This window comes from Urtica dioica, chromosome 10 (genome assembly GCF_054948205.1).
Source record: "Urtica dioica subsp. dioica isolate 48M chromosome 10, U.dioica_male_clone48M_v1_H2, whole genome shotgun sequence".
Taxonomy (NCBI): Eukaryota; Viridiplantae; Streptophyta; class Magnoliopsida; order Rosales; family Urticaceae; genus Urtica; species Urtica dioica.
Genome location: NC_142765.1, coordinates 18,437,694 through 18,501,469, shown reverse-complemented (window position 1 = coordinate 18,501,469; position 63,776 = coordinate 18,437,694). Strand labels below are relative to the sequence as shown.

General features: G+C 41.7%; 4 protein-coding genes and 1 long non-coding RNA gene across 5 annotated transcripts; 1 reads left to right on the top strand and 4 right to left on the bottom strand.

Annotated features, from left to right (window-relative positions):
* Positions 1–8,451: 8,451 nt before the first annotated feature.
* On the bottom strand, positions 8,452–12,486 carry LOC149383711 (protein NUCLEAR FUSION DEFECTIVE 4-like). The gene is made up of 3 exons (XM_089628885.1): positions 11,802–12,486; positions 9,759–10,322; positions 8,452–9,363 (listed from the first exon to the last, which is right to left on the bottom strand). Exons 1-3 carry the CDS (start codon positions 12,279–12,281, stop codon positions 8,797–8,799), a joined length of 1,611 nt encoding a protein of 536 aa, XP_089485011.1. The 5' UTR covers positions 12,282–12,486; the 3' UTR covers positions 8,452–8,796.
* Positions 12,487–18,714: 6,228 nt separating this feature from the next.
* LOC149383710 (uncharacterized) lies at positions 18,715–21,040 on the bottom strand. Its single transcript, XR_016301903.1, has 4 exons — positions 20,991–21,040; positions 20,338–20,437; positions 19,860–19,955; positions 18,715–18,778 (listed from the first exon to the last, which is right to left on the bottom strand). It is a non-coding gene; the product is annotated as an uncharacterized LOC149383710 (long non-coding RNA).
* Positions 21,041–25,663: 4,623 nt separating this feature from the next.
* Positions 25,664–26,104, bottom strand: LOC149383709 (uncharacterized). Its single transcript, XM_089627889.1, has one exon. It carries the CDS (start codon positions 26,102–26,104, stop codon positions 25,664–25,666), a length of 441 nt encoding a protein of 146 aa, XP_089484015.1.
* A 14,985-nt stretch (positions 26,105–41,089) lies between these two features.
* LOC149383708 (uncharacterized) lies at positions 41,090–42,116 on the bottom strand. The gene is made up of 2 exons (XM_089627888.1): positions 41,712–42,116; positions 41,090–41,641 (listed from the first exon to the last, which is right to left on the bottom strand). Exons 1-2 carry the CDS (start codon positions 42,114–42,116, stop codon positions 41,090–41,092), a joined length of 957 nt encoding a protein of 318 aa, XP_089484014.1.
* Positions 42,117–57,336: 15,220 nt separating this feature from the next.
* Positions 57,337–60,733, top strand: LOC149383707 (uncharacterized). The gene is made up of 3 exons (XM_089627887.1): positions 57,337–60,007; positions 60,095–60,499; positions 60,726–60,733. Exons 1-3 carry the CDS (start codon positions 57,337–57,339, stop codon positions 60,731–60,733), a joined length of 3,084 nt encoding a protein of 1,027 aa, XP_089484013.1.
* The last annotated feature ends 3,043 nt before the right edge of the window (positions 60,734–63,776 follow it).

The following is a 63,776-nucleotide window of genomic DNA, read 5'->3' as shown; positions in this document are numbered from 1 at the left end:
ATAAGTTCGGAAACAGATTTCCTAGTTAGAGAGCGACAGAGCGGACAACTAGAAGAGAATCCTAGATCGACATGTTCATAGTAGTATTAGTGCATAAAGGCACAAGGTACATACTCGATTTTTTCCTATTTTCTAATTCGGAAAAGTGCGTGAGGGAAGTGTGAACTTCAACTCACTCGAACACTTGAAAGTTTGAGATTACACATCTTTTTATTTTTCGGCTTGTCTACAAGGAGACCTCCCACTCAAATTTTCAAGAGCATATAGATTTTGAACATATGTGATATAGATATAGTTTTGAAAACATTTTGAAAACATATTTGATTTTGATGACAAAATATTTTCAAGTTTGAAAGTGAAAACGGTTTTTCAAAATTCAAACTAGTTTTGTAAAAACTCAATTTCAATTAAACTTTCAAAAATCAAAACATTTTAATCTTACACATCATGTTTATAATTATATGAAAAACATTTTTGCTCAAGAAAATTTTCTCATTAGAGTTCTATAACTCATGGTAGTGGGGTTTGAAAATCCGGATTTCTAAAAAACTAGAGTTTCAGCACAGCCGCGCACCTTGGAGTAAAATCGCCATATCTGGCGGTTCCAATGTCCTTTTGAGCCGAAACCGGTGGCATTGGACAGAGGACAGAAAGAGCTTTAATTTTATTTAAGAATCATTAAATTTCAATTTCTGAGCAGAGAGTTATGCCACTTTTAATACGGGTTTACTCCAGCTCGAAGAAAAAGAAATAATTAAAGCTCGGTCCTTTTTAGGTGCGAAAAAGAATCGAGTGTAACGGAACGTTTTATGAAGGTTGTTAAAGCTTTTATTTGTGTTTTATTAGCAAGGTAATAACAATTCATAAAAGAAATAACAACAAGCATAAAACGATTCAAGTAAAAATAAGAAACTAGTAAGACAGGAAAACTAGTCACAAAATTTTACTCAAAATTTCTCAAACCTTTAAAACACGTTTTTCAATATAAAAAATTAAAAACTTTTAGAACTGATTCTAATATGTTTTAAAAACATCCCAAACTCATAGAAAATCAACATGGTTTTTAATTTAAAGGCAAGAGCAATAAATTAAAAAAAAATCTAAGATAACAATCCTAACTTGTCACAAAATTAGTAAACTTTCGAAAACGATTTTCAAGCTCATAATTTTAAAAACATGTACATGCTAATCTTTGACCATAGCTCTGATACCATTTGTTGGAATCGATCTAGGGTTTAAGAAAATAATTAACGCTTCGGGAAGCGACGGAATTTTAAAAATTTTCTTTTACAAGTAAAAACGGTTTTTACTAACCTAGACAAGTGCAAGTACATGTAATTAAAAACTAATATGAGCTAAGAAGTTTACTAACCTTTCTTGAAGCTTGATCTTTGAGAAGCTCTTAGAAAGTTGCAACGCTCGTCTCCCCTCGCAGCACGTCTCTCTTCCTTTCCTCGGCACCTCGAGCAACCACGAAAGTTTCTATCACTAAATCACTCGAAATAAAGGAATTAGTGAGTGGGCACTTTTAAACACTACGACTTTAAGAACGAGTCTTGAAGTCGCAGAGCTAAACACTAGGTCGAGTGAGGACCTAGGTTCCAAAACAAGAAAAATCGAAAATAAACTAGAAAGAGAGAGAGAGAGAGAGAGAGAGAGAGAGAGAGAGAGAGAGGATTTCGGCCAAAGTTCTAGAGAGAGAGTCTCTCAAATCTCTTAAACTTGGATGAATTAAATGTGAGGAAATGAGGCTCCTATTTATAGGAGAGACTTTACCTTCAATAAGGTAGTTTCCTCTTCTATAGAATATCACATATTCATGAGCAAATATTGCCTCTTTCCCACTTAAGTCACACGGCCAAGGCAGCCTTCTAGAAGGCTTGGATTTGTTTCATTTTTTGTTTCTTGCCTTGCCTTGACTCTACTTGGCCGATTCCCTACAAGCATGTGTGGGAAATTTGTTTCCTCTTTTCCTTTTGTCAAGTATCTTGATACATTTATGCACAAAATATTCTCTCTTTCCTCTTGGGTGGTGGGCGCCTATTCTAATACTAGAAAGGCCTTCTAGAAGCTTTTCCACTTGTTCATGACAACATGAAAAATGCCCATTAAGAATTTTCAATAAAATTCTTATGAAATGAAATTAATCCACAAGGCCCAATAAATCTTATTTTGGCCGAGTGATGCATGTCATCAAATGACCATGTCAAAAAATTTATTGACATTCATTTCATCCTATGTCTCAAAAGACAAAAATACCCTTTTGACAATTTTCGTTCTTGTTTTGACTTAGCTTCCAGTTTAACTATTCCTATCGATGTGATTCGTGACAGTGACCTCATGGACCCAAATGAACAAAGCTTGAGCTAAACACTTGGACTCAAAAGTTCACAAACATTTTCCAAGTTTAGCTTAATGCCAACTGACTCCACTAAAGAGTTGACACTGAAAATCTCTCGGTTCAAATGAATTTATTTTCTACTCAAGAATTCGACCTAATTATGATGAGTGGATCCACTGAATATTATCTATGTTTACCCTTCATGAATGTCATCAGCTAGTCGGGATTTACTAAATAACCATTTTACCCTTCTAGCTGTTATTTCCTCAACTCCTTTGTCGCTTGTGAATAAGTTAGAAACAATGTATTGACGAGGAGCTAACAAGTCACATTGTTTCATCCAAAAGAGTCAGGACTCAATTTGGACACTGGCCAGTTCATTTATTCACACTCCAAGGAACAAAGCATGAGGTGACATACATTGCATTTCAGCAATCTTGTACATGAATTCCATATCTATGAGAACTTCACAAAGTTACTCATGACATACTCACAACTTAGTACTTCACCAATAGGCCCTGTTCGGAATCACATAGTGAGCCCGAACTCTGACTTTCTCAAATGAGAATACTAAGCTATGAAATGGCATGTCTCATTTAAGGATTAAGGTAAGCATGATGCAATTCATACGTAGTGACTTCGAGACATAAGAGGTTAAATGGTTTGTTCTTATCTTGTCTCTAGAAGTGCACTGGTCAATTCAGTACCTTCGGAAGATACCTAGAAGAACTATAGAGTCTCCAACTCTCAATGCCCCATAACCAGACATCATAGATTCTCCTAATAATCATACTGAGGTCAATAGTCCTTTGACCCTTAGATTGCGAATATATCGTTTTAAGCAAACTACGAAGAGTTTGTTCATGCAAATCTACATTTGTCTCTTCGTAAGTTGTTAAGTTTGTTTATGGACTAAAAGAATAAGGTTTTATCATAAAGCTTCAAACAAAGAAAGAATGAATGAACGTTTCAACTTTATATTAATGAATAAGCAATTACAAGCAAGAGTCTTCGTAAGACTATATGACATCAAATGTACATAAATAGACACTACTACTCTTCTTGTGGGCACTATTGACAACATCAACTCCAGAGGATTCGACATCAAAGACCTCGTACTTAGGAAAGTGTACTAGGACAGAGCCAAAGAAAACGTCGGAAAATTAGGAGCAAACTGGGAATGGCCATATCGAGTCATGGAAATCCCACGTCCAGGCGTCTACAAGATCGAGACACTAGAAAGAATACCCGTATTAAGACACTGGAATATGATGAACCTTAAGAAATATTACTGTTAAAGGTAACCACAATAATCGATGACGTCATGGCTTGATCTCAAACATGGGTACGTAGGCAGCCTTGTACCAAGGTTCAGCCCCCACCTCATATAAATGAGATAAACTTACACCAAGCAAGTTCGATTCAACTAATTTGCCAGACATGGTTGATTCGACTTACACCACTGAATAAAATTACCCAAGCTTAGTTCGAACACGGTGTATGATAAACCACTTCAAACCCGACTCATGGATAAGGAAGGGTTTGAAGTCTCGGTTTAAAAGCTTTATAAAGTATAGACGTCATTTAAAAGCACACCGTATACGCAATACCGACATATCAGGGGTTTGACTTATGATGACCAAATACATCATACGAACAATTTGCGAAGAATAGCGCGTCGGTCGATACATACGCTCATTCGACGCATAAACAACGAAATGTTTGCGAAGGGTAAATAGTTACGAATAAAGCAGCTGTTAATCCTAAAGCATATGAATCGAATAAAGTGAAACATAACATTATCAGAATGATTATATAAAGAAAATCTTATTCAAAATAAACGCCCAAAACAAGGAGCCCAAATTATCCCAAAAGAAAAGCCCAACACGAGGACAACTTAACAAAAAAAAAAAAACTTAAAACTTAACAAAAACTCGATAAAAACTGAAATAACTGAAGCTCGACCCAGCCGAGGGCGAGCTCATGCAACGGGCTTCGTAGAAGACTCTTCGACCTTCGCCGTCTCCCCATCCTCGATGATCCGCTCTAGTACGACATCAAAGCTTCCCAACATGGATCCGAACTGATCAGGGACCTCGCCTCCATCGGTCATGACCACGTCCGAAGGAGATCGCTCCGAGTAGGGAGTGAAGACGAGCTCCTCAACCTTGAAAAGAGTAGACAGAGGCATCGCATCCAGCTCGGCCTGGAAATTCACCAGGTCCTCTTCGGCCTCCTTCAGATCAGAAGTAGCTTCCTTGATCTCCCTGTCAATGACCTCATGGAGGATGCCCGCCACCGCCTTAGCCCGGTCAAAGTGACACTGGACTATCGCCATCTTCTTCCCGGCCGCCACGAACTGGCGGTAGGTCGTCAACGCACCCCTGTATTTCAGAGCGGCCGCTTTCCTACCAGACTTGATGCCATCATCCTTGGCGGACTTCCACACCCTATGAAGAGAGAGGTTGTTCGCTCGCGACTTCTCCAGCTTGGCCTTGGTCTTCTCGAGCTCGGCGGCCATCTTCTTGTAGGAGCCCTCCATGAGGCGAACTCCTTCTTCAGCTCGGCGCGGGATTTCTCGGATGCATCGAGCTAACTCTTCAGCTCGATTTGGATTTGGCGACGACGGTGATCATTAGCCTCGGCCACCAAGTGGTCCATCTGTCTCAAGGACCCTCGACATTTCTCCAGCTCGGCCTCCGAAGCCTTCAGCTTGGCCTTCACTTCATGGGCCATGACAAGGCTCTTCTCCACGAGAACCTCGTAGCCAAGGAAGCCCTTGTTCACCTCGACAAGATACTATCAAATGAATTGAAAATTAGAGTGATAAAAAAACAAAAACAAAAAAGAAAAACGACGAAGAACTAGCGTGGAATAGCTTACCCGAGCGCTCGCCCCGCTGAAAGTTTGGAACAAGTTCGCCCCATGAAGCTTGGTGACTGTAGGGAGCCGGTACTTTGGGAAGTTGAACTGTCGAAAGAGGCAAGCCGCCGTCGCGTGATCCTTACAGATCGGGCGGTCTTCGTTCCAGTTAAATCCCAGCTTGCACAACTTCGTCGGGGCTCATTGCCCAGGAGCAGGCTGGTGGGATGGGGGACGAGTTTGTGGAGAGGAACGGGACGTTCTCATCACACCTTTCCCCTTGTCCTCCAGACGACCCTTCTTCGGGTTGACCGCGGGTTAGGAGGTATTGTCGCCTCCATTCCTCTTGGCCGCCGTGGCCGGAACCACGGGATGGCTTGCCTGGTCGGTAGAGGCTTTGGGGACCTCAACGGTTGGCGGATCCACTTCCACCAGCATCAACGTGGGCGGAGCAATGATCGTCAGCTCCTGGAACCCATCGGACGAAGTCGCCCCCAACTTGGAGGCAGACTCCCTCTCCGCCAACCTTGGGGCGACCTCAGCATCGAAACCTCTCTTGGCATCTCGCTCAGCTTTCTTCACCGCCTTGGTGGCCTTCTTCTGGGCAACGTAGTCAATATCCTCATCGGCAATCTCATCGTCGGTGGAAAGGTCGTCTGTATATTTAATTTTTTTAAGAATTAGAAATTAGGTAAGAATGCTCAGCTTAACAAGGCGAACTCACCGGAGGGTGGGACATGCCAGAGTCCGAATTTGACGAATCGAGCTTTAGTAAATCCCTTCCAAGACACTTCACCGCCTCGCAGCTCGCTCAAATTTCATTCGAAGGCCTCAGATGTCGGATAGAGGAACTTTCATGAAAAAGCGAGCAAAATTCACGATTAGCTCAGATCTCGATTGCAGATCGATGAGTAAACCCCCCTATTAAAACAATACCACAGTCCATCTTCCACGGAATAGTCAGACAAGGTTTGACACCTCGACGGTCTGGTCGCTGATCTCAAAATAAAAATATTTTGATCCCCAATTTTTGTCCTTACCAGGGAGGTCGGTTATAACCCCCTGATGAGATCGGTTCGCAAGATAACAACACATGGGATGGTGTTTTGAATTTCTCTTTGCGACCAAGAGACGGTCGATGTCATTGACGAACAAAGGGAGCGGAGCCCGGTCTCCTTAGACACCAACAACAAGGCCATCACCTGCCTCACAAAATTCGAACACATCTGGGCGAACTGAATATCCAGACGGTCACAAAATCGCTCAGGAGGCTCGGACTGGGAAGCGAAGTCCGCGCTCCTCGAAGAACACCTGGTACGCGTAAACGTAACCCGGATTTATTCGATCGGCGGACTGGCCTCCTAGTTGGAGCCTCAGTCCCGAAGGGAAATTATATTTATGTCCCATCTCAATGAGGTCATTGGCCGTCAAAATCAACGGTGATGAGAGCTCACTAGATAAATCCTCCACTTTCATGTCAGAACTTGACATTTTTGGTTCGACAATTACAGTTACAGAAACAAAATAATACGACTAGAAAGAGAAGAGAAAAATCTTAAAAGTTATCAAAGAAGTAAAAAGCTTCAAAGCCCCTGAGACTATCCCAAGCACAGAACGAGACGAGAGAGGAAAAGTTTGAAGCTTTTTGAAAAAAAAGAGTTTCAGAAAGAAAGAAAGAGGAGGAAATCGTACAGGTTTACCTTCGAATATTTGAGAGAATGGAAGTTTTAATGATCGAAGGGTTTCTTAACCCTTATTTAAACGTCACATCAACTGTTGGGATTCCCAAGTTTAGGGGAATCCCAACAGGTCCCATGCTTGGATTCTCGGGGTGAGAAGGCATTGACACGTGTTAATTTGCCCATTACGAGGCAACCGAAAAACAGAAATACTCGAAATATCTCATCAAAATCAAACCAAATCAAGCGGAATTCTGGTTCGACTCATTATATTTTATATTATGCGACCACATGTTATAAAAATACTGGGGGATTGATTGTGGGAGTACAGGTCGACCTCCCTCGGCCCTAAAAGAGCAGGACCAGCAAAGGCCCAAATCGAGTCCGACCCAAGACGAGAATGGGGAGATCCGTGTCTACAAGCAAGCAGTATAACTCAATTCAAAGCCCGAAGCCCATAAGTTATTCGTCCTCAAGGGATCATCCCGCCTAAAGAGGTTCAAACTCCAGTTGCCCAAGGGAAGCGGTCAAACTCCCTTGGAAAGGGGGACGAGCTCCGGGATCGACAAGACAAAGACCAATCTCGACAATACACGTGGAGCAAGCTCGACAAGGAGGAAGGCCAGAGGCAAGCTATAAATAGATTATTCAGCTTTATCAAAGGAATTTTTTATTATTGTTTTTTCTCTCGAATCCCCACTATTTTACTTCATATCTGTTTCTCGTCGGACGTTTGAGAATATCAAACTCGATAAGGTCATTGTTTTGCTATCGTCCGTCTTTGATTAAATAAAGAAATAAACTTTCTTCCGCATTTTTCGTTTCCGATTTATTCATAGTGTTTTGATCTCAATTATTCGATCTATTTCTTTAAAACGGAATTCTGAGACCCCTTTCCCTTAAATAAATATACGTTACTCCTATAATTTCCGTATTGATTGTTTGAGTCGAGAAATCGGTTCAACAACTCCAATTTTTCAGGAAAAACTAAACCTGGGCATTTGGACGGTAACAAAAGTCCTGCTTCTAATAGTGTGCCTTTCTTATGCTTATCAAAACCGAAAGCTTCCTATGGTTAAGCTCGAAAATCCGAAGTTATTGGAACGTGAATTTCCAGTTATGCTATTGGATATTTGATTATTTAAAAAAAAATTGAAAAAAAATCTATTTATAAAGAAATGTTAAGGAGTTAATATATGAAGTAAATAAATGAGTAAGAATTTCTTGAGTATAACATCGGTTAGAACCTCTCTGAGTAAAATCAAAGAGATAAATCTCGGTAGAGAAAGAGTGTCTTAAAAAATTTATTATTCATAATTCAACATACAATTTGTTACATTACAATTCTAATGATAAAAAGTCATGTTACCGAATTCCACAGAAAGTTCACGAATGACTTTTGAGTATGTTTTTCATGTTGAATCAAATATTCGTAAATCGTCAAGGCCTTTGAGTATGTTTTTCATGTTGAATCAAATATTCGTAAATCGTCAAGGCCTTGACAAGTTTCGTACTAGTTCTTCGATCATCAATAATGCAACTCGAGCTACTAAATGCAACTTTGGACCAAACAGCCGAAAACGAGATCGAATGTATATCACGGACCATCGTTCACAATATTGGAAACATATTTTGGTGTAGGCTCCACCACATTAATATATTGAGTTGTTCTTGCTCATAAAATAAAATTGTTGTGTGCAGCGTCATCTCATCATTTGGATTTAATTGTTCTTGTCCCATCAATTTGCTCTTCTTTGGATCTTTACTTTATTCATGTAATGATTGAAGATGGACCCCAAAAAATTCCTCAACTTTACTATGTAACGTGAATTTAATTTCACAAATCATGCCTTTGATCCCATGTTATATTTCAATAACCCTGTCTTTTTTTATTACCGTGATACGGTAAAAAAATTATCTGGAAGAAGAGAGGTTTAATCTTTTCAACACAACGACCCGATAAAACCTCCGAGTCCGAAAGAACAAAACAACCGCGACGAGGCACCCGAAAAACGCGACCCCGGCCATGACCAGAAACGACATCATGAAGCAGCGAGAGCCCGTACACGTGTCCTCCCCCGAGGCCTCTCTGTCGTAGATATACCCGATCACCCTAACCGAGAATACGTACGAGCCTATAGGACTAGCTACGGCTATGGCGTTAAATATGGTCCCCATGTGCCTGACCCCGAAGATCTCCGAGGTTATGGTTGGCATGAGCGACCATTGCGATCCATAGCATATTCCGACGAGGATCGAGCCCGCGTAGAGGTTCCCCGGGAGCCCCGACGCGACGACGAGGTGGCCGAGCGACAGCGCTGCCAGCGTGGCGACGATCATAGCGGGCCTGGGCCAGCCCCGGGCCCGCAGGAGGTGGTCCGAGAGGTAGCCCGCCCCGAACCGGCCCAGGAAGTTCCAGATGCTCCACAGCGAGACAAATGAGTTGATCTCCGCCGTGGTGTAGCCCAATGACTCACCCACCTATAAACAAGAGTATTTCAGTCAGCAAGTCTACCTTTTTTTTTTAGGTTTAACTTCCAGATTACCGGTTAGTCGTTTTTTTTTTCTTCTTCTAAAAGCCCAACGGCTCTTTTCAATTTATTTTTGTTTGATCAGTTTTTATTTAAGGGAAAATATAACTGAGTTTTAGTTAAATGCTAAGTCTATCATGAGCTTGGAGTCACACATATCCATTCATCTAATTTTTTTTGTTCTTTTTCATAACTACATTTTCAAACTGGAAAAAATATTCCTCCTACACAAACATTCTCCATCATTTTCCCAGTCACTATTGTTCGAGATTACCTTACTTTTGTTCAAAACTTAAAGATGTTCGTGTACAAGAATCCGGTTTTTTTAAAAAAAAAAGCACAAACCTGGCTCATGTTGTTTATTGTGGCAAGTCCCGAGCCCATCCCGGCCACCATGGCGAGCGAGAGCAGCCAGAAATCGAGCCCGCCCATCGCCTCCACTATATTCATGTCCCGAACACCCGTTTCCTCTTCTTTTCCTCGCCGCTCCGAGACAAGAAGAGGAGCGCTGCTCCCGGGTCGCACCTCCTCTACTTTCGAGTCGTGCGGTCGCGACCGGTGGGCCCGGATCACGATCAAAATCGGCGACACCACAAGGACTATCGCGAGCGCGACGAGAGCCCCGACGCGGAACGACAGAAGCGTTGAGGTCAGCGAGAAGGCATTTTGGAGGATGATTATGGCCATGACGCAGAAGGCGGTGGCTAAGGCGGCGATAGAGAATTCGTCGAGGTGGTTCTTGTCGTCGGAGTCGGTGGAGTTTTGTGGGTGGATTTTGACAAATGGAGTGAGGAAGAGAGTGACTAAGGTGGGCAAAAGGGCTAAGATGAGTAGGTAAGTTGTTGGATTGCCTTGGCATAGCGTGTCGTAGATTTGGACTAGTATTGCTCCGCTAAGACCGAGAAACCCCTGGTTAACCATCAAACAAAGAACTCATTTCAGAAATGATATATAGCAAGCAAGATAAAATAGTGTTATGAATGACCCTTAAATAGGTCTGTTTGAAACTCGAAAAAATATGAAGAAAAAAATGGAATCGAGAAAATAGAAAGGAAAGGAAAAGAAAATAGGAAAATGAATCTACCCAAATTTATACATGTGAGGAGGACTATGTTTGTGTCTTATTTATCATTTTCGCCTCTATAGAATTTCATTTTCCCTAGCACTTTCCGAATTCCAAACAGAATCTTACAGTTACTGACTTCGGTTATACTGAGATATTGGCTACCGTCACATGTTTCGTAGTTATTTGACATATCGATAACAAATTTAACGATCATAATTTATTGAGATACCGGTGAGTGATAGGTTTCTATAGAAGAAATTCGAAACATAAGTAATGAAGAACTTATAGATAAATATATTATTTTATAATAAATAAAAAATATCAAATTGAAAAATTAATTATACACCGTTTAAATGTTACTATTGCTACTTTTTTTTTACATAGAAATAAATTTTTGTTTATAAACGCATTTCAGCGGGATCAATAAACCGAGAGAAATAGAGACTAATTTTAAACCCTGACTTGGGCATATTCTTCTATCGCTAGCAGAATCTAAACCTTAACAAAAAAAGGATAAAATAATAGAAAGCTATAACGTGCTAATTATAATAGAAAAATGATAAGAAAGAAGAAGAATGGATGGCATTAACAAGTAAGTCAATGGTACTCTGGTTTACACTACAGTTTTGATACTCGTTAAGACATATCGTCATGAAAAACAGTACCGAGCGTTGACCCAATCCAAAACTTTTCAAGACCTCTAAACTTTGGGTCAAAGTTTCAAACATATGTCTGTACGATATATAATGAATCATGATGAACAAGAAAATTACACTAAGTAGAAGACATGTTATATTTAAAATTATACTATTTACCAAAAAGACTTTTACATAAAAATAAAATAAAAGCCAAGAAATCATTATCCACCATAGTAAAATCTTTTGTTCTATAGCCGAAAATAGAAATGACATTAGCGGTTGTAGTTTATCGATAAAGACCACATATCAGTTGTTGTTTTTCTAATGTCGTCCAAAGTCGGTTTGGTTCAATCCATTTCTCACCTTGGTATTTGTGGCAGTCATTTTATTCGGCGTGTGTTCGTGTTTCTTTTAATGGTTTACTTATTTTAGTGTCTTCAAAGTTCAAATATATAATTTACCTTTACTAAAAAAAATATATATATATATATATATATATATATATATATATATAATTTACCGCATAAAAAATTATATTTAACAAAACAAAACTTTTTTTTATTTTATTTTACAACCTGATCTCTATCCAAACTTTTTTTTTCCTGTCTTTTTCTTGGTTTCTCGAATCACCTCAAAATTCAATAAATATATATATTAATTCCAAAGCAAAGAAAAGAACCAAACCTTCATGATTCCAACGATGGTCCCACTATAGCCCGGAAAATTCTGGACCCCACTGACCACGTTCGCCGTATTGAAGAACGTCTGTCCATGCGCCGCCAGAAACATGAACACGCACATCACCGCCGCCGCCGGCCGCCGTACGATTCCGGCCACGGCGGCCCACATGAACGCGTATCCCAGAAAGCACTGCGCCGCTCCGGCAACGAGCACCACCCACGGCCCGCAATATCTCCGGCGCCGAGATTCCCCCGCCACGGCGGCGTATAGGAGCCCGGAGATTACGCCGGCGTTGGCTCCGATGTCCTTGAAGACGGAGACGGTGTCGAGCGTTGACTGGTCGTAGCCCTGCGTTGACTTCAGCGCCGCCGAGTAGATCCCGAAAGTGTACGACGCTCCCACGGCGCACTGGATCCACACGCTCGCCACCGTGGAAACCCATTTCGAATTTTTTAGTATCGGATTTCTGTTTTCTCTCTCCATTTCTATTTTTTTCTCTTTTCTTATTTATTTTATATCGATTGTTTATTCAATTGGATTATTTATGTTTTTGTGGTGGTGGATAGAGAAAGAGAGAGAAATCAAAGGGCGTGGAGAGAGAGTGGTTTGAGATCTGGAGTCGAACAAATCGTATACGTGACGCAAATTTTTTCAGATTTTCTCTCTTTTAATTTTCTTCTTCTTCAGGAGATAAAATGATACGTGATAAATGCTAACACCTTAATCGTATTTGTTTCACGATTTGTTCATTTGTTGTTGGAAAAGGATAAGACATTTTTTTTTTTTTGAGAAAACGGATAAGACAAGTTTTTTTTAACCATATGTTGATATGAATATGTAAAAGTATAAAGTTACAATACAATGAATATAAAAATTGAAAAATATTCAAAAATGTCTTATACGGTAATTCAACAACAGAGGATTTTTTTTTACCTAACTTGATCGAATTATATAAAGGTTGTGATTTTTTACCAAAGCTATATCATATTTAATACCGTACATTCAGATTCATCATCCATCGAGTACATGTGAAGGACTGTCAACCAAAAAAAAAAGGATGAGAAGGACAGATCCGAACTTTTTAAAAGCACATGTGTCCTTAAAAAATACAATCGTATACTTATTTGTTAACTTATTTTCGAGCTAAAATAATCAGTAACTTATTTTCATTGAAAATCATCTCAAAACCATTATCAACAAAAGTAGTCACTAATAATTCCGTTAGACAGGAAAAAGTAGTTATCATCCCCTTTTCTGATGAATCAGATAGTTTTAAGATTTCATCTACTAATAAGGTTAGCAAATGAATTGTAATTACAATTGAAACGACTAAAAAGGAAATATGTGTAAATATATGCTCTAAAGTTGAAAATATCATAACAAATTTAAAATAATTTTTTTTTGAAAAAAGTAAAAACTTTCTTATTCTCCTATGAATGCCATTAATGTTGTTACTACTTTTTAAATGTATGATCTGGTCGATCCAGTTCTTTGTTTAATGCCTTTGACTTTCTGAGGGGGAAAAATAATAGATAATCAATGCCCAATCTTGAGTGAAATAAATACCACGGCTTCTATCTTTTTCAATAAAATCATCACGTAGTAAATCAATAAATCCTAAAGTGATTTCTCTTTCCCATTCAAGTTTACCTAGAATAAACGAGTATCCCCTCTAGACGGAAAAAAGCTTTTATTTGAAAAGAAGTTTTGCCCCATCAGCTAAAGCTTGCAAAACTCCTAAAGGCCCGGCGTATTCTGGTCCAATACGTTGTACTGAACCAAGAATTCTTTGTCTTTATCATCAATCGAATCACTGTTCTCTCATATAGGCCTTTATGGCCTTGGCCCGTAAATGGGCCTTTGTGAGCCTCTAAAATATCTTTTATGCTATGACCAATGCCCCAGTTGGTCCTATACATGTGACTGGCTACCAGGAAAAGGCGGGTAGCGGGAATCGAACCCGCATCGTTAGCTTGGAAGGCTAGGGGTTATAGTCGACAGTGCGGGCCGCGAGAGCGGTACCAAATCGAGGCAAACTCTGAATACTAGATATGACCTCAAAATAACAGGGGTCAAGGTCGGCAATATACTGCGATGTGTGATTTGATAAAAATTATGATTTTACAAATGCAGAACGAGAAACTGTCAACGGAGTAGTTCCCCACCCATGAGCTACTTTACCATATTCTGAATTCAACGGTTTCAATAAAGCCCCGATCAACATTACTGTAAGTATAATTGTCACCCTCACTCCCATTGGGTGTATTTTTATCCATTATAATGAGCTCCTCATTTATGCACGTATTTTCTATAGGATCACCAAGACTTTTTATTGATTTACTTAGCCCACACCTTGATTCTAATACCCCAAAAAATATTTCGTAGTAGCCTCATTATGTTGGAATCGATCTAGGGTTTAAGAAAATAATTAACGCTTCGGTAAGCGGCGGAATTTTAAAAATTTTCTTTTACAAGTAAAAACAGTTTTTTACTAACCTAGACAAAGAAGCAAGTACATGTAATTAAAAACTAATATGAGCTAGAAGTTTACTAACCTTTCTTGAAGCTTGAACTTTGAAGAAGCTTTTGGAAAGTTTGCAACGCTCGTCTCCCCTCGCAGCACGTCTCTCTTTCTTTCCTCGGCACCTCGAGCAACCACGAAAGTTTCTATCACTAAATCACTCGAAAAGAAGGAATCAGTGAGTGAACACTTTTAAACACTACGACTTAAGAACGAGTCTCGAAGTCGCAGAGCTAAACACTAGGTCGAGTGAGGACCTAGGCGCCAAGACAAGAAAAAATCGAAAATAAACTAGAGAGATAGAGAGAGGATTTTCGGCCACAAGTTCTAGAGAGAGAGTCTCTCAAATCTCTTAAACTTGGATGAATGAATTGTGAGGAAATGAGGCTCCTATTTATAGGAGAGGTCTCACCTTCAATAAGGTAGTTTCCTCTTCTATAGAATATCACATATTCATGAGCTAATTTCCCTAATTCCTACTTGAGACACACGGCCAAAACAAGTCTTCTAGAAGCCTTGTTGTTTCCTATTTTGTTCAAGGCTTGCCTTTTCTCTCATGTGGCCGATTCCTTATGCATCCCATATGCAAAATTTGTTTCCTCTTTTTCTTTTGGCAAGTATCTAAATACATTTATGCACAAAATAAACTCTTTCTCTTGGGTATTTTGGGCGCCCATCTCTCATCTAGAAGGAGCTTCTAGAAGCTTCTTCATTTGTTCATGACAATATGAGAAAAGCCCATTAAGAATTTTCAATAAAATTCTTATGAAATGAAATTAATTCACAAGGCCCAATAATCAAGTCATGGCCGAGTGACATTAAGTCATCAAATGAACTTGTCAAAAAATTTATTGACATTCATTTCATCCTATGTCTCAAAAGACAAAAATACCCTTTTAACTATTTTCGTTCTTGTTTTGACTTAGCTTCCAGTTTAACTATTCCTATCGATGTGATTCGTGACAGTGACCTCATGGACCCAAATGAACAAAGCTTGAGCTAAACACTTGGACTCAAAAGTTCACAAACCTTTTCCAAGTTTAGCTTAATGCCAACTGACTCCACTAAAGAGCTGACACTGAAAATCTCTCGGTTCAAATGAATTTATTTTCTACTCAAGAATTCGACCTAATTATGATGAGCGGATCCACTGAATATTATCTATGTTTACCCTTCATGAATGTCATCAGCTAGTCGGGATTTACTAAATTACCATTTTACCCTTCTAGCTGTTATTTCCTCAACTCCTTTGTCGCTTGTGAATAAGTTAGAAACAATGTATTGACGAGGAGCTAACAAGTCACATTGTTTCATCCAAAAGAGTCAGGACTCAATTTGGACACTGGCCAGTTCATTTATTCACACTCCAAGGAACAAAGCATGAGGTGACATACATTGCATTTCAGCAATCTTGTACATGAATTCCATATCTATGAGAACTTCACAAAGTTACTCATGACAGACTCACAACTTAGTACTTCACCAATAGGCCTTGTTCGGAATCACATAGTGAGTCCGAACTTTGACTTTCTCAAATGAGAATACTAAGGTGTGAAATGGCATGTCTCATTTCAGGATTAAGGTAAGCATGATGCAATTCATACATAGTGACTTCGAGACATAAGAGGTTAAATGGTTTGTTCTTATATTGTCTCTAGAAGTGCACTGGTCAATTCAGTACCTTCGGAAGATACCTAGAAGAACTATAGAGTCCCCAACTCTCAATGCCTCATAACCAGACATCATAGATTCTTCTAACAATCATACTGAGGTCAATAGTTCTTTGACCCTAAGATTGCGAATATATCGTTTTAAGCAAACTACGAAGAGTTTGTTCATGCAAATCTACATTTGTCTCTTCGTAAGTTGTTAAGTTTGTTTATGGACTAAAAGACTAAGGTTTTATCATAAAGCTTCAAACAAAGAAAGAATGAATAAACGTTTCAACTTTATTAATGAATAGATAGGCAATTACAAGCAAGAGTCTTCATGAGACTTTATTACATCAAATGTACAAAATAAAGACTACAACTCTTCTTGTGGGCACCATTGACAACACATTAGACCGTACATCTTTCTTGGTATATCTCTTTTCGATCCTCCCATTCATTACCTGTGGGGCCTTCTTCCCCCAATTCTTTCCATTCTGAGATAAAATAGTACGACGCAATCAAAAAATTTAAAAAAGATAAACCAAACATAAAAACATTTAGAATAAATTTTGAACATAATAAAGATAAACCGAAGGACGGCCCTTCCACTCGGCACCGTCGGATCACTAAGGCCCGTGTATGAGACTTTCATCTCGCACGGCTCCTAAGTGATAAAAGAAAGAAGAACCCATCTTCTTTCTTTTTTTAAATCCTACAAAGGAACATATGATTTGCAGGCTAAATTTTTTTAAGGGGCATGTGTTGCGAAATAATCATACACGCAAGCGTATGTATCGCCTAATAGTATAGTTATGGAAGTAACAAGTGTCGAACTCACAAAGAATAGAAAATTTGCGATTTATTTTAACTTGTTGCGAATTGATTCCGAATAAAAGTGATGGAAGTTTTGAAATGATGAACAAAAATAAACAAAATAAAAAGCAGAATTAAACACGAGTTATGCAAATAAGAGAAAGTAGGGGTCACGATTTCACCGGAACTAACTAGGTCGGGGGTTTCGGGTTTGAACAACAAAATCTACTCCTATATATGTTAATCTCACTCTATCAAAATTATTCACTAGCCTCTCTCGAGTGTTCTAGCAAACCTATGTAGTTGACAGATTGTTATCCTCTCGGCCTCTAATCTTATTGAAACAACTACACGCAATACGACAAGAGTTCAAACGATTACATAAATTGCCTAGATTTTTAACTAACCTAGGATCAACTATGAAGACATGAACAAAAGCACGATTATTTACTCTCTCTCGAGTAGCTAAACAATCCTAAATAGCAACTCTAATGGTGATCAAACACTACAAAGCATTAAGAACAATTCATATCAAACAATCCATAATAATGAAGCAAACAATAATTATCTAACCCTAACGAACCCGCCAACTATTATCAATATCGGCTACATCGTAACTGTTGAGCCAATTTCTCTTCCCAACAATCTATACTAAGTTTATTTAAATTACCTTGTATATTTATTTTGTGCGGGAAAGGTCTCAGAATCCGATTATGAAGATCGAATCGAGATCCAAATGGAAATTACGAATAATGTAAATTTATAGAAGAAATGAACGAAAGAAAATTTCTTTATTGAATATCGAATACAAACCTTCGAAAATAAATGAGAATGAACAAGAAATCTAACAAATCGAAATATAATTAAATGGCTCTCTTTCTTAAAGAAAATCCAGTCCTCGTAAAATGAAGATGGAGTGAGCTTTTATAACTACCTCGCTGATTCTCTTGTTTCTTCAGATCGATACACGTGTACGAGCAGAACCGGTCTTCGTTCCTCTAATCTCGCGTACATCTCCATCTTTAGGCGATTTGACCATTGTTGATGTCGATCAACAATCACAAATGAAAAGCGAAACGATAGAATATTTTAAAGGGGTTTAGAAAGACGTCGTATAAGAAACAATTCAATTATAAAGAACTATAATAATATACGAATATTAATTAATTTTATTTATTTAGAGAAGGTTACAAATGGACGAGGTGACGAACTCAACAGGTCGAACTCAAGATCGTGAATATAAGAATACAAAATAGAATTAATTGAAAACTGAGATGTAGAGCTTGCATTTGTCATCTCATCTTCTATTTATAGGCGAGATGGAAACTTCTGGCCGAAGACACGTGTTACTCGATCCACACTCTTCGCCAAGGCTGAAGTCGTCCGAGGTCCGGTCTTCGCGGCGTGGTCTCCTCTTTGATTGACCGATCCTTCTGACTAGGAAGACGTGGCCGAACTGGAGTTCTTCATCGGGCCGGAAAGCGTTGCTGGACTTGGGCCGATCTGCCGAGAGCGAACTAGGCCCATAATTGATTTTGTGGGCCGGTCTTCAACTGGACTATGGGCTTTAGTCGGGCCAAAGCTGTCACGACCCGCAGGACACCCGTCGCCCTCGGACCGCGACCTTTACCTATACTCATATACTATCAACTCATTCATTATTTATAAACCACATTTTTTTTTAAAAGAGTAGCATTGAAGTCATGAGTAGTTTGTAGAAAAATACGGTAAAATTTTTCTTTTATTTTTAAAATGCTTTACAACTACTTATGACCGCTACTCGTAAACACGGCCTAGGCCTTCAGCGCGTGTTTACATTTTACAAAACTTTAGTAAAATACTTACTTAATATCAAATGAACTAGAAACAGAGTTCGAGCTGGTTTTAAAGAAAATAAAACCTTACATGTCTTCCCTACATGTATTCGTCCTTGCCGCAGGTCGTCATGAGATCTACGTTGACTAGCACTTCCGCTTCGCCTGAGCTTCCTTCATCTACAGGGAGGGGGTATTGTGGGGTGAGTCACACCGACTCAGTAACCAGGATATCTAACCTAGTGCTACATGAGATGCACGAATGCAGATGATGAATACAGACAATAGATGCTGATGACGAATGCAAATGACAACAGCAGGTAGCAGATTCAGCAGAATAACGATCATTCAGCATCAAGGAAATATCTAACTGGCTAACACGAACAATTTCTTATCGAAATCCATTCATTCATTCAGGAATCCGGCATTCTCCGGTTCCCTCAAAATCTCATCCATCTCACGCATCCCGGCGCCTTACATCAGTGGACTGGGCCCAATCGACACTTCAGTCCGCAGCCGCTCATGAGAGATGAGTAAGCTATTCCGAAAACTCGAGCCTAGCTCTCGGAAAGCCGAAGTTTTAATGTCTGGGATCCACTAGCACATGTAGGAGGGCCTTGACGCGTGTATGGTAGAGGGGAGCTAACCCTCACCAATCCCTGATTAGTTCAGGGTTCATATTTCCCTCAGGACAGGTAAGTCACTCATCGACTTACCTGAAGCCACCCATCGACTTCCCATTAAAGGGCCTTCAGGAATGCCACTCGCTACATTGCCGACAAGAGTTCGTTATGTTTTACAAGAGCTGTCTACAGCCTACCTGCCTATCCTACTACATGAGGAGATCTTATCGGGATAAAGCCCATCATTAACATTATTAGTTTCATTGTATGGCTCTTTACGTATTTTAGAAGGAGTTGTCGACAGCTGTGAGGCTGGACCTTCTCCTAGAGCAGTTTCTCTCGGGATTGAATCCGGAGAACACCGTCTTTCCTCCTCCTGTTGTCCTCCTCATCAGGACAAAGGGTTAAAAACCTATTACAGAAGCTCAACATAGCTTTAAAGGCTTCAAGGTTCTTAACTAGCTAATCGTTTAACCCTACCATTTTATTATCTTATTAGTTAGTGGCCGAAGCCTTATTCGGTCATCTTGTCTAACTGAGGGTTTCTCTTTGTTTTAGGATTAAACGAAAAAAACATAAACAATTATTCTACTAGGCACCATTCCCCTTTTGGCGCCTCAAACTTAAATCCCACTTACCCGGAATAGTTCGTTGAAGAACTCGATGAATTCCGGAGAACACTTTGCTTTACACGCTTCCCGAGACCTTTAGCACGTCCTGGAGCGTCGAGAGAACTAGAATCCGAAGTTGGAACTTCGTTAGTTACTGGATTTGAAACTACTTGAAAAGATAAGGTTCGTTGTCGGGATTAGATTCGAGTCGGTTCGGAATTCGAGAATTTAATCCATTATTCTCCGGTTTTTCGGAAGTCAAACTTATTCAAGACTCGCGTATTTTCGTATCGAGAACAATACGAAATAAAATCCAACAACATGCTTATGAGTCTTAAATAAATTGATCCGAATAAAAAGTAACCGAGAATTCCAAAGCGAATCAAATCAAACTCTTAAATGTTATTAAATAAATAAACATAAATTATTTATTTAAATATGCGAAATACATCACACTAATCAAATCCAAGAGTATTTAAACGCGAGACGCGATTAAAAGACTCACGAGTTAATCGAGCTTTAATTTCGATAACTCTTTTTCTTAGAATCTTCAAAACCGGCTTCGTCGCCTCCGCCTCGTCCGGTTTCCGTTCGTCCGTCTAGATCTGTAACCAAGTCATTGAATCCAATAACGAGTCAATTTCACAATTTCAAACTCGTACCAAAATTCCCAAACTTGTCAACAAACCCAATAACTTGTCACAAAATCCACATTGACTCAAACCCGAACCAAACCAAGCAAACACTTAACCCGAGGCTCAGAAATATCATTCCAAAATCAGATCAAAATGATAAAAATGCTCGTGGTCAACAAACCTCTGAACAAACCAAATACACGGCCAAGGAAGAACACACTTGGCCATAACGAGCATTTAATCAGAACAACACTTTCAACCCGAAAATCCAACAGCCCTGAAAACATCACAGCCTCCACAAACAGCAATCAAACCCAACTATCCAACTCATATCCAAACATATACACGGCCACAACAACAATCGGCCACAACAACAACAAAAATCAAGTATCCAGAATTCACAACCATTTTTCCTCAAAATCCAAATCAATTTCACGAAAATCCTCATTGAAATCGAAAACCCCCAAATTTTCAATTTCAAAAACCCTAAATCAAAAATCAATTCGGGTTTAGCTTTTCTTACCGAAATTCTTGTGAATCCGGAGTCCTCGTTGCTGTAACTCTCGTTCCCGGCGTCTCTGCCTCAGGCGGTGGTCACGGCGAGCTCGCGGCGGCGTCGCTTCGCTCGGTCGAGGCGCGCGCGCGTCCAGTGACTCCGGGTCTCGGTCTCGGTGGCTGTCGGCCGAGCTTTCTCTTCGCGAGCTCAACTCCGTCTCGCACTCTTTCTCAGTCTATCTTTCGGCTCTCTCTCTCTCTCTCCCTCTCTCTCTCTCTCACTCCCGCTCGGTTCTCTTCTTCTTCTTCTTTCTTTTTTTTTTTCCTGGTTGCCGATTCTTTTCTTCTTCACTCGGCCAAGTGATACTTATCACTTTGAAGAAGATGAGTCATAGATGACGTGGCAAGCTAGGAAGAAAACATCTTATTCACAATCCAAACTCTTTTCCTTGTTTTCTTTCAAATGGGTCCCTTAAAAATTGTTACAACCACGTCCTTTGACATAATTATTTAATTAAATCCATAACCGTACGGATTATAATTATAGGATTCGAACCGGGAATTTTCTCGTTCGTTCTCGAATAATTTAAATATATTTAAGGTTTCTCGGAATTAATTCTCGTCCTTAAGAATGTCTTTCTTAAATTAATTTCCGGAATATTTTCTCGGAATTAATTTATTATTCGAGATAAACTCGATAATTCTTTTACTCATTCCGAGATTTCTCATTACCTTAATATATTTAAATCACTTGATAAACTCATTGGACCATAATTCGTTCGAGAGACGAAAAAAAATAACGAGGAATCTACTTCACTAATTTCCTTCCGGATTCCTTTCACGTTGAAATCAGCTAGGTCGTTAAAATATATTTTCACTTTCACAATCCTTCTTACATTCGTGAAAATATTCTAAAACCTTATCGACCTTAATATTCTTAATTCCTCATTCTCGATTATTTCCTCGTTCCTTCGAGAAATTCCTTGATATTATTTCCTTTGAAATCTTGAAATCTCACTTGAAATGTGAACCGAGGGAGTATAGAGAAAATCTTCTCGTTTATCTGAGACGAGAGAGGAATGAAATTCTATATAAATTCAAACGAGAGAGAGAAATATAATTTCATTTATTTATTTGCGAGAGAGAGAATCATATGGAGACGGCGTTTAGAAAGTTAGGTTGTGCGGGTCTCACAAAAGCCCATCCGAAATAATATTAAATATTTGATTTTTTGTACCCCCACAATTAACCCCCAAATACTTTGAAAATATTTCGCTATTTTGAAAATATTTAGCGCGGAGAATTTGAACTATTCCGAATAAAATGGGGAGATCGAAGATTCGGGACCACGTGGCATCGTGTGACAGCGCGTCCTCTTCACACGTGGCGTGACGTAACCGTATTTCGTAGGTCAAAGTCGAAGAGTCGGAGAATCTGTTATCTTTTGCAGATATCGAGGGAAATATCTTAGATTTGATTCGATTTGATTTCCGAAATCATTAGATTTTTTCTGGATTTTTGGTAATTATGAAACATATAAATAAGTGGACCGAAGAGTCGCTTCTTTTCATTTATATTCTCATCATCCGCGGTTAAAAAGGTAATTCTTCCTCTCTAACTTCTCGCTTTCTTTCTGACTTCGAGTTCTCTCTCTAAGTTCTTTAGCTTACTTGCACTTCGGCTATTATCGACTGTCAGTTCGACTAGCGAACTCAAACGTATTCATAGATCTAAACACTTCGTTCGTAGAACACATTACAACTAGATGTCAAACTTAGGACTTCGTCCATCGGGGTCTCAACCTCTAGGGAACGAGGATATTTTATTACCCTCTACTGTGACCTCGACCGACCTTAGGAGGATCCGTGAAAAATACCAATTCCCAAAGAAATTAATATCCTTCTTCCTCCTCCTGGGGCTACAGCCAATAACACAGTGAAGGGTTTCTGTTGTATATACGAGATCTGGCTAGAGAAATGTGGGCTAAGATTTCCTATTCACCCTCTCCTCTTCGACTTCGCCCAGACTCTAGGATTGACCCTTCCCCAGATGTGTCCGAACTTTGTTAGGATAGTAATGGGTCTGATAGTTGTGGCCTATGAAGAAAAAGTCGAACTCACTTTGATGGATTTAGTCCGTCTCTGTGTGGTTAAGGCGAATTCGATACACGATCCGAAGTGTTTCTACCTTGGGTGAAACAGAGTGGTCGAGCTTCACTCCATTCAGATTTATATCGGCTAGAGTTTGGCCTTACCCACCGAATTTTTCAGAACACTTAGAAGAAGGTTAGTTCGAAAAATTCGATCTCATCTTCTTTTTCCTCTTTCAATACAAATCGTCTCCGTTTCTTACTATTATAAATTTTTTTTTAGTTGGAGACAATATGAACACTCTGATCAGTGCCCGGGAAGCGACGAAACAGAAGAAGGGGGTTGTCGCTTCGACTTCGACTCCGAGATCCCAGTCGTCTTGGTATCCGAGATCCCAGTCGTCTTGGTGCCTTCCGACGAGCTACCTGAGACGGCCGAGGACGCTCCAACAGGCGTCCAGGAAGCCGGGGTTCCTGAGGCCGGGGAAGATCAAGTCCTCGGGATCGAGGACGACTCCCCTGAAGGGGGCGAGAGAGTTCGAGTCCTCGAGAGGGCCGAGGTCGCGGGCGTGGCCAAAAAAAGAGGAAGATGCCGGCGAACATAGTCCCTGAGGGGGGTGCTGCCGGAGAAAGGAAGAAGAAGAAGAGGAATGAGCCGGCTCCCGAACTTGTCGCCCGGGATGGGGAAGAGCCCACCCCTGAGGCTCATGTGGCCGCGGTGACTAGGGCGGACAAAGGCAAAGCCGCAGCTGAAGGAAGCAAGTCTTCCTCGAAGTCGAGGTCAGGGGGCCGAGATAGCTCCGCCCCAACTATGTCCCGGAAGAAGAAACATGTCGTCAACTTCCACTACGCGCGGGATCACCTGCTGTGTGACGATATTTACTCCTCGGTGGGGCTTCTTCGTCAAGTGACATGTTCTGGGATGGACCTTCCAAAGGTTCCTGAGCTCGCCGAAGCGGACTGGTACAGGATGATGGCATCAGCCATAACTGGGGTGAGTTCTTTTTTTTTTTTTGAAATATTTTTGTATATAACCGGTATGTTGTGAAAAATGATTATTTTGTTATGATCGGACTGATGAAAGTTGGGTTGATTTCAACTGTCCACCCAACTGAACCGAGGTGTTTTTCGTTATGAGAAGCGCCTTCATGACGCTAAGGTCGAGCAGGAGAAGCTCGCCGAGGTTCAGAAAGGGACGGAGTCTCTTCAAGCAGAGCTCCAGGGGATGAATGACAAGATCTCCACCCTCCAAGACGACCTCCTGGCCAAAGATGTCTTATTGGAGAAGTCGTACGGCAAGATTGAACGCCTTACCGGCAAAGTTCAATTCCTGTCTGTCGACCTCGACGATAAGAAGGAGAAGGTCAAAGGGTGGGCAACTCATTCTGGCGACTTTGAGAGGGAGAGAAATAAGCTAGCGGCCGACCTGGGGGCTCGGGATAAAGAGCTGAAGGACGCTTTGGAGGAGATCGCCCGGATGAAGAGAATGGCGAAGGTGGAGTGAGATCGGGCGGTGCATACGGCGAAGAAGGTGACCTCGCTGAAGTATCACGAGCAGATACTTAAGCACCGTGTGCAGAAAGAGAAGATGGACGAGGCCGTTCTCATTCTCAAAAAGCTCGAACAGTGCCGGGGGAACAAGGAACTGAGCTCGGAGGCCTTGAAGGGTGAGATCTCGGACTGGGCGGCCGAGATGAAGGACACCGAAGACGACATCGCTCAATACGAAGCCGATTACGCGGCCATCTCCATTCCCGAGGTCGAGGTTTTTATTGCTTTTGATACAGTTATAGGGGGCTTCGGTACCCCTATTTTATTTGAATTTGTTATTATTTTGTGCAATTTAGATTTTTAATTTTGCCAAGCTTTTTTTTTCGTTTAGCTCGCCAAAATCTATTATGAATGCATGGATGTTTATTCTTTTATTCAGTCCGTCCGGCCGATCTGAATATCATTATTTTGTTTGTTCCTGAGACAGCTCGGATTAGTATAATCTGTTAAGTCTTTTAGGTCGCTTGTATTCGGCCTAAAATGTTTCCCTTAAAAGTTTCAGATGATTTTGCTAAGTTATTTAGATCATCATGGAACTAAAAGGTTTCCCTTAGGCCGAGGTGTGGAATTGGTTCCTCGTTCAAAATCTGTTTAGTTGTCCGGAATATTGCTCGTCCGAAGCGTTTCCCTTTAGATTTGAAGTCGAAGTTCATAATTAAATTTGGTGAAAATTTTAAGTCTTCTAGATCGTCGTGGACCTAATAAGTTTCCCTTAACATTTTCGGACGAGGTCGATCCATGTGGATGCGATCTCTAATGACGCATTGAGATGTCGGCTCTCGCCAGAGTCGTCATGAGGCGTTTGCACTGCTAGCCTAGTCCGAGGTCGGGGTCATTGGCCGAGGTGCGAGCTCCGTGGCTCAAGAGGGTAGGGGGACTGTGCCTTTGTGGTAAGAGGCTGCCTACGTACCGTTATGCAAGGATCAAGTCGGACGTAGTTCAATTCTTACTGGTTTCAATAGTAGTATTTTTTGAGGTTCGAGACGTTCCATGATCTTAAAACCGGGATTTCGTTGAGTGTTTCAAGTTCATAAACGCCGGGATAGGTTACTTTGGTGACCCTATAGGGGCCTTCCCATTTTGCCCCGAGTTTCCGGCGTTTGCCTCAGCAGTGTTTTGGAAGATTTTTCGGAGGACCAAGTCCCGTACATCGAATCTTCTTGTATTAACATCTTTGTTGTAGAATCTCGCTTTTCCTCCACTAGGTCTAAGGCATCGCATAGAGCCTCGTCATTTTTTGGCTCATCCTCAGATGCGTATTTTACCCTAAGGGTTTGCACCTGATGCTCAATTGGGATGACAGATTCGACTCCGTGGACGAGGGAAAATGGAGTTTCCCCTGTCGGCCTCCGCGGGCTGGTTCGGTATGCCCATAGCACGCCTGGCAGTTCTTCTTCCCACCGCCCTTTCTTGGCATTGAGTCTTTTCCTTATGGAGTCGACTATGGTCTTATTTGTTGCTTCCGCGTACCCATTTCCTTGAGGATATCGTGGTGTCGACATTCTTACCTCAATGTTGTTATGGGAGCAAAACTTTCTAAACTTTTTCGATATGAATTGCGATCCGTTGTCTGTTATGATCTCGTGGGGAGTGCCATGTCGACAGATTATATTTTTCCAAATGAATGCGGTGACGTCGACGTCTTTTATCAAGATGAAGGCGCCATCTTCCACCCACTTTGAAAAATAATCTATTAAGATTAATAGAAATCTTAACCCGCAAGGGGCGACCGGCATTGGTCCCACAATGTCCATAGACCATTTCATGAACGGGTATGGAGCCGAGATAGAGGACAATTCTTATGTGGGTCTTTTTATGTTGGGAGCGTGGCGTTGGCATTGGTCGCAGCGGCGCGAGTGCGCCTTGCAATCTGCCAGCATGGTCGGCCAAAAGTAGCCTTGCCTCTTTATTTTGATGGCAAACGCTCGTCCGCCTGCGTGATTTCTGCATTCCCCTTCGTGCACATCTTCCAGGATTCGTTTAGACTCCTCCATCCCGACGCACTTAAGGTAGGGTCATGCGAAGCTTCATTTAAACAGACTTCCATCTATGATGCAAAATCTCGCGCTTCTTAGCACGAGCTTACGTTTTCCCATCTTATCGGATGGGACCGTACCAGTCGTGATGTAATGTAGTATTTCATCTCTCCAATCCCCCCCCTTCTATTGTTATGACCGCGGTAGTGGTTATGGCAATGGAAGATTGTTTGATTGTTTCGACTGGGATGATCCTTTTAAGGTCCGGATCCGAGGTAGATGCCAAGGCAGCCAACGCGTCGGCCGAAGTATTTTCACCCCGAGGGATCCTAGTTAGGGAGAATTCTTCGAATTGTTTCGTGAGGTTTTTTACGACTTTTAGGTAGGCTTCCATTCGCTCGTCCCTAGCCTCGTACTCTCCGGAGTATTGGTTTGCCGCAAGTTGGGAATCGCAGAAAGCTTCTACTTTCTTTGATCCAACTGCGGTGGCCAACCTAAGTCCGGCGATTAGCGCTTCGTATTCGGCTTCGTTATTTGATGCGACAAAGTCGAGCCTGAATGATTGTTCTATGGTTTCACCGTGAGGGGACGTCAGGTGTATTCCTACTCCTGCCCCTTGCTTCGATGATGCCCCGTCCACTTTAAGTGTCCAGGTTCCTTCGACTTCGGTCACGGTGGGACTTTCCCTCAGGAGTTCGATGATGAAATCTGCTAAAACTTGCGATTTTGCGGATGTCTTCACTCGGTACTCAATATCGTATTCACTCAGCTCCACGGCCCACTTGGTTAATCTTCCTGATTGATTAGGGCTATGTAGGAAACTTCTGAGCGGATGTGATGTCATTACTATTATGGTGTGAGATTGGAAGTATGGTCGGAGTTTTCGTGCGGCGGAAACGACGGCCAATGCCAGTTTCTCCATAATAGGATATCGAGTTTCAGCATCGACTAACGACTTGCTTGTATAAAAGATTGGTCGTCGGTCCCCTTGCTCTTCTCTGACGAGTACTCCACTTACTGCCGCTTGAGATACTGCGACGTATAAATAGAGTGGCTCCCCCGCAACGGGATTTGCCAAGATAGGGGGTGTCGATAGATACTCTTTCAATTTTTTGAACGCCTCTTCTCATTTGTCGTCCCATTCGAGCTTCTTGTTTCCTTTAAGGAGCCGATATAAAGGAAGACATTTATCTGTAGACCGAGAGATGAAGCGGTTGAGGGCAGCGATGCGTCCCGTCAACCTTTGAACTTCACGCCTATTATGGGGTGAAGGCATTTCTCGCAGGGCGTGTAATTGATCCGGATTGGCCTCAATTCCTCGTTGGGTAACTAAATACCCAAGGAACTTATCGGATTATACTCCGAATGAACATTTGGTGGGATTGAGTTTCATTTGATACTTATTCAGTACCTCGAAACATTCCTCCAAATGCCCTACGTGGTCGTTTTCCCTTAGAGATTTGACCAACATATCGTCGATATATACTTCCATCGTCTTCCCTATCTTTTCTTTGAACATTTCATTGGCTAACCTTTGATAGGTGGCGCCAGCGTTCTTTAGTTCCAAAAGGCATGACTTTATAGCAGTATGTGCCTCGGTCGGTGATGAAAGCTGTCTTTTCTTGGTCATCCGGATGCATCAGGATTTGGTTATATCCTGAGAATGCGTACATGAATTAGAGAATTTTATGCCCTGCGGTCGCTTCGACTAGCTGGTCGATGTGAGGCAGCGGGAAGCTGTCTTTGGGGCATGCTTTATTTAGGTCGGTGAAGTCGATGCATACCCTCCATTTCCCATTTTTTTTCTTTACGACGACAGTGTTTGCCAGCCAATCTGGGTATTTCACTTCGCGGATTGAATCTGCACTGAGCAGTCTTTCGACCTCGTCGTTGACCACCCGTGCCCTGTCGGGACCGAGCTTTCGTCTTTTTTTGTTTTACAGGTTTAAAGCTGGGGTCAACATTAAGTTGGTGATACGTAATGCCGATGCTTATCCCCGGCATATCCTCGGTTGACCAGGCGAAGGTGGATTTATTTCATTTTAAGAAGCAAATTAGTTCTCGCCGGATACTACTACTGAGTTTGGTTCCGATTGCGACGCACTTGGAAGGATCGGAGCCATCGAGCTGTACTAGGGTCGTTATTTCGGTACTTGGCGCATCAAGGGAGTCGGGTTCTTTTAGCGTAGAGGTGCCCTCGTCCGACTCCACGCTCATTAATTGCTATTGTTCTTCTTTAATTGTTTTAGCGCAATGTTTGTGGCTAGTGAGATAGCAGCTGCGGGAGGTTGCCTGATTACCTCGGATCTCTTTTATCCCCTCAGGCGTAGGGAAGCGAATACATTGATGAAAGGTTGAAGGCACAACCCTCATCCTATGTATCCACGGTCTTCCCAAGATAATATTGTATGGGGAGAGACAGTCTAGTACTTGGAATTCGACTATTTTATTGATTCCATGTGTTTTTACGGGCAACCTGATCGTTCCTAAGGACGGGGTAGTGGACCCATAAACCTGTCAAATGGGTTTGCTTCCTTTCAATCTCGTCTTCGTTGATTCCCATCCTGGCCAGGGTATCTTTGAAGATAAGATCTACAGAGCTACCTCCGTCGATTAGAACTCTCGTGACCTCGCAGTTAGACACGTCGATTGTGATTACGAGTGCGTCGTCGTGCGGTTCGGTAGTCCTTATTGCTTCTTTTTCGGAGAACGAGATTTGAACATCTTGTTCTAGTCTGATTTTATTGGTTTGGTTATTTAACCGACGTTGATGTGTTTTGATAGAGTTAACCGTTTCGTTGCAAAACTTTGAGCCGCCCATTATGAAGTCGACCCTGTGTTTTGCGACAGTCGGCGGGGAGTTTGGTTCCCCTTCCTCCTCGGGTCTTGCTCTCTTATGGGAGGGGTTGCCCATTCCCCTGTTGTTGCTATTGAAGATTTTCTTCTTTGGCGGGGGTCTTAGATCAATATCTTTTAGTTCCCCCTTTGCATATTTCTCGGCTAAAGCCTTTCGCATGGTCTCACAATTAACCGTGTCGTGGCCGTTAGCCTTGTGGAAACTGCAATACGCATTGGGGTCCCGTGTCCATTTCTTAGCCTGGGGACCTCCCTCCTTAATGTCGTCATTGACATTGAGCGTATAATTAGGAGGGGCGTGTTGCTTTTAGGTGTGAGGTGCGGCGTCGTGGGGATTAATCCTGCGAGGGTTATTTCCAGCATTTGCGGGCCTCACCCATGTATTGGAGGGTGGTTTCTTTTCGACCGCGCGTTGCCTTTTGTAGGAAGCAAATTCTTCTTCGGCCTTTGCGTAATTCGAGGCTTTATGAATTGCATCCTCTAGTGTGAGGGGGCGGTTAACAGTCATCTCCAATTTTAGCTTTGAGTCGTGCCTTAATCCGTTCCTTAGAGAGGTTATGGCAGACTCGTGGCATACGTTAGAGATTTTCGAGAGTACGTCCTTGTAACGGATCATGAAATCCTTCAAAGATTCGTTCTCTTTCTGTTGGATCCCCCATAAATCTGCTATGGTCAGATCGTCCTCCACGAACATCGAATAGTGTTTCAAGAATGCAGCTGATAGCTTATCGAAACCATCAATGGAGTTTGGTTCGAGTTTGGAGAACCATTCCAAGGCGGTTCTGGACAAGCTTTCAGCGAATAGTTGGTAGTATCATGCCTCTAATTCTTTCTCAGCGAGCATAACTCGTCCTATTGCGACTCTGAAGGACAATATAAAAGCTTTCGGACTTGAGGTGCCACTGTATCGTGGAAGGCGAACCTTTCCAGTATCTCCCAGTTGCACTTCAGTGATATTTCTGGCGAAAGGAGTTCGCCTTGTTTCTTCAACGAGACGATCTATCTCGGGAGCCGAGCTGGTCGCAGAATGAAATTCTGAACGAACAGCTCTCAGCTCGGCCGTTATAGATTCCTTGAACCTGTCCAGTTCGGTCATACTGGGTTCGCCACTATGAAAGAGGCGAGGACCCGATTGTGCCGGAGTGTCCGCGGTTGCACCTACCGGGCCATGATGGGTCTGATTCATCCCGCCAGATCGCTGGAGGGCGAGGTCCTGAATTAGTCGAAAAAGACCCGGACGGTGCTCCCCCGAGCGGTGGCGGAGGGAGTCCGGAAGGATCGATCGTGACTTCTGTCGCGACCTCGCCAGCAGTCCCCCCAAGCTGAAAGCTTGTGATGGGAGACTGGTCTGTTCCTCGGGCGACCTGTATCACAGAGAAATCCAGACGGACTCCGGGAGGGATAGCTCGGCTTGTTTGCGCAACCGAGGTTGCTTGGCGAGCTGACTCAGAGGCGTTCATATCTCTGGATCCCCCTTGAGGATCCGGGGTGTTTTGAGGAGTCGAGAGAGTATTCAACCGGTCATTAAGAGCACGGTTGGTCTCGGCTTATTCATCTATCTTTTTGGTCAGCATATCCAGGATTGCCCTGATCCCCGGGGGGATCTCATCTCCGGATTCGTAATGAGTCGGAGTGGAAGACATGATAAATTTTTTTTTATGAACTGCTTCTTCCGAGGTTGGTCTTTCTGAAGAATGTTCCCAAAGACGGCGCCAAATTATTGATGTCGATTTTTAGATCGATCAACAATCACAAATGAAAAGCGAAACGATAGAATATTTTAAAGGGGTTTAGAAAGACGTCGTATAAGAAACAATTCAATTATAAAGAACTATAATAATATACGAATATTAATTAATTTTATTTATTTAGAGAAGGTTACAAATGGACGAGGGGACGAACTTAACAGGTCGAACTCAAGATCGTGAATATAAGAATACAAAATAGAATTAATTGAAAACTGAGATGTAGAGCTTGCATGTGCGAAAATCGTCATCTCCTCTTCTATATATAGGCGAGATGGAAATTTCTGGCCGAAGACACGTGTTACTTGATTCACACTCTTCGCCAAGGCTGAAGTCGTCCGAGGTCCGGTCTTCGCGGCATGGTCTGCTCTTTGATTGACCGATCCTTCTGACCAGGAAGACGTGGCCGAACTAGAGTTCTTCATCGGGCCGGAAAGCGTTGCTGGACTTGGGCCGATCTGCCGAGAGCGAACTAGGCCCATAATTGATTTTGTGGGCCGGTCTTGAACTAGACTATGGGCTTTAGTCGGGCCAAAGCCCATCCGAAATAATATTAAATATTTGATTTTTTGTACCCCCACAACCGTTTCTTAGGAGATCAATCATTCAAATTTCTTGGCAGGACCGTCTAGGAACATTTATGGGCCCAGGTCGAGCTAGGATTCGGTCTTCACTGAAGAATCCCTCGCTATTGTCTTGGGCCGATCTCGCCTGCGCCTGGGACTTTTAGGCCGAACTAGGCTTTGGGCCGAACTAGCGATCATCTTGAGCCCCTTTGGGCCGAACTTGCTTTGGGCCTAGTTGGTCCAACTAGCCTAGTGGAAGGGGACGATATCCACTCCCACAATCAGTCCCACAATATCTTTTATATTATAAGATTGGATAATATATAAGATACTTTTAGGTTTACCAAGATTTCTCATAATCTAGTTGAAATCTAACGAAATATTCGAGTATTTCTACTTTTTGGTTGTTTCGGGGCACGCGCCAAGGACACGTGTCGTCACATCCGTGCCTTGGGAACCCCAAGATTTCCATGATCATTGCGATTCTTTCGGGATTCTAAACTGTCGATTTGACGCTTAAATAGAACCCTGATTCTTCGATTTTCTTCATTAATATCAACCCATTCGCCGCCTAGAGGTAAAAATCGCGACTCTTTTCTTCGTCTTCTTCTTTCTCTCTTCTTGAGTTTCCAGTTTCTGCCATTGCTTTTGCGGAGAAATCTTGACTTTTTTCTTTTTCTTCTTTGTTGTATTAGCGAATTTTTAGGTTCTCCTAAGCTTAATCGACCCTTATCCCGAGTTCTTGTTCTTCATTTTTCCCTTCTTTGAAATCAACCTTCCTGTAAAGAGAAATGTCGGCATCCGACAAGAAGAGCGAGGATCCCAACAGCGAGTTGCTGTTGTCGTCGTCATTGACGAAGCGCGACCTAGCCGACATGGGGGAGCGATACAATTTCCCTGATGGGTTGAGGGTGAAAGTAGGAGGCCAGTCCGCCGATCGAATTATCCGTGGGTATGTTTGTGCAAACCAGGTATTTTTCGAAGAGTGCGGGCTGCGTTTCCCTATCCCCCGACTGCTCATCGAGTTTTGCGACCGTCTGGGCCTATAGTTCGCCCAAATGTGTCCGAACTTTGTGCGTCAAGTGATGGCGCTACTACTATTGTCTAAAGAGGTTGGAATCTCTTTAGACGTTAATGATCTCGACCGCCTGTTGGTCGCGAAACGTAACTCGAAGCACCATCCGGTGTACTTCTACTTGGCGAACCGACCTCGTCAAGGGATCGTTACCGACCTCCCAGGCAAGGATAAGAACTGGGGCTCGAAATACTTATATTTCGAGATCAGTGAAAAGACGGTCGAGGTGGTGAAGAACTGTCTGTCTGTCCAGTGGAAGACGGACTGTGGTAATTATGAGGGTTTTATTGGCGATCTGCGAACTGGCTAGTGTATTCCTAGGATGAACTGATGCCTTGTCGTTTGTTTTGCAGAGAAGATTGTCGTCTTCTCGTCGGATACGTTTGATCGTAAAGTCCAGAAGCTGCGTGCCTGCGAGGTCTCTTGGAAATCCTTCTCCGAAGCTCGATTCATAGCAGCCGGTCTTTGGCCCGCTCTTTCTTCAGGTCGGTCTTTATTTCCGAATTTTGTATCTTATTTTGTATACACATTTTTTTTTATCAATTGTCTCCCTTCAAACGACTCTTCAGACGATCTCTCCTCCTCGTCTGAGATGAATAACGAGGATGTTGATTGGCGAGCTAAGAAGAAGGCCCTCAGAGTGGCCAGCGAGATTGGAGCCGCGTCCGGATTGGCCGAGAAGGCCACCTCTTCTGCCCCGATGGCACCGACCTCTGCCCCTGGCTTCCAGGAGCTCTCGGTCGTGCTGCCTCCGGCCACGCTACTCGTCGAGCTTGACGACGAGATCGAGACCGCCAAGACCCCCCGCTGGGGTCGTCCAGGCTTCTAGTGCCGAGGTCGCGAAGGCTTCGGCCGCTGTGGCTAAGTCCACGGCAGCTCCGCCTCTCAGGTTAAGAGGAATGGGACGGAGGGCGTTCCCCAATAGTAGAGCGACCCAAAGAAAGGTCGAACTGATGATCGCGGGAAAGCCGTGAAGGGACCTGCCCAGCAATCCCGCCAGTCGACCTCGCAACCCGGCCAATCGTAGGGGTCTCCACCGGGCTCCTGCAAGTTGGCGTTCAACTGCAACCTCGATAAGCCGGTCTGCGACGATCCAGCGGCAGCGGCGGCGTGCCTCATGCGTCAATTCAACTTTCCCGAGTACCGACTTCCAATGGTCTCGAGGATGCATGAGGTGAGCTATTATCGTTATGTCAGCGTGGCGGGTTCTCGGGTAAGTTTTATCTCCATACGTTGCCTTTCATATCATTTCTCAGGGCTAACTCGTGTTTTTGCAGTTCATGGACGAGTTGAACAAAGGCTTCCTGGGGTATGAGGTGATGTACGACCGTCTATCCCAGTCGAACCAGGACTTGCGGACGAAGCTGAAGGCCTCCGAGGATGAGCTCGCCAAATTCCAGGGTTCTCTCGGCCAAATAGACCTCATTATCGCCGAGGCAGAGGAGTACGCTCATCGTCAAAAGGATCTAGAGGATCGCCTCCAAGATTTTGAGAGGACACGGGTCGAGCTGAAGAATGAGCTTGACCTGGCTGAGGCCTCCCACCATAACCTTGAATCCGAGCTGGACCGGGTGAAGGCTGAACTGGCCAAGGAGAAGGCGGGAAACCGTTCCTTGTACCGAGCTTATCGGTCGGCTAGGGACGATGGCGTCCGTTCGGGAAGGAAGGCCGCTGGGGCGAAGTACAAGGGGGCGTTGATAGCTTACCGCCAGTTCGTCACGGCCGGGAGGAAGAGGACGACCATCATGCGTAACCTCGACCAAGCCAAGGCAGCGTCGTCGATCTTCCAGGAGGTCGTCAACAAGGAGATCACCGATGCCCCTGCCGAGCTGTAGGAGGCTAAAGACGAGCTTGTGAAGCTTCAAGCTGAGCTTGACGACGTGCCTTTGCCTTCTCTCGCTAGGGCCGAAGATCTCGAGTTCACTCCTTATGAGGATCGCTCGCCTCCCGACGCGCCAGCGCCTGAGACTTCTGAGGTCGTGGACTAGTTCGGCTCGATGCTCGACAGCTCGGATGTCGTGCTCGCGTCGATCGACGAAGCTGGGGAGAACTCGAAGGAAGCCGAGCCCACCAAGGAAAAGTCAGCCTAGATTCGCCTCGACTCTTTTTTTTTAAGTTTAAATAATCAGTTTTTGGGCCCCTGCGTGGGCATATTTCTTTTGGCCCGGAATTTGGGCAAGTTCGTTTTCTTCTCTATTTTATTCGAACATATCCCATGACTTTACTTTTCCCTTATTAAATGCCATGGATGTTTTTTGTTATATTTTTTTATGCTTCCCTTAGATAGTAATTACTTATAAATAGTAACTAATTATCTTTGACCAACGTCTTAATGCTCGTGTGTCTGAATAAACGTGCTTATTGTTGTCAATGGTGCCCACAAGAAGAGTTGTAATCTTTATTTGGTACATTTGATGTAATAAAGTCTCACGAAGACTCTTGCTTGTAATTGCTTATTCATTAATAAAAGGTTGACACGTTCATTCATTCTTCCTTGTCTGTTTGAAGCTTTATGATAAAACATTAGTCTTTAGTCCATAAATAAACTAAACAACTTACGAAGAGACAAATGTAGATTTGCATGAACAAACTCTTCGTAGTCTGCTTAAAACGATATATTCGCAATCTAAGGGTCAAAGGACTATTGACCTCAGTACGATTGTTAGGAGAATCTATGATGTCTGGTTATGGGGCATTGAGAGTTGGAGACTCTATAGTTCTTCCAGGTATCTTTCGAAGGTACTGAATTGACCAGTGCACTTCTAGAGACAAAATAAGAACAAACCATTTAACCTCTTATGTCTCGAAGTCACTACGTATGAATTGCATCGTGCTTACCTTAATCCTGAAATGAGACATGTCATTTCATAGCTTACGTATTCTCATTTGAGAAAGTCAGAGTTCGGACTCACTATGTGATTCCGAACAGGACCTATTGGTGAAGTACTAAGTTATGAAGATGTCATGAGTAACTTTGTGAAGTTCTCATAGATATGGAATTCATGTACAAGATTGCTGAAATACAATGTTTATCACCTCATACTTTGTTCCTTGGAATGTGAATAAATGAACTGGCCAGTGTCTAAACTGAGTCTTGAATCTTTTGGATGAAACAATGTGACTTGTTAGCTCCTCGTCAATACATTGTTTCTAACTTATTCACAAGCGACAAAGGAGTTGAGGAAATAACAGCTAGAAGGGTAAAATGGTAATTTTGTAAATCCTGACTAGCTGGTGATATTCATAAAGGGTAAACATTGATAATATTATGTGGATCCACTCATTATAATTAGGTTGAATTCTTGAGTAGAAAATAAATTCATTTGAACCGAGAGATTTTCAGTGTCAACTCTTTAGTTGAGTCAGTTGGCATTAAGCTAAACTTGGAAAAGGTTTGTGAACTTTTGAGTCCAAGTATTTAGCTCAAGCTTTGTTTATTTGGATCCATGAGGTCACTGTCACAAATCATATCGAGTAGGAATAGTTAAACTAGAAGCTAAGTCAAAACAAGAACGAGACAAGTTTTACGAAAATTGTCAAAGGGTAATTTTGTCTTTTTGGACATGGCATGAAATGAATGTCAATAAATTTTTTGACATGGTCATATGATGACTTAAATCACTCGGCCATGATGTGTTCATTGGGCCTTGTGAATTAATTTCATTTCATAGAATTTTACTTGAAAATTCTTAATGGGCTTTTCTTATGTTGTCATGAACAAGTAAAGAAAAATCTAGAAAGGCTTTCTAGAAGCCTTTTTGGCCGTCCAACCCAAGGAAATGGGAGATAAAATTCGTGCATCCCTTAGTGTGAAAGAGAGTTTATTTTGTGCATTAATGTATGAAGATACTTGCCAAAAGAAAAAGAGGAAACAAATTCCCTCTAAGAGGAAAGGGAATTTCGGCCAAGGCATAAGGGAAGCAAAAGAGGAAACAAATCCAAGGCTTCTAGAAGCCTTGTTTGGCCGCCCAAATGAAAGAGGAAATAAGGCAATTTTGCTCATGAATATGTGATATTCTATAAAAGAGGAAACTACCTTATTGAAGGTAAAGCCTCTCCTATAAATAGGGGCATTATTCTTCTCATTTCATTCATTCCAAGTTTTAGAGATTTGAGAGCTTCTCTCTCTAGACTTGGCCGATCCTCTCTCTCTCTCTCTAGTTATTTTTTATTTTTGTTTTGGCACCTAGGTCCTCATTTGACCTAGTGATTTTAGCTCTTCGACTCTTAGACTTCTTCTAGAGTCGTTGTGTTTAAAAGTGCTCACTCACTAATTCTTTTTCTCTCGAGTGATTTAGTGATAGAAACTTTCGTGGTTGCTCGCCCCGAGGAAAGAAGAGAGACGTGCTGCGAGGGGAGACGAACGTTGCAACCTTCCAAAAGCTTCTCAACGTTCAAGCTTCTAAAAAGGTTAGTAAATTTAATATGCTCATAATAGTTTCTTTTACGTGTACTTGCACTTTGTCTAGGTTAGTAAAATCGTTTTACTTGTCAAAAGAAATTTTTTAAAATTCCGCCGCTTACCGAAGCGTTAAACTTTTTCTTAAATCCTAGATCAATTCCAACACTTATTGATTAAGGCGCTTATTCTTCACAGCTTATTTGTACGATGTGTTTCGGCCATCGAAAGTCGAACCCCTAGTCGTATCGGGATTATGTATATGGCATGCCTCTAGGTTACGCCTCATACATGATATATTTTTTGAACCGAAACTCTAAGTCTTTCTTCGTTCTTGAGTAAGGCTTAGAGTGGTTTATCGTACACTACGCATGAACAAAGCCTTAGACATTTTTGCTTGCGGGTGTAGGTCGAATCTACCATGCTTGGCAAATTGATTTGAATCGAACTTGTTCGTTCCAAGTTTCTCTCGTTTATATAAGGCGGGGGCTGAACCTTGTCACAAGGTTGCCTACATACCCATGTTTGGGATCAAGCCGTTGCGTAGTTCGATTGTTATGATATTACTCTTAATAGTAATATTTTTTTAGGTTCATGATATTCCAATATCTCAGTACTGGGATACCATCGAGCGTTTCAAGCTTGTAAACACCTGTTCTTGGGATTCCCGTGACTCGGTATGGTCCTTCCCAGTTTGCTCCCAATTTTCCGGCGTTTTCTTCGGCCCTATTCAGATACACTTTTCTCAACACGAGATCTCCGGTGTTAAATTCCCGGAAGTTGACTCCTTTGTTGTAGTATCGGGCGATGGATCGTTGGTATAAATTCATGCGTGTCAATGCTTGGTTTCTCCTCTCGTCTGTTAAGTCGAGGGAATCGCACAACATTTTGTTTTTAGTTTCTTCGTGATCATTCGCGTATATGGTGTGAATTGTTCGAATCTCGTGTTTGATGGACAATATTGCTTCAACCCCGTAGACAAGAGAATATGGGGTTTCCCCGGTGGGCCTTCGTGGACTCGAGCGGTAGGCCCACAACACTCCAGGGAGTTCGTCGGCCCATCGCCTTTTTTTGGCTAAAAGTTTCTTTTTCAGGTTACTAACAATTGTTTTGTTGGTAGCCTCAGCGTGTCCGTTCCCTTGTGGGTATCGGGGTGTTGAGAATCGTAAGGTGATTCCTTCTGCTGCACAGAAGCGTCGGAACTCCTTTGATATGAATTGTGAGCCGTTGTCTGTGATTATCTCTTGTGGCGTTCCATGTCGACAGATTATGTTTTTCCAAATAAATTTTTTTTACGTCCACATCCCTTATTGAGGTGAATGCTTCGGCTTCAACCCACTTGGAAAAATAATCCGTTGTGATAAGGAGGAATTTCAGTCCTCCCGGCGCATTGGCTAGGGGGCCGACGATATCCATGGACCATTTCAGAAATGGGTACGGAGCGGATATGGAGGATAGTTCCTCGGCTGGTTGCTTGATATTTGGGGCGTGCTTTTGGCACTGGTCACATTTCCGTGAGTGTTGCTCACAGTCGGCGATCATGGTTGGCCAAAAGTACCCTTGATTTTTTATTTTAACAGCTAGGGCCCGTCCGGCCGCGTGGTTCCCATATTCTCCTTCGTGTATTACGGAAAGGATACGTTTGGACTCTTCTTTTCCTATGCATCGTAAGTATATTCCGGAGAAACTTCTTTTAAAAAGCACTCCGTCTATTATGGAGAATCTTGCGCTTTGGGTAATTAGTTTTCGGCGCAATTGCTTATCTGTCGGGGTGTGGTCTTCGGAGATATATCTTATTATATCCCTTCTCCAGTCCCCCTCTTCTATTATCACCATTATGCTTGCGCTTTTGGTAGTGATAGAAGATTGTTTTATTGCCTCGACCGGTATGATTCGGCTTACTGCAGGGTCGGACGTTGAAGCTAAGGCGGCGAATGCGTCAGATGTGGTGTTTTCTCCTCTAGGGATGCGGGTTAATTCGAATTTTTCGAATTGATCTGTCATTTCCTTTACTAATTGTACGTATGCCTCCATACGCTCGTCTCTTGTTTCGAATTCTCTGCTGATTTGATTCGCAACGAGCTGCGAGTCGCAGAAAGCGGATATGAATTTTGTTCCCATAGCCTTTGCTAGGCGCAATCCTGGGATTAGTGCCTCATATTCGGCTTCGTTGTTTGAGGCGGTGAAATCCAAGCGGAAGGATTATTCAATCACTTCTCCGTGCGGCGATACCAGGTGTATCCCAATCCCAGCCCCTTGTTTTGTGGAGGAACCATCGACTTTGAGGGTCCAAATTCTGGCGTTTTCCGTGGTCTCGCTTTCATTCGCGGGGAGCTCGATAAGGAAATCGGCTAGAACTTGTGACTTCGCGCAGGTTCAAATGCGATATTCGATATCCTATTCACTTAACTCTACGGCCCATTTAGTTAATCTCCCCGATTGATTAGGGCTGTGGAGAAATGAGCGCAAAGGTTGAGTGGTCATCACCATTATCGAGTGGGATTGAAAGTACGGTCGCAGCTTTCGAGCCGCTGTGACGACGGCCAGAGCTAATTTTTTCCATTGCTGGATATCTTGTCTCGGCGTCAACGAGTGACATGCTTATGTAGAATACTAGTTTTTGGTCTCCTCGTTCTTCTCTGACGAGTACTCTGCTGACCACGGTGTGCGATACGACGACATACAAGTAGAGGGGCTCTCCCACTTCGGGTTTGGCTAAGATCGGAGGCTCGGCGAGGTATTGTTTCAGTTGCTCAAATGTTTCTTCATACTTTTCGGACCATTCGAACTTCTTGTTTCCTCTTAAGAACTTATAGAAAGGCAAACATTTATCAGTCAATCGAGAAATGAATCGGCTAAGGGCTGTCACGCGTCCCGTTAGTCTCTGGATTTCTCTTTTGTTCCTGGGGGAAGGAAAACTTTGGAGTGCTTGTATTTGGTCTGGGTTTGCCTCAATCCCTCTTTGAGTTACCATGTATCCGAGGAACTTCCCGGAAGATACTCCGAAGGTACATTTGGATGGGTTTAATTTCATTTGGTATTTGTTCAGCACTTTGAAACATTCTTCCAAATGTGAGACGTGGTCTGTTTCTCATAATGATTATACTAATATGTCGTCGCTGTAGACATCCATCGTCGTTCTTATTTTGTCGGTAAACATTTTGTTCACTAATCGTTGATATGTGGCTCCCGCGTTTTTGAGCCCGAAAGGCATCACCTTATAGCAATAGATGCCTTTGTCAGTTGTGAAAGCAGTCTTCTCTTGATCATTTGGATGCATAAGGATTTAGTTATACCCTGAGAATGCATCCATAAATGACAAGATTTTATGGCCAGCGGTGGCTTCCACCAAGCGTTCGATGTGTGGTAGCGGAAAGCTGTCTTTAGGACAAACTTTGTTTAGATCGGTGTAGTCGACGCATACGCGCCATTTACCGTTCTTTTTTCTAAACGACAACGGTGTTGGCGAGCCAATCGGGGTATTTTACTTCGCGTATTAAACCGGATTTTAAGACTCGTTCCACCTCTTCGTTGACCACCTTAGTCCTCTCTGGGCCGAGTTTCCTACGCTTTTGTTTTACGGGCTTATAACTAGGGTCGACGTTGAGTTGATGTGCGGCGATTTTGAGGTCTATACCTGGCATGTCCTCCTGTCGTCCATGTAAACGTCTTCTTGTTTTTCTTCAAGAATGCTATTAATTCTCGGCGTATACTTCTTTTCAACTTGGCCCCGATGCCCACACATCTCTCGGGGTCAGTTCCGTCGACCTGAACTTGTACTATCGACTCTACACTAGGCTAATCTTTCTCCTCTGAATTTTCCATCGGAGGCGGACGGGTGATTTCGTTTCCGATGGCCATTAATTGATATTAGCCTCCGTTGGTTTCATCGCCGGATGGACCTTCCGAATTGTTCTCTTTTGGTTGGTGCTTTTTGACGATCCTTTTATTATTATTCATATAGCAAATTCGGGATGCCTCATGGCTCCCTCTGATTTCTTGTATCACGTTGGGAGTCGGGAAACGTACGCATATGTGGTAGGTTGATGGTACCGTCCTCATCCCGTGTATCCAGGGTCTTCCGAGGATGGCGTTGAACGGGGATGGGCAATCAAGTACGGTAAATTCGACCATCTGGTTTACGTCTCCGGCCCGCACGGGGAGTTCAATGATTCCTAGAGAGGGTGTTACCTCCTCATTGAAGCCGGATAGCTGGTTGGGTTTATGTTCGATTTCAGCTTCCTCGATGTTCATCCTATCCAAAGTGGTTTTGAATATAACATCTATAGAGCTCCTTCCGTCAACCAAGATCTTGGCTACTACGCAGTTACCCACTTCGAGTTCGATGATCAAAGCGTCGTCGTGGGGCCCGTATAGCCTTTTGGTGTCGTCCTCGTTGAATGAGATCGTGGTATCTTCTACCTTTTGGTACCCAGGTGATCTCGATCGGTATACCTATAAGTTGGCGTTGGTGTGCCTTAATCGAATTTACGCTATCCCTGCAAAACTTTGAACCTCCCATGATATAGTCGATTCGGGGTTTCGCTTGGGGCACGTCACTATCTTCCTCCTTTGCCCTTCCCCTCTTTGGAGAGGGATTTCCTCGGGCTCTGGTATTGTTAAATTCCTTTTTCTGGGGCGGTGTTCCCAGATCGACATTTTTTAGTTCTCCATTTTTGTACTTTTCAGTAAGTACCTTCCGAGCCACGACGCAATCCAGAGTGTCATGCCCGTAGTTCTTGTGGAAATCGCAGTACTTTTTCTTATCACGCGGCCATTTCGGGGTGCCTCCTTCGGAACTTCCCTTGTCGTTTACGTTAAAGGCATGTTCTGAAGCGCCTGAAGGCTTCCTCCATTCATTGTTTCGGTAAGGCCTCATGCCAAGTGTCCTGGCCATGGCCGGAACACGTGTCATAGAAGGGACCTTCCTTGGATTATGTTTTTTTGGACAGGAGGGCCATTTCTTCCTCGACCTTCGCGTAGTTTGAGGCACGATGAATCGCATCCTCGATGGTGGGTGGCCTGTTTACAGTCATTTCCTCTCGGAATCTGGACTCGTGCCAAATTCCATTTTTTAGAGCGTTCAAAGCCGATTCTCCCTCCACGGAAGAGATTTTTGACATGACAGTTTTATACCTTGTCATGAAACTTTTCAGGGTTTCGTCTCGGGCATGTTGGGTGTTCCATAGGTCTGCCATGGTCGCTTCATCTTCCATTAACATCGAGTAGTGTTTTATGAAAGCGGCCGACAGTTGTTGAAAAGAACTTATCGACCCTTCTTCGAGACGTGAAAACCAATCTAAGGCGTTTCCTGACAGGTTCTCGGTGAATAACTGGAAGTATCCCGCTTCCCGTTCGTTATCTCTCAGACATGCTCGACCCATCACGATGCGAAAGGCCGTCACATATGTTTTCGGGTTGGAGGTACCAGAGTATTTGGGGAGTCTGATCTTTCCGGTGTCTCCGACTCTGACTTGGGTTATACACGGAGCAAAATGGGTTCGTTCGGTGTCTGCCACCAGCCGATCGATCTCGGGGGCCGAGCTCGTGGCATAGTGCATTCAGGAATCTACAGCCCGGAACTTTTCCTCCACCATTTGGCGAAAGGCGTTGAACGCGGGGTGATCATCCCTTGGAATTTCTGCGGCGAACTGTTCTCCCCCAGCTCGGACTTGTCCTCTCCGGGGGTTGTCTTCTTCCGGCCGAATTACCGTTCGAAATAGTTCGGTTCCTCTGGAACTCCTTCGTGAGGGAGGTTGATGACTTGAGGAACATATCCAGGAGGAGGACCTCCTGGAGACGGGGGCGGCAGGTCGCCTTGAGTCGGTCGAGCTTGCCAAATACTGGCCCTCGGCCTGTCCATCGAACTGACCAATTCCAGCCGTGTTGCTAGGACCGGCCGTGTCGGGCGACACCTGGATCCCGGAGAAGCTTAGTCGCCTTTCGGGTGGGGCAAACCTTCGTCCGTTTGCGGCGGGCGGACCGGTCGAACTCAGCAGGATAGCTCGCTCATCGTCGAGCTGCTCTTGAAGTGAAGATTGTGCAGCTGTCAGGCTATCAAGCTGGGATCGGGTTGATCTCTGGAATTCGGCGGTGGTTTCGACGAGTTTCAACAGAAGAGCCCTTGTCTCTGGATCGGCTCGAGAAATTGGGATTTCGTGCTCGTTGTTAGAAGACATCCTTTCAGATCCGATCTGTGTTCTTCGGCGTTAGGTTTCTAATAGCGTTTTCCTCAGACTGCGCCAAATTGTTGAGTCGATTTCTCGTCCCAACAATCTATACTAAGTTTATTTAAATTACCTTGTATATTTATTTTGTGAGGGAAGGGTCTCAGAATCCGATTATGAAGATCGAATCGAGATCCGAATGAAAATTACAAATAATGTAAATTTATAAAAGAAATGAACGAAAGAAAATTTCTTTATTGAATATCGAATACAAACCTTCGAAAATAAATGAGAATGAACAAGAAATCTAACAAATCGAAATATAATTAAATTGCTCTCTTTCTTAAAAAAAATCCAGTCCTCGTAAAATGAAGATGAAGTGAGCTTTTATAACTAGCTCGTCGATTCTCTTGTTTCTTCAGATTGATACACGTGTACGAGCAGAACCGGTCTTCGATCCTCCAATCTCGCGTACATCCCAATCTTTAGGCGATTTGACCGTTTCTTAGGAGATCAATCATTCGAATTACTTGGCGGGACCGTCTAGGAACATTTATGGGCCCGGGTCGAGCTAGGATTCGGTCTTCAGTGAAGAATCCCTCGCTATTGTCTTGGGCCGATCTCGCCTGCGCCTGGGATTTTTAGGCCGAACTGGGCTTTGAGCCGAACTAACGATCATCTTGAGCCCCTTTGGGCCGAACTTGCTTTGGGCCTAGTTGGTCCAACTCGCCTGGTGGAAGGGGACGATATCCACTCCCACAGTAACCCCATAAGAAACTTAGCCTCTAATGGTGTTCATAATCAACGCTAAACATAACAAAATAATTAAAAGCAATAAAATAAATATTGAAAGCAAAAGAGAATTCATATTGAATAAAATTGATGTTCAACAATAATTTAGAGCAATAAAATAAATAAAAGAAGAGAAGAAAGAAGAACAAATGAATTCGGAGAAGGAGAACTTGCCGGGTTGTCAATTCCGTCGAAGAACGCTTTTTTTCCTTTTCCAAAAGCTCTCAAGAACAACCAAACAATAGAAAAAAAAAAAAAAAACTTAAACAAAAGAAAATATGTGTTTTTGGAGCTTAAAGTCGAATATATAAGTCAAAAGGTGATTTTTGGAGCATATTAGGTCTTTGGAAGGGTTCAAATAGCCCAAAAACATCAAAACGGAAAGAAAGTCCGTCAAAATCCGAAAGAACGTGCGGCGCGCACTGCTAGTCTGGAGATCCGCATGGCGCGCACTGTTTTTGTATCAGTCGTATCTTCTTGCTCCGATGTTCAATTTTTGCAAATAAATATGTGTTGGAAAGTTAAGAGAGATCTCTATCCAATGGTGTAAAGAATTTACCCATAATCGTCACTTCAGAATCTCAAGTCATGCAGAAGAAGATGTTATATTTCTTGATTAGCTGTAACTCGTTTGAAAAATCTTCAAATCATTCCAAAGTTGTTCCATTGCCCTCAAAACACTTTTAGATCGTGATAAACCTCTGATAATAAAGAAAAACAAAAAATACATCAAAAACACCTAAAGGTTCGCTTCGATTCAAATCCGGAAACGAGCGATTTGTACTTATAAAACGCACTCATTAATATCATCAATTTCGGTGATCTCTCAAATCCACTTCTCTCATTGACTTCCAGCCAGGCAAACTCGCCCACTGTTTTTTTTTTTTTGCTATCCAAAAAAAACAATGGAGCAACTAAGAAAACAATTACGCTCCCTCAAAAATGATAGTCAAACAGAAAACAAGGTTTTAAGATCAGAATAATTTATGCTCCCAAATTACTTTATGCGCTTGCTTGCCATATATACTACCAGACTTTCTGCTCCAATCAGAATGTTTTTCACTTACAACAGTGAACTTCTAAAACAGCTTACTCTAAATTTAAAGAAATACAAATTATTTGTTTACTTTCAGCTTTCCTACTTTTCAACTTTTTTATTTTGGTAAAAATAATACAAAGCACTCATACATATATATATATATATATATATATATATATATATATACTAGTGTGGGAAACTTGCTTCGCACGTGTTTATTGTGATGTCAATTTTGTTGATTTTATACACATGTAAATACAAAAGGTAATTTATATACTGATATCGTTCAATATGAGTAGGCAGTGTAAAAAATAGGGAAAGTAGAAGTAAAACCAAATTGCAAAAAGACCTGTTTTATAAATCAACCAAAAAGATGTAGTCATTGGAATAGTGGCAAGATTACATCGGCTCCTCTCTATCAGAACATAAGAAAAATGTAAATTGAACTCAAAGCTATTAAACAGGGGGGACCACCACATCAACCCAATAATCTGGAATTAAAATCTGAATTGAGGAAATAGAAATATCCGAAACTTCAACTCAATTGCCTTCAATGAGTGTCGGAGCTACGTCTTTTCTTTCTTCTTCACCTGGTCTATAACAACATACTCTTAAACCAGTACTACTATAAACTTGCTTTTAGGAAGATATCTGATGGCTGTGACAATGCTAAGAACTCCAAAGGTGACTTTCTTGTTCCTCCACAAGAAGATATCAGCACTCACAAATGAGCATTCCTGATTTGTGAATAAATGTACCCAAGAAAAAACATATAAAAGCCTTTATTTTGCTAATTTAGGGGAGGAAAACTCGGCCACTTTCATTTTTTTTTTTTTTTTTTTTTTTGCTATCCAAAAACCAGCGGAACAACGAAGAAAACAATCGCGCTCCCTCAAATGTGTTAGTCAAATAGAAAACAAGGCTGTAAGATTAAAATAATTTATGCTCCCAAACTACTAAAACATCTTACTCTAAATTTAAAGAAATACAATTTATTTGTTTATTTTCAGTTTGCCTTCTTTTCAACTTATGACGAAACTGAGGAAGAAAATGACTCACCCGAATTCTTTATCTGCCGTGCAGGGGTTAAATAATTTCTCAAACACACTCAAATTCTCTTGAACTCCAAGCATGGAACTCTCAAGGGCCGCCATGCTATTATCCCAACTATTGCTCTGGTCATTTTTCGGTGCCACTTCGGCCGCAAGAAACGAAACAAACCGACTTTCGTCGCTCGAATTCAAGGCAAACGTGATCGACCCCCTCGGAGTTCTAAAAGCCTGGAACAAATCCACACACTTTTGTGAGTGGCCCGGAGTTACGTGCGGTCGTCGCCACCAAAGGGTCACTGCTTTGTTCATCGGTTCGAGCAGACTCGGCGGCTTTGTATCTCCCTTTTTTTCGGAAACATGAGCTTTCTCAAAAGTTTGAACCTCGACAAGAACAGCTTTGGCAACAAAATCCCAGAAGAGATTAGGCGTCTATATCGGCTTCGGCATCTGGACATGGATCGCAACTCCTTCAACGGCACAATCCCGGCCAACCTTACATGTTCTTTCAGTCTCCAACATCTTTTTCTACAGGGAAATAAGCTCCCTGGATTAGTCCCTTCGTAAATAAGTTCGTTGCGGAATCTCGAATTACTTGCTCTAACCTCGAACAATTTCCACGGTGAAATTCCAAGCTCTGTTGATAATCTTTCCAACACTCTCTCGGCGCTTGGTGTTGCTGAAAACCATCTGAGCGGGCATATTCCAAGCAGCCTTGGGCTGTTGAAAATGATGAACTTCCTTGAGTTCGGAGATAATTAGTTTAGCGGGACTGTCCCTCCCTCTATTTATAATCTATCCTTGATTAAACATTTTTCTGTTTTAATGAATGAGCTTCATGGAGAGCTTCCGTCTCACTTGGTTCACTTGTTCCTGCCAAAGCTCGAAACATTTTACTTCTACGACCATTAATTCAGTGGTCCATTTCCTGATATTTCAAATGCCTCAAACCTCATTTACTTTCAAATCCATATTAACCGCCTCACTGGAAAAGTTCACTCGTTCTCAAACTTGGCCAATTTGAAGAAACTGCTCATCAACGAAAACATTCTTGGAAGCGGCAAGGACGACCTTGACTTCTTTTCTTCCGTGGTTAACCCCACAAATTTGGAATATTTTGACATCAGTTGGAATAATATTGGCGGGAAACTACCCGAATGCGTTGCTAACTTCTCAACTAATATTAAGTACATGATATTTGGAAATTTGGTGAACTTGGAGTCGTTGGCCTTTGAATACAATCAAATGACTGGTCCATTGCCAAGCTCACTTGATAAACTGAAAAAGTTGGTTGAAATTAATTTAAATAGTAATAAATTCTCCCATACCATTCCATCTTCTATTGGGAATCTGTCAACGCTCATTTATTTAAACTTTAGATCCAACAACTTGACCGGAGTTGTACCTTCAAGCCTAGAAAAATGTAGGACCTTGACATTCTTGTCTCTTTCTGGAAACAATCTTCGTGGTCCCATTCCGAACCATTTCGAAAGAAGTGGTTAGTTTATCATCAAATTCTCAAGGTTTATATTTGTACCGGAACATTTCACTAGCTCCATACCAAACGAAGTTGGTAAATGTCGCACTTAAACCCATATTCGGTGCTACATATCGCACCGGATACTCATCCGGATGACTAAAAATTTCGCTAATGTTTAGTGGTATTCGGTGCGACGACGTCGCACCTAATATGAAATTGTCGCACCTAAAAGTATTAGGTGCGACATTCGTCGTACCGAAATGTATTAGGTGCGACAAATGCCGCACCCAATGAGTTTTAAAATTAAAGTTATCAGCCAAATCCAGCCGATTTTTTTTATCTGGGATTTCATATTAGGTGCGACATTGTCGCACCCAATATGAAAAGGGGTTATAACCCGAGCCGCCTTCTCTTTCACTCGTTCACTCATTTCACTAATTCACTCTCAGCCTTCTCTCTCGCCGCCCAAGTCTTCTCCCTCTCCACTGCCCTCTCTCTCACCGACACCGCGAAGTCGCCGTCGCCATTCTCCTTCAAATCTGCTATCTCCGCCGTCCCCCTCCATTCCCCGCTCTCCCTCAACCCGCGCCGTCCCTCCGAGCCGTCCGACCAAACGATGTCAGGTACATCCCCCCTCTCTCTCTCTGTCTCACCGTCTCTCAATCTCACTCTGTCTCTCTCTCTTCCAGCCCCGTCGGCCGTGACCAGCCCGCCCGCCGCCTTGACCAGCCCCCCGCCCCGAGCCTCGGTGAACCGACGCGTAACCGACCCAAGCCGCGCGCCTCAGCTGAGCCGGACCCCCTCAACGACCCGCTTCATCCTTGACGACGAGCCCGCCCCGCGACCGTGGATGTATGAGTTCCCCTCGTTGATGTTTTGGTCTCGGAATTTGTTTTATTGGCCATGTGGTTTAGGAATTGATTTTGGATTTGATTTTTTTTTTTGGAACGTGATTGGATTGGTTAGAGATTTTGGATTGGTGAGATTTTGGATTGGTTAGAGATTTTGGATTGAAATGTTTAATTTATTTTAGTTTTAGATTATCGTAATTATTTGAATTGAAATTGAAATTGAAATGTTTATGTGATTGTTACTTAGTAATTTCGTTAGTTAAGTTGAATTGAAATGTTTAATTTAGTTTAGTTTTAGATTATCGTAATTATTTGAATTAAAATTTAAATGTTTATGTGATTTAATTAGTTAAGTTAATTTACTATTTTTCGACGGCTAATTAGTTTAATGGATATATGTTGAGTTGAATTGGTTGTTTAATTTGATTGCAATTTGTTGAAAATTTGATTAATTAATTAGTAACATGTTTAGATAGATTAATTAGTAATATATATGAATAGGATAGTCTTGGTTCGTTAAATATGTGGTTTTTTTTAAATTGCAGATTTTGGTTAGTCAATATTATAGGGGAAACTCTACTGAATTTCTGGTAGAATAAAACGTATTTGTCAAAAAATTTACTCTTTCGACAATTTATTTTAACGAATTTCTGCAGGATGTCTACTTCAGGTCAGGACCCATCAGGAGGAGATCGTGATCCCCCACAAATGCCGAGGAAGAAGCGGGGACCAACGACTGGCCTCGTTTCTGCGAGAGCTAGTGTTGGGACCCCTAGAGCGAACATAGTTCGCTACGATCAGACACAACAGGTGTTCTACCAAGACGTCAGGGAGCAAAATCCGTTGATCGGGACATTCCAAAACCGATTAGGAAAACCTGATCAAGAGTACCATTCCAATCGACCTCCCAGACTGGAATCATGTGCATGCGCAGAGTGTGGCGGCTCTTATGAACTCGATTCATAATGAGTACCGCTTCGTTTACGCTCATCCCGACACTGGCGAGCTTGTGTCTGCAGATCCTATTCGCACCGAGATTGATGTGGCTATCATTCGCGATGCGAAGAGGATGCGCCGTGGCCAAAAGTCGAGGTTGTCGCAGCTCTTCTTCAAGATATTTTGCGGGAGTAAGGATCTCGCTAAAAACGAAACTCCCGAAGGCTATAACCAGGAAGCCTGGTTGAAGGCAATAGAGACGTTCGACTCGCCGGAGCATAAGGTATGAGTTGAACTTCCGATGTATATTTGAATTTCTTACTATTGAACTTAATGAATTTATGTCTCGCATGCAAAGTCTGTCCACAACCGGAAAAATTCGAAGAAGAAGAAGACGAAGGCGAGCCAAGGGTCGCTTAGTTTTTTTGGTCATCGCTCGAGGAATGTAAGTCGCTTAATATTAATATGCAATATATATGTGATTCATATTTTAATGTTGAAAAATTACAGCGAATGGAAGATGGGAGTATGGGCTCGGCTTTGGCGATATGGTCAGAAAAACACCATGACGCCAAGGGATCGTGGAGGACGGACTTCGCGAAATCGCAATTTGTAAGTTATTTGTTTTATTTACCATATTTAATTACTTAAATTATTCTTATCTGATAAGTTTTTGTGGTTTTTTTTAAGGATAAAATCACCGCCCAGACGATAGATATTTTGCGGCAAGCGGAGGAGCGAAACACCGTGATCTCCCAAGAAGATGCAGAGATGTACGCGATGCGTGACGTTTTAGGAGTACGCAGAGACTGGGAAGTCGGTTTAGGGCCTTCGATCTCAAGGTCATCGTTGGGTGTTGCCCAAGTGCTCAATAGAGGCTCATCAAGTTCGTCATCTCAGACCGATCCATTGGTTGCCGAGATGCGAGCTCAGATGGATGCTAACAGGCCGAGCTGCAGGAGATGCGACAACAGATCGCCTTCCTAACCCAGATGCATAACAACCTCCGCCTGCACCGCAACCAGGTGGCACTGATCACCAGACGCCAGGTTCCACGCCAGGTTCTACGCCTGGTTCTATGGATTTTCTGCGAGACCGTCCTTACGGAAGCGGCGGAACGAGCGGCAGCGCGTCAGGCAGCGGTGGACGAGGACGCGGAAGCGGTTCCCGAAGTTCTTGCAACTTATTCGGTAGAGGGAATTCTACTATCGATAAGTTGTATAGGAAAAAAAACTAGGAATTCATGTTTTCGATTTTTTAGAATGAATTTGTATTTTTAGTTAAGAATTATATTTTCAGAATATTATTTCTAATTTAGAATTTTGTAATTTTTTATTTAATTCTAAATGAATTTTGATTTTATTTTCTAATTTCTAATTTTGTAGTTTTTTTTAATAAAAATAACATATTCGGTGCGACATGTCGCACCGAATATTATGGTGGGAAGGGTATTAGGTGCGACAATGTCGCACCCGATATGAATTACCAGCAAATTTTTATAAATTTGGCAGGAAAATAGTTTGAGCATTAGGTGCGACATGTCGCACCTGAAAATGTCGCACCTAAAGGTATGATTGTTAGGTGCGACATGTCGCACCTAATTCCTTTAGCGACAGGCTTTTAAGTCGCACCTAATAAATTATTAGGTGCATATGAAGTATTTGGTGCGACAATTGTCGCGCCGGATGACTGTTTTTGTCCTAGTGTTAGTTAATTTTGGTATTTTTGATTTGTCAAAATACAAACTATCCAGAAAAATACCGGAAAGTCTTGGGATATGTATGGTTTTGAAGTACTTGTACTTAGAAGGAAATTCGTTGCGGGGGAGTATTCCCAAGTCTATTAGTCACTTAGGGAGTTATGGAGATTGACTTTTCTAGCAACAACTTGTCCGGAAAGTTTCCAATAGATTTGAGGAATTTATATTTATTAATAGAACGCGTAAACTTTTCTTTCAATAATTTTGAAGGCGAAATTCCCAACAAAGGGATCTTCACAAACGCAAGTGCCTTCATGGTTGAGGGAAATTCAAGGCTATGTGGAGGCATAGCTAAATTAGGTTTGCGTAAATGCCCTCCCAAGTCGAACAAAAAGCACAAACAGTCCTTTAAGCTAATTATGTCAGTTGTAAGCGGACTTGTTGCAATATTGATTCTAGCTCTGTTGTCGGGGTTGCTTCTTCGAACAAGGAAAAGAACAAGAAAGGCTGTAAATTAATCAGCACTCAGTGTTTCATTCTTGGAGGTATCGTATGCAGATCTTCTAAAGGCCATTGATTGATTTTGTGAAACGAAATTGATTGGCACTGGATGTTTTGGGTCGGTTTACAAAGCGGATATTCTAACTCAAAATATCCCTCTCACAATTTCCATCAAAGTTCCGAACCTTCAAGTTTCGAGGGCGTTGAAGAGTTTCATTTTTTAATGTAAAGTCCTGGGCAGCATTAAACATCGAAATATCGTCAAACTCGTCACAACGTGTTCGAGTATCGACTTTCAAGGAAACGACTTCAAAGCTCTGGTCTACGAGTTTGTGATCAATGGAAGTCTAGAAGAATGGTTGCACTCGAGACACGCACAGAGTTCGGAACAAGGGAAGCATTTGAATTTCATTCAAAGAATAAACATCGCCATTGACGTTGCTCATGCTAACGATCATCTTCACAACAATTCTCACGTGCTAGTAGTTCACTCTAATTTGAAGCCAGGGAATATTCTTCTGGACAGTGACATGATTGCTCATGTGGGTAATTTTGGATTAGCAAGGTTTCTCGAAGACCCTTCTCAACAATTTTCAGTTAATCAGAGTATCTCTCTGGGGATATGAGGTTCGATTGGCTATATTGCCCCAAGTAAATAATATTCCATGTAATATAATAAAAGTATGTTGCTATTTAATTTATTGGCAGATTTGTGACTCGTTTGAACATGTTATTAAGAATGTAGTTGGTAATGAATATGTAGAGTATTCAATGGGAAGTCAGATTTTTGGAGCCGGAGACGTCTATAACTATGGAATCCTGGAGATGTTCACAGGACAATGACCCACTGATGAGATGTTCAGAGACAGTTTCAATAATCATAACTTCGTTAATAGGTCATACCCAAAAGACTTTCCGAGATAGTGGATTCGGCTTTGCTGGTCAGAGTAGATCAAGTTGAAGAGAGCCACGATGACAACGCTGGTCATCAGAGATACGAGGTGTCAAAGAAGAGGGATTTTGGAAGTGCTTGCAGTCAATCCTTAACATCGGAGTTTCGTTTGTCAGAAGAGAGGCCGAATGAGAGGATAAACATTGCCGAAGTCGTCAAGGAGCTACAACATGTCAAAATCACATACATGAGCAACTAGATAGGTAAATCACTAGTATAGTAATTAAGGATTTTGGTTTTCTTTGGTAATGAAGAAACCACTCTGTTGTGAGTTACGCTTTTTTTTTTTTTTTTGGTCATATTTGCAGGTGGTGGAAAATTGGAAACTGAACTGAAAACAATATTCACTCTTTCGAGCTCCAGTTTTAAAAACTCCAACAATAATAAATATTATTACTGTATTTGAACCATAATTTTTAGCTTTTATATTTCAGAATTCGCTCTTGTAACAAGTGTCTGATCTTTTTGTTTCTCATTTGAGTTGTACGTGCATCTTAGGTTACTTATTCAAATTATCAGTCTGAGTGTTTGGTTTATATGTCCATTTCCAACGAGCAATTTTCTTAAAATTTTATTTGGTATGTGGTTTTCCTTCTCAAACGACCTAAAAGCAATCCCAATAAATGCTATCAAGATGCTTGATTTATTGGCTGCTTTTTTTCTATGCATTAAATTAGAGGAAAAGACCTATGTCATAATGGAAATTTGATTTGAATTGATCCCGTCAAAAAGCTCAGACCATTTACTCCATTTTCTCAGCATACAAGAAAATCTAATTTAACCTTATTGCCTATTTATTTATTTATTCAGAATTAACCTTATTGCTTAAGCCAATGTTCGTTTCTATAAATTAAAATATTATTTTTCTTAATTAAAGCAAATTATTTCTTTTGATAAGTCTAACTTGGTTAAATTATGATTTTATAATATCAGAGAGAGATTTTGGGTAGTAGTTATGCAATATTATCTTTATGTTCTTTTTTCTATGTTCGAAGCCGGCATCTATTTGAACTATCGATATGATTCCAAAATTATTTGAACATATAGGATATTCTTATAAGAAATTGCTTTCAATTACCACCATTTGATAAAAAAAATAAAAAAAAAATTCAATTTCCCATCAAAGTCAAAATTTGGCCAAAAATACTAATAAACTACTTGTACAAATACAATTTTATCATCAACACAATCTCAATAATTGACATCTATTGTTGACATCTGTGAGTTTTGAGTTCTCTATTTTTTTTTTTGAATAGTAAGGATTTTCCATTAAAATTGGATAAAAAACCTATCAATACAGGAGAAAAACACCATAGTACATGGATTACCAAGACCTAAGTCGAGGTGAATCTAACACTAAAATCCGGTAAAAGTACGATATGTGCAAACTTCCGACAACGGAAAGAATTACAAGCACCAATAGAGCACACAAGAGGCTCGTTAAAAAACCCAAAGATTGGCGATGGAAAAATCCAACCAAACTTGGTCCGATAACCGCGAAAAGGGTGGCTCTTCAACCTGCATAGATTAAAACCTAACAGGAAATCCACATCGGGATAGTGGACGACGGCTAATCCGCCCCCAAAACAAACCAAACCAGACAAAACGCTGTAACAAAATAATCGAGTCTCAAATATTTTTAAAGCAAAAAAAAAAAACAAAATAAAATTTAAACCCGCCACCAGAGATCGATAGCCTACACCGAAGAGCCTCGCTTCATCGTCCCCGTTGCCGAGGAACCACGCCACTGCATCGTCGGGACCGCGCCGCAGAAACTCCGTCGCCGAGGAGCCACTCCACAGCGTAGTAGCCGCTGCACCAAACCGCTCTGTCCCCTTCGACATGAACCTTTGCCTCGCAGAAACCGTCGTCGAGGAACCGCGCCACACCGTCACCGGCTCCGAGGAGGCACGCCACAGCTCCGTCGCCGAGGAACGTCGCCGCACCGACTCCGGGGAGACACGCCGCAGCTCCGTCGAAGATTGTCGCCGCGCCGACTCCGGGGAGACACGCCGCAGCTCCGTCATCGAGGATCGTCGCCGCACCGCCTCCGGGGAGACACGCCGCAGCTCCGTCACCGAGGATCGTCGCCGCCCCGACTCCGGGGAGACACGCCGCAGCACCGTCACGGAGGATCGTCGCCGCACCGCCTCCGGGGAGACACACCGCAGCTCCGCCACCGAAGATCGTCGCCGCTCCGTCACCGAAGACCATACCGCAGCTCCGGCTAAATGGCGGTGGTGGCGGACTGGCTGCAGTCGAGCCCAGTGGCCATGCCCATCAGGTCGGTCTTCGACGGCCTCATCCGAGACGGCTCGGCCGAGTGGAGAAGACTCTGCGAGAGCAACGACTGCCTCGAACGCTTCCCCGACAAACACTTTGACCTCGATACCGTCCTCGAAGCTGAGATCCGACCCCTCTCCGTCTCCCCCGACCAATCCTTCATCGGCTTCTTCCGCCTCGAGGCCGGCCTCGACTTTCTCCAAGGAGCCATGTCCTTCGACGACATCTGGGAAGAGATCCGCGCCGTCGAATCGCCCGCGCCACACCATGAACGCCAACAACCCACCACGCATGGCCGCCTCCGGCCATGGCATCGCCACCGAGGATCCGCGATCGACGACGCCTCGCCAAGCTCCCACCGCCTCTCCTCTGTCAAGCTTCGATAGGACTCTCTCACACCGGTGGCGTTTCATTATTTATATCTCCACCCCCAGAGCCGAAGGCACGACGGCGAGCGGCAGAGGCCATTGCCCGTACCTAGCCCCAGGGGAAGAGTGGCGGCTGCTGTGTTTTATGTTTTGAAACCCTAGAGGAAAGAGATGAGAGAGAAACTCTTTGGTAACTTAGTATCTTTACTTACTTTGATGAATGAACTTGCACATATTGAGTTTTGAGTTCTCTATTTTTTTTTTTTTTTAAAACAGTTCTCTATTTGTTGACATAAATGTCAACAATCGACATCTATTGTTGACATTTATGTCATAAATTGTTGACATTAATTGTTGAAGGTAAAATTGTGTTTGTACAAATGACTTAGTAGTATTTTTTGCCAAATTAAATTTTTTGAAAAATAACGGCATAACATAGACCAAAGTTACTACTAAGTCATTTGGCAAAACATATGGAGTTAGATATTATTTGATATGGGCTCGAAATGGTGTTAGATTTAATTATTTATTATATTTTTATATTAGTTTTCTATTTTGCTATCAACCCTATGTGAGAACTTTATTTTACCGTTCCAAGTCAGAGTTTTCTAAGATGAAAAAAATGTGTTTATACGTGGTTTCAGTTTGCCTTACTTTTGACCTTTTGGTTTTTGAATCAAATATATCCAAACTTTCACAAGTTGACTACTTCGTACATTATTCGTTGTTGACTTCCATGATTATCTTCTCAACCATATGGAATTCAATAAGATAAAATCCATGTCATGTCAAAAGCTACTTTCTTTGTGCATTAAATTCGAGGCGAAGACTGACTTTCATTGCTTGTAATATAATCCTCACACTTGTGTTATGATTTACTTCATTTGTCTTATAATATTTATAGACCGTTTCGCTTCTCTCTTGTTGGTCTTTAATATATTTCATAAACTTGAGACTGTCACTGCCCAGAAATCACAAAAAACACACATTTTTTTTTTAAACAGACACATTTACAAATCCTCAAAAATCATCCAAAAATCAAATCATCGTTCTTTGTTACCTTCAAGTTAATAATACCATCAGTTTTGGGTGATCTCTCAGATGTACTGCGGTCATTGATAACTTCCAACCAGGTAAACTCGCCTCCTTTTTTAATTTTGAAAAATTGTACGGATTAAACTACTACAAACGTCGAGATTGTAATTTAGCTAACGCTTCAAATATGTTTGGAATATAACCACAAAATCTTATGTGCCAAATTATTTTCTTTATAAATTTTTTGTTATATTTTGGATATTTGTATAACTTTTTCAAATAAACCAAATATTGGTGTTATTTATCAAAATTTGAGTTTGTATATAGCTAGTAACTACATAACCTTATTTTTTAGGGTCCATTAGGAAAATAGCCAACTTAAACATTTGACATTGCTAAATAGACAATGTTTCGTAAATCTTTGGTAAATAACCACTTTCAGATGTAAATCTTATGTAAATAGCCACTTTCATATACCAAACGTTGACTATTTACATAAGATTTACATATGAAAGTGATTATTTACTTAAGATTTATCAAATGTTGGCTATTTAACAATGTCAAACGTTTAAGTTAGTTATTTTCCTAATTTTCTGTTTTTTTATCCAAAAACCAGTGTAATAGTTGAGAAAAAACAAATCACAAACTCTCTCGTAAACGTTAGCCAAATAGAAACTAGTTAATATTTTAAGACCATAATTGTTTATGCTCCAAATCTCTTAATGTGTGCTTGTTATAGAATATCTTTGTTTGGTTTCAATTTGCCTTCCATTTGGCTTTATAACGAAAATAAAAATCCAAAATACATAACATTCATATATAAAATGCGTGTAAAAATTAGGGCGAAACAGGGGAAGAATTTAACTGATCCATACTTATAATCTCAAACTTAAGGAGAAACTTTAGTCATTAATTTCTCAAACTCTCTTCAATTCTCTCTCTCTCAGTTGCTTGGACATCAAGCAATGGAGCTCTCAAGGGCTGCAAGGCTATTATTCATCTCGCTATGTTCTTTTGTTGCCGCCACTTCGGCCGGAGGAAACAAAACAGACCAAATATCGTTGCTGGAATTAAAGGCAAACATAATCGACCCCCTCGGAGCTCTAAGCACGTGGAATAAATCCACACACTTATGCGAATGGCCTGGAATCACATGTGGTCATCGCCACCAAAGGGTCATTGGTTTGCTAATCAATTCGAGTCAACTCAGCGGCCGTTTATCTCCCTTTATCGGAAACCTGAGCTTTCTCAGAACTCTGGACCTCAAAAACAACAGCTTTAGCCACAAAATCCCGGAGGAGATTGGCCGTTTGCATCGGCTTCAGACTTTGTACATGGATGACAACTCCTTCAACGGAACAATTCCAACCAACATTTCACGTTGTTTCAGACTCCGAAATCTTCACCTCGCAAACAACAAGCTTTCCGGAGAAATCCCTTCGGAAATAGGCTCGTTGTCGAATCTCGAACTACTTGATCTAGGTTCGAATAATTTACATGGTGAAATTCCGAACTCCATTGCCAACCTTTCCATCACTCTCAGTGCGCTTAAAGTTCCTCGCAACCGTCTCAGCGGGTATATTCCAAGCAGCCTTGAGAGGTTGAAAATGATATGGCATCTTGATTTGGGACAGAATAACTTGAGCGGGAAAATCCCTCCCTCGATTTACAATCTTTCTTTGATTCAATTTTTTTCAGTTCAAACTAACAAGCTTCATGGAGAAATCCCGTCTCGCTTGGGCAACGAGTTGCTTCCAAAGCTTGAAGTGTTTTTATTCCATACCAATTTGTTCAGTGGTCCAGTGCCTTATTTTTCAAATTCTTCAAACCTCGAACACTTTGAGATCGCAACTAACAGCCTCACCGGAAAAGTTCCCAAGTTCTCAAACTTGCTCAATTTACGGATCTTGTCTATCCAAGAAAACAACCTTGGAAGCGCGAATAACGATGACTTGAATTTCCTTGCGTCCTTAGTCAACTCCACAAATTTGGAAGTATTATGCATTGAAGATAACAATTTTGGTGGGAAATTACCAGAATCCATTGGAAACCTGTCAACTAATCTGTGGCGTATGACGTTCGGAGATAATCATTTCAAAGGAAGCATTCCAATTGGTATCGAGAACTTGGTGAGCTTGGAAGTGTTAGGAATTGAAGACAATCAAATGATTGGTCCAATACCAATCTCAATCGGTAAACTTCGAAAGTTAGGCATGCTTTATTTAAGCAATAATAAATTGTCTGGTTCTATCCCATCTTCTTTGGGAAATTTGACATTGCTCAATCGATTATATCTTCGATCAAACAACTTGCAAGGAGTTGTACCTTCAAGCCTTGGAGAATGCAACCAATTGGAGTTATTGTCTCTTAAGGGGAACAACCTCACCGGTCCCATCCCGAAAGAAGTGGTTGTTCTATCATCTCTTTCCCTATTTTTAGATTTGTCCGACAATCACTTCACTGGTTCTATACCAAACGAAGTGGGTCAATTGGTAAATCTTTGCAATTTGGATTTCTCAAATAATAAGCTATCCGGAGATATACCGCAAAGTCTTGGCATGTGCGAGGTTTTGGAGGGCTTGTATTTAAACGATAATTCATTGCAAGGCAGTATTCCAGAGTTTTTTAGTTCTCTCAGAGGACTTGAAAGAATCAACCTTGCTAACAACAACTTGTCCGGAAGGATTCCAATCTATATGGAGAATTTTCGCTTCCTTGAAATTGCAGTTTTTGCTAACAATAATTTTGAAGGCGAAATTCCCACCAAAGGAATTTTCTCAAATGCAAGTGCAATATGGATGGAAGGAAATTCAAGGCTTTGCGGAGGTATACCTGAATTAGATATGCCCAAATGTCCATCCAAGCCGAACAATAAGCACAAACATTCTGATAAGATGATTTTATCGATTGTGTGTGGAATAGTGGCACTACTACTTTTAGCTCTGCTGTCGTGGTTGCTTCATCGGACGAGGAAAATAACAAGGCGGATTATTTCAATCAAATCACTGTCTGTTGTTTCATTCTTGGAGGTATCATACGCAGATCTTTTGAAGGCCACTTCTGGGTTTTCAGAACAAAATTTGATTGGTATTGGAAGTTTTGGGTCGGTATACAAAGCGAATCTCGTAGCTCAAAATAACCCTGTCACGGTTGCTGTCAAAGTCTTGAATCTTCAGGCCACGAGGGCGTTGCAGAGTTTCGAGTCAGAATGTAAAGTCTTGGGGAGCATTAAGCATCGGAACGTTGTCAAACTTATCACCGCATGTTCGAGTATTGACTTTCAAGGAAATGATTTCAAAGCTCTGGTGTATGAGTTTATGACCAACAGAAGTCTAGAAGAGTGGTTACGCCCGAGACAAGTGCACGTTTCAGAACAAGAGAGACATTTGAATTTCATTCAAAGATTAAACATTTCCATCGACGTTGCTAACGCCCTTGATCATATCCACAACAATTCCCATATGTCGATAGTTCACTCTGATCTAAAACCGAGCAATATTCTTCTGGACGATGAGATGAGTGCTCGCATCGGCGACTTTGGATTGGCAAGATTTCTCGAAGATCCTACTAGCTTATTTTCATCTACCCAAAGTATCTCCATCGGGATAAGAGGATCGATTGGTTATATTGCCCCAGGTATAACATCTTCTCTATGTAATATATATGGTACGTTTATTATTCATATAAATACCTTATTAAGCATATACATTAATGGATATGCAGAATATTCAATGGGCGGTGAGCTTTCAATTGCCGGAGATGTTTACAGCTATGGAATCCTTTTACTCGAGATGTTCACGGGAAAACGTCCCACCGATGAGATGTTCAGAGATAGTTTCAATCTTCACAACTTTGTTAAGAGGTCATTAACCAAAACACTTTACCAGATAGTGGACCCAACTTTGGTGGTTGATGCTGATCAAGTGGAAAGAGAATCGAGCCATAAACGCAACAACATCGGTGCATCAAAGATATGCCATGTGGACATTAGTTTTTGGAACTGCTTGAACTCAATCCTCAGAATCGGAGTTTCATGTTCAAAAGAGAGGCCGAAGGAGAGGATGAACATCACCAAAGCCGTCAAGGAGCTACAATGTATCAAAATCGCGTACATGAGCAGCAAAATAGGTAAGTCGTGTTTTTTTCTTTTACTTCATTAACCATTATATATATATATATATATATATATATATATATATATATATATATATATATATATATATATAAAAGCTTAAGCCCTAATTATGTTTCACTGGGGTAATACTGATGTTATTGTTCTTTTTTTTGTAATGAAAAAAAAAAATACTCTAATATTTAGCTTTTGACATAATTTTTTTTTGTTTAATCTCTGCAGGTGGTTGAAATTTGGAAGCTGAAATAAACATACAGTTCAGTCTCTTAACCTCGTCCAACAAATACAGTTATATCTTTGATTTTGAACTTTAGTATTTAAGAATTTGCTCTATCAGCAATTTCATATTTCTGTACTTTTTATTTCCGCTGTTTACAGTGAACTTTTTTTTGTTGTTGGTGCAAATATCTTGTGTGTCAGAGAAACTGAAGTTAATCAATGGTAATGAGAAAGTCAATAGTTTAGTTTCTGTTTTGTAAGAACTTTGTTTTCTGTTTTTTTGTTATTGAACAAAAAAAGAAAATGTGATGAGTTGATCTTGAAAAGATGTTGGTCTCTACGTTTTGTTTTGCTTTGTTTTACGGAAATTATTTTCGAAATTCAAAGAACAACTTTCTAAATAAAACATATGACATTGTATGAAGAACAGAGAACTGATTAAGATTTTCTTTGTGAAGAAATTAATAGCAATATAGCTCTTTGGCTTTCCAATTATTTTTTACGATTTCAATTCGATTTACCTTGGTGTCGTTCCCGAGATTGGCCTACTTTGCTTCAAACTATCCAAAGCTTTCATTTTGACTTTTAATCCATTTTCTTTTTCTATTTTCAAACATGAAAATTTTGAAAATTTACCACTACCTCCCTTACTTTGTACTCATAAGTTAACATATTCAAATAAGATTTTATTAGCACAAATTAGGCAATTTAGTGCATCATCGCAGTCCTATCAACAATTGCCATACTTGGTGTCCTTGGTCAAGTGCCCGAAAAGAAATCTAAGAAAGAAAGGTGAGAGGAAACTTACCACATCGATAATTGGTCTCTCATATAGTTCATTGACTCTTTGTTTAATTCAAACTTCACTTCAGACTCTTTAGCTGTATTTGTGGAGAAAATGACATATACTACCCCTATTTTGAGATTGGTAGGCTTCTATGCTCCTTTTATCTTTTCCTCTATAAAATTCTCCACTTTTATATAAAATTTTACACTAAAAAGGGGCATGCATTTAGAAACAAAAAGAGAATGGGGCATAAATGCATACCTCTCCAAAAAAATGGGGCAATTCAGTCCATTTCTCATATTTGTGTCTCACTCTCACCGTTCATACAATTATCGTTTTGTGTTTGTTGTTTATCGTCGACAACAATTTAATTGCAGATCTCTTGTCACCGAATGTTTGAACTGGGCCCAAGCCGAACCTGTAATCAAGGCCTATTTTGACCCAATAAAATAAGTCTCTAATCATTGTCGCTTATAAATATTATTTAAAACGAACGATGACATTTTATTTCAAACGACAATGTTTATAACGGTGTCATTTCATATCAAACGATGTCATTTTATTTAAAACAACATCGTTTCATATCAAATGATGTCATTTTTTTAAAGGGCGAAACTATTCCATGTAGAGGGAAAAGATAGAAGAGCGAGCGAGGATCGTCAATGGCATCTCTGAATGATCCCCATTGGAGTCATATAGGAGAAAAGAATCCCCAACATGCATCAATCGGTATCCATTCTCCTCTCCGTCGAGCCACTGTCGTCCTCCGATCAGGCCGATAATTTTCAAGGTCATAGATGAACCAGAGACGGATAAAAAACCACAGGCTTCACCGAGGAACATCAGTGAAGCTTTGAAGCTGAGAGGAAGCCCGAGTAGATGATCGATTGCCTCTTGACTGGTTCGCGTATTCTGTTGTCGATAATATTCAAAAAAACCCGAGTAGATGATCGATTGCCTCTTGACTGGTTCGCGTATTCTGTTGTCGATAATATTCAAAAAAACCCAAAACAACGAGAAGACACGCCGCTCAAGGGGCCAATGGTCAGGCCGGAGGTCCTAAAGAGTGGCAAGCCTTCTTCTACGAGTCGACCGACAAGTCCTCGTGTCGAAACCTTCAGCTCCTCGAGTCGAGTCTTTCTCCTCGAGTCGAGTCTTTCTCCTCGAGTCGAGTCTTTCTCCTTGAGTCGAATTTCGTGTCCACGAGCCGATTGACGAGTCCTTGTGTCGACCCTATTTCCTCGAGTAGAGTCTCTCCTATTTCGCGCAACTTGCGCGAAATCCCGAGGCCCAACAGGCCGGATCACTGAAGACCGCTAAGGCCCATACAAATGGCCTAAAAAGTCCAAGACCATGCTCCTTGTCAAGGAACGCGCACTCAAAGTCCGCTCCTTGTCAAGTACGGCACGCCCCTCAAAAGGAGCGCACGAGCGTTGTCACGACCTGCGAGCTCCCGTTGGCTCACGAGCCGCGACGGCGGCCAACGTCACATATCATAATCAACATATCAATATACCATATCAAACAGATTCAGAAATAAATAAACATAATAACCATAAATACTTATATTAAACATAATTTAAGAACGATAATACATAAGTATCAAAAGTGGTTATATGAAAAACCCGTGTAAATTTTTTTATTTTTCTCAATTTGAACTTTGAGTCTCATAACGACTCTTTATATATGCATATCAGCTCCTAGGTTTGCGTATATTTACAGGAGATAGTTTTAGGAGCATAGATTACAGAAGGGGTTCACAAAATATAGATGCTATCATAGAAGAGGTTGATCCCGGGTGAGTTCCCATTAGCCCATAGGTCAAGAGATACACGTCCGGTCTTTGTCTTCAGCTTCCTTATCTACATTGCCGCCTCTCCCTTCTGTACATTACCAAGGGTCATAAAACTATGAATCGATTGACTCAGTAAGTGGGAGTCTAACTTAGAAAAGAAAGCGTCTAATGCCATGTGATACTATGTGACGTGCAAACAAGCACATAAGAATGCACGATGCAAATCTAACTAGTTCTATAGCATGAGCTGCATACTCTAACTAGTACTTGTCGTCCGTACGGTTACATACATCCCCCGCTATAACCTTCGGAAAGACAAGAGACCAGCCTTAGACTTCGAGCAGCAGTCGTCCGGCGGCCTAAGAATTTTATCGTTTGTCTGGGATCTACTAGTGGTACCATCTTCATCGTGACGTCGGTGCGGCCGAGCTTTTCCAGCAATGAGCTCTCGATTTGCGATTACCATTTCACT

Bases quoted from the DNA above. Each gene is read 5' to 3' on its own strand.
- LOC149383711 (XM_089628885.1), bottom strand. From the start codon at position 12,281: ATGGAGAGAGAAAACAGAAATCCGATACTAAAAAATTCGAAATGGGTT. The intron at 10,323-11,801 runs GTTTGGTTCTTT...ATGGTTAACCAG, and splicing joins CCATCGTTGGAATCATGAAG to GGGTTTCTCGGTCTTAGCGG. The intron at 9,364-9,758 runs GTTTGTGCTTTT...TCTTGTTTATAG, and splicing joins CAATAAACAACATGAGCCAG to GTGGGTGAGTCATTGGGCTA.
- LOC149383709 (XM_089627889.1), bottom strand. From the start codon at position 26,104: ATGTCGACACCACGATATCCTCAAGGAAATGGGTACGCGGAAGCAACA.
- LOC149383708 (XM_089627888.1), bottom strand. From the start codon at position 42,116: ATGGCCAGGACACTTGGCATGAGGCCTTACCGAAACAATGAATGGAGG. The intron at 41,642-41,711 runs GTAAATTCGATT...GGGTACCAAAAG, and splicing joins CAAAGTTTTGCAGGGATAGC to GTAGAAGATACCACGATCTC.
- LOC149383707 (XM_089627887.1), top strand. From the start codon at position 57,337: ATGGAGCTCTCAAGGGCTGCAAGGCTATTATTCATCTCGCTATGTTCT. The intron at 60,008-60,094 runs GTATAACATCTT...ATGGATATGCAG, and splicing joins GATTGGTTATATTGCCCCAG to AATATTCAATGGGCGGTGAG.